The 60,948-nt window shown below is 38.9% G+C and overlaps 6 protein-coding genes and 1 long non-coding RNA gene across 7 annotated transcripts; 3 read left to right on the forward strand and 4 right to left on the reverse strand.

Annotated features, from left to right (window-relative positions):
- Positions 1 to 10,628: 10,628 nt before the first annotated feature.
- Positions 10,629 to 13,673, reverse strand: PFK2 (phosphofructokinase 2). The gene is made up of 2 exons (XM_089626085.1): positions 12,966 to 13,673; positions 10,629 to 11,786 (listed from the first exon to the last, which is right to left on the reverse strand). The coding sequence occupies exons 1-2, from the start codon at positions 13,566 to 13,568 to the stop codon at positions 10,962 to 10,964; spliced, it is 1,428 nt and encodes a 475-aa protein (XP_089482211.1). The 5' UTR covers positions 13,569 to 13,673; the 3' UTR covers positions 10,629 to 10,961.
- Positions 13,674 to 20,481: 6,808 nt separating this feature from the next.
- On the reverse strand, positions 20,482 to 21,199 carry LOC149385510 (Copper transport protein family). Its single transcript, XM_089626086.1, has 3 exons — positions 21,062 to 21,199; positions 20,872 to 20,950; positions 20,482 to 20,783 (listed from the first exon to the last, which is right to left on the reverse strand). Exons 1-3 carry the CDS (start codon positions 21,065 to 21,067, stop codon positions 20,644 to 20,646), a joined length of 225 nt encoding a protein of 74 aa, XP_089482212.1. The 5' UTR covers positions 21,068 to 21,199; the 3' UTR covers positions 20,482 to 20,643.
- A 3,983-nt stretch (positions 21,200 to 25,182) lies between these two features.
- LOC149385511 (uncharacterized) lies at positions 25,183 to 26,716 on the forward strand. Its single transcript, XM_089627273.1, has 3 exons — positions 25,183 to 25,299; positions 25,381 to 25,848; positions 26,207 to 26,716. The coding sequence occupies exons 1-3, from the start codon at positions 25,192 to 25,194 to the stop codon at positions 26,606 to 26,608; spliced, it is 978 nt and encodes a 325-aa protein (XP_089483399.1). The 5' UTR covers positions 25,183 to 25,191; the 3' UTR covers positions 26,609 to 26,716.
- Positions 26,717 to 27,037: 321 nt separating this feature from the next.
- On the forward strand, positions 27,038 to 28,356 carry LOC149385512 (uncharacterized). The gene is made up of 3 exons (XM_089626349.1): positions 27,038 to 27,361; positions 27,460 to 27,608; positions 28,073 to 28,356. The coding sequence occupies exons 1-3, from the start codon at positions 27,038 to 27,040 to the stop codon at positions 28,212 to 28,214; spliced, it is 615 nt and encodes a 204-aa protein (XP_089482475.1). The 3' UTR covers positions 28,215 to 28,356.
- Positions 28,357 to 28,461: 105 nt separating this feature from the next.
- LOC149385513 (uncharacterized) lies at positions 28,462 to 31,823 on the reverse strand. The gene is made up of 4 exons (XM_089626353.1): positions 31,723 to 31,823; positions 30,407 to 31,309; positions 29,266 to 30,328; positions 28,462 to 29,191 (listed from the first exon to the last, which is right to left on the reverse strand). Exons 1-4 carry the CDS (start codon positions 31,724 to 31,726, stop codon positions 28,525 to 28,527), a joined length of 2,637 nt encoding a protein of 878 aa, XP_089482479.1. The 5' UTR covers positions 31,727 to 31,823; the 3' UTR covers positions 28,462 to 28,524.
- A 552-nt stretch (positions 31,824 to 32,375) lies between these two features.
- On the reverse strand, positions 32,376 to 33,342 carry LOC149385514 (uncharacterized). The gene is made up of 3 exons (XR_016301463.1): positions 33,306 to 33,342; positions 32,427 to 33,207; positions 32,376 to 32,391 (listed from the first exon to the last, which is right to left on the reverse strand). It is a non-coding gene; the product is annotated as an uncharacterized LOC149385514 (long non-coding RNA).
- Positions 33,343 to 50,368: 17,026 nt separating this feature from the next.
- On the forward strand, positions 50,369 to 55,255 carry LOC149385515 (subtilisin-like protease SBT5.4). Its single transcript, XM_089625711.1, has 11 exons — positions 50,369 to 50,452; positions 50,550 to 50,659; positions 50,756 to 50,853; positions 50,945 to 51,109; positions 51,210 to 51,315; positions 52,144 to 52,693; positions 52,768 to 52,862; positions 52,989 to 53,234; positions 53,348 to 53,462; positions 53,846 to 54,059; positions 54,521 to 55,255. Exons 1-11 carry the CDS (start codon positions 50,369 to 50,371, stop codon positions 55,063 to 55,065), a joined length of 2,328 nt encoding a protein of 775 aa, XP_089481837.1. The 3' UTR covers positions 55,066 to 55,255.
- Positions 55,256 to 60,948: the final 5,693 nt, after the last annotated feature.

Here is a 60,948-nt window from a genome sequence, read left to right on the forward strand (position 1 = left end):
AAATGCCTGGTTTATGAACTGAAAATTTAAGTTCATTTAGCTACGAATTTTAAACATTTAGCGACGAGTTAATCGTCGGTAAATGTCTTTAAATACCAGGTCGCGTATCAGTTCCCTCATTCGCTCCCAAACCCTAAAATCGAATTTTTTCTCTCTGTTTTCTCCTCCTCCGCCGTGTGCCTCCTCCGCCGTGTGTCGCCGACGCCGTCGACGCCGATCTCTACCTCCCCGGTAAGTCTCTCTCTCCTCACTTCTCTCTCTCTCCTCACATCTCTCTCTCTCCTCACATCTCTCTCCTGTCTGCAGCTCCGCCGCCGCTCCGCCGCCGACGCCGTCGCCGCTCCACCACCGACGCCGTCCTCGTCCTCGTCCGCCCCGGTCCGGCAGCTTGCGCTGCTCTTCCTCGTCCTCGTCCACCGTCCTCTACTCCCCGGTAAGTTTTTTTTTTTATTTATAACTTTATATATATATATATATTAGTTATTTATATAATTAATATATTAGTTATATATATTAGTTATTTATATATATAACTTTATATAAATAAATGGAATTGTATTAATTAGTATATAGTTATTTATATTAGGTAATTTAAATTATTTAAATTAGTTATAAATAAATGGAATTGTATGAATTAGTTATAAAAATTGTGATATTATGCTTATTTTGGTGTTATAAATATTTATATATATATATAAGTTATATTTTATATAATTACATAATTTAGTATATAGATATAAGTATTTATATAATTAGTTATAATTATATAGGATATAAGTATTTACATAATTAGTTATATATATAATTAGTTATAATGATATATATAATTATTTAGGATATAAGTATTTAGGATATAATTTAGTATTTAGGATTTAATTACGATATAATTTAGGATGTTTGATAATTTAAAATTGTAAATTAGGATTAGAGATTAATTATGTATATAAGTATAGTAGATTAGAGATTAATAAATTAGGAAATGTAATTTTGTTAATTACGATTAGAAAATTTAAAATTGTTTAAGTTTGTGTAGTTTATGTATGAATTAATGAATTAAAGGTAGTTTAACGAATTAGTTTAAAGGTAATTACTAACCGATTCTCTAAAGGTAACAAACTTAAATTAATGAATTAGTTTAACGAAAATTAGGTAGTTTATGTGAAATTAATTAATTGGTTATGGATTGAAATTGAAATTGGATTTAATTTTTGTTAGAAATGACTAAAAATGTGAAATTAATTAGTTGTTTATAGATTTAAAAATGATCGAACCACTGAGGTTGGATTTATTGTTAGTTTTAGGATGTTTCTATGCATGTTTTAAAGTTAAAGGCTGATGCCGGGTTGTTAAGTTTATAGGGGAGGTTCTGCCGAAATTTCGGTAGGATCGTATTTTGTTTTGAATTTCAGATGGCTGCGGCTACAGGAGCTGGAGGCAGCGGAGGCGGGGATGACTTCTTAGCCCGTCATGTCCCAATTTCCGCAGAGTTCGCAGCAGGCTCCGTCATCCCACAGCCAGCAGACTCCGACGGCCGGCGTCCACACTCCGACGCCCGACGTCCACACTCCAACGGGCGGCCAGCAGAGGACTCCCGACGCCAGCCAGCAGACGACGCCCGGCGGACCAAGTCAGTCTACTCCGACGCCGCAGCCTGCAGAACTTCAGCGCCAGCAAAAGAGCGTTTCACGTCGAGGAGGAGGAAAACGAGCGGCGGGACGACAAAGCAAACGTCGCGAGTAGTTTTTTATTAGAAATTTTGTGTATAGTAGATTATTATTTACATATTTCTCGATAACCGAAAACGTACGTAATCGGATTTTATATATTTCTTGATTTGGATAATATAATTTAGTTTTTATTTGATTTTTCATTTTAGAATTTCATAAACAAAAAACCATAAAAAATAAATAATTAACGACGAAAAAAAAAATAATAACAAATAATAATAATTAGCGACGACAAAGTCGTCGCTACGACAAAGTCGTCGCTAAATATTATTACACATAAGTAATCTAATTCACGCGGGAAATTTTCGCGCGTGAATTAGCGACGACAAAGTCGTCGCTAATTTCCTGTTTCAAAATGGAAAAAAACTTCTCGTCACGACATTTAGGGACGACATTATCGTCGCTAATATCGTCGGTAAATATTTAGCGACGAAAAAATCGTCGCTAAATAGATTTAGGCACGCATATTTAGCGACGATTATTATCGTCGCTAAAATCGTCGCTAAAGAGATTTAGCGACGATTTCGGGGTTTTTAGCGACGAAATAAATCGTCGGTAAATGTCGTATTTGTTGTAGTGACTGTAATGAAAACATGTTACTATAATGTATACATGTAGTGTTTATTGATCTCGTCAATAAAAACTACAATGTTTATTAAATAATCTATAGAATACTGAGCTTTATTGTAGTGGTTATTTAAGACTAAGTTGTAAATAGTAGTTTATGGATTTCTTTTCTATAGTACATTTTATTTATATATTCAATTTTTTCTATAAAAATATATGCTGGAATAAATTAAAAACACAACATAACAAAATATAATCTATAATCTCATATTTACTATAGTCATCATAAATATCATTTACAATTTACAATGGCATAGACAAATAATCACATACTTAGCCAAACAATGAGCTATGGCATTATATGTTTTTTTTAGAATATAAAGAAACTCCAACTTATTAGAGGAAAGTAACAGAATGCTCGTAAGCATTGTACAACCTTACAAGGAGATTGGAGGCTTCACACTGGTCTCAGTTGTGCCACCTTCGACATAGATTGAAAAACACCTCCGCTGCCCCATCATGCTGCCAAACCAAACCTCACACAAACAAGGAGACACACAAAAAAAAAAAATCCAAACTTCACTTCTTTCTGCCACTCTATATTAATTCCTTAAGTCTAGTTTATTGCAAATTTGTCCAAAACATTGCAAATGTAGTATGAAGTGAAACAACAAGCTTACAAGCTGATTTCTCATAGCTAACACCAAGCTCAAAAGATAGAGTAGCGATAGAACAATGATAAAAGTAAGCTCAATTATAAAAAGTTAATACACTACTACGAATATGACTTTTGGCTTTGGAAGAGTATTGGATGCGAGTAGTCGCATCCAATAAAGCATTGAATGCGAGTATCGCATCCAATAAAGCATTGAATGCGACTAGTCGCATCCAAATGTGTTCTCAGGAGTCAAAAACTTCTGTCATTGAATTTGAGTATTTTAGCATTGGCTGCGACTAGTCGCATCCATAAGAAACCTGGAGTATTGGATGCGACAAAGTCGCATCCAATACTCGAAATTTAAAGTGGGATATAATTTCTCCCTTTTATTTTCGTTCAAATAATGACGTGACATTTTTTCCCCAGTTCATTTTAATACCTTCAGATGTGACAAGTCGTAGTCGCATCCGAAAGTATAATTGGATGCGACAATATCTAGGTAAGTTCTATTTAAAATCGTCTTCTTCCTCACATGTTCCTCAGTTTTATTTCGAACCAGATTTCCAAATTCTAAATCTTCAGACCGCCCAATCTCCTCCAAATCTCCTCGTCTCAGACTCCTTCTTGGCCCTCCTCTCCGTCCCCACGAGGCTCCTCTTCGGTCTGCCGCCACCGTCTTCTTCCTCGATCGTGGCTCCGACTCCGACCGCCATCACCGGCTCCGAGACCGCCATTACTAGCCCGCGTTCAAACCGTCACCAGACCGCCATCACCGGCGCGAGACGGCCACCGACGCAAAATGACCACCGGCGCGAGACCACCTCCGGTGCGAGACCGCCATCACCGGCACGAGACCACCTCCGGCGTGAGACCACCTCTCTCGGTATCTATCTCTCTGTCTCTCCATCTTTCTCACGTTCTCTCTGACTCTCTGCACAGCTCACCAAGGCCTCGCTGACCGCTCACTCGCTGTCGTGGCCTCTCTCTGGTGCTCTGTCTAGATCACCGCCCCGCCGCCTCTTTCTTGTTCTCACATAGCCTCTTGCTCTCCCTCTTCTCTCGGTCCGAAACTCTTGATTGGTCTATCTATCTCGGTCTATCTCTCCGTACGTATAGGTTAGTTTTTTTTTTTACATGTTATTTTGGTAATTAATATATGGTAAAGTGTTTTAGTTTAGTATATATGTTTACATTTGTGTTATTTTAGTAAATTAATTGGTTATGTAACATGTTTAGGTTATTTGTTTTAATTAGTTTAGGTTAATTATAATTGTAATCGAAATTAGTTTATAATTAGTAACATTTTTTGTTTAGGTTGTTTATTTATATGTTTTTGTAATTATAGATGTTAATAGGACTAAATAAGTTTAAGTTTGATGAAATTGTAATTTTTAGTTAAATTGTTTGGTTTTGATTATTAGTATAGGTTAATTGTAATTGCAATTGTAATACGACTATATAGAGGATAAGATATACTAATCGATCCATGTCATTTGGTACGATGCACAATTCCGAATGACCCTTAAAAATATGGGAAATAGAGTGAAAAAAATGGAAGTCATTCCCTCATTCTACTTTGTAAAATAATAGGATGATGGATAAATAAAATACTTTGTTGGCCGAACAACAAAAGAAACAGTAAGATACTTATCAATAAAATACGTTGTTTCCATCGCCATAGTCGTTGAAAACACAATCCCACACTCCCTCAGCTAGGGCTGTACAAAACGGAACCGAAAATCGGATAAAACCGATATTCAAACCGAACCGAAACCGAAATTTGGAACCATGTCAGCTAACCGAAATTCGGATTCGGATAACCGATCCGGTTTACAAAACTGGACCGGATATCGGATTTGATTTTGGGAAAATCTGGATATCGGTTATTTAACCGATTTTTTTAATTAAAAATAAATATATATTAAAAAAAGAACAAACTTCTCATATATCAACTCCTATTGCTACTACAACTTGATTATGTTATCTATAAAGGTAACATAAAAATTCAATTGTTGTATGGTTTATTATGATCATTAGGGTTGTAATTTTAATTTTATATTATGATATTTACATGTGCAGGTAGTTTGAGACGAGTGTCCTTTTGAATTTTATTTTTTTTACTCAGTTTTAGATTATATATTGTCATTTTGGAGCTTTATAAGAGTCGTTTGTACTCGTTTTTTGAATTTTTACAAACCGGATTTGGATTTTAGAAACTGGATATTAAACTGGATCTAAAATTTTACAAATTGGATAACCGAATTTTAAAAATTGGATACTGGACTGGATACTGGATTTAAGAAACCAGATAACCGAATATTCGGATAACTGAATTTCGGTTTTAGACTAAATTGGACCGGATACTGGACCGAGTTTTTAAAAACCAAAAATTCGGATTCGGATACTAAAATTGTCAAAAACCAAACCGAACCGATCCAGTTTCACCCCTACCCTCAGCTTAGAGCAACTTAAACAGGGCTCTGAGCTTCTCAATAAACAGGGCATAAAAAAACAAAAAAATTACAATAACTCTCCCTTGGATTAGAAAAGTCGCTACATTTCACGTTGTCAGAAAACTTTTAGAAAAAATAGAACAACGTAAGGAAACAGTTTTCTTATATATATAGTTACCGTGCTAGGACTCAGATTTTACAGGTTTCCGAAGGTAAGCTAGAGGAATACCGTGAAATTCAGAAAAGAAAAATGAAAGCTGTACCGTTGAGAATACTGTTACCGTCGATGAATACCGTCAAAAACCGTATTTACTGAATGTAGTTACATATTTTTCAAAAAAAAATTCATAGATAACATAAGATAAAAATGAAAAAAGTCTACAATAATAGTTCAACAAAAATCCAACACAAACTTAATGACATAGTTCAATACAAAGTACAAAATCAAAATAAGAATAATATTCAAGTGAAAAATGAACTAAATATACATAAAATTTCATATTCTATATCTAATTTAACAACAACAAAAAACTCAAAAACACATCCAAATCTAAACCCTATTTTCGGATGCAACAAAAAAATGAAAAGAAATGGATACAAACTCCAATTAAACACAATAATGAAGTTAGAAACTAAAAATTTAAACTAAATCATCAAAAACTAATGACAGATTTCGTGAAGAACACTAAATATCATCAAATTTTAAGAATTTTCGATATCTGACCACTTACCGTAAGTTTCCATCGAAATGCATTAGAATTTTCCGAAAGACAACCGAAAAGTGGAAGGATTCCCCGGAAAATGCCGTAAACCGGAACGGTTTTCTCGGAATCCAAGAAAAATTCCGGTTTTGTACATACCGGTATCGAGACTTTAAAAACAACAGATTCCGATCATGTTTCCTACCAGAATCCGCATAATTTCAATCCTTCTGAAACATCATAAGTAAAAATAAAAAAAACTTGAACTCACGGTATTTACCGCAGAAACGATAACCTAAAAACTTCAAAATTTACCGCGGTACACCATGGAAGGTAAGAGATAAACCACTAAAATTGAAGTCAGGGTAGAGAAACGATAAACGGTAAGTTGTACCTTTTTTGTTTTGGAAACTGATACTACATAAACTCAAACCGACAGAGAGCCAAAACCTGAATTGTCCCGGACCGGTAAGTTGAACCTTGGTATCAAATGCTCTATGCCGAATTAACTTCCTAGGGAGGTAAGGGTCTCTAGTAAGTACGAGTTGGTTTGCCCGCGTCGTTGCCGCGGGTTAGCAAAAAAAAAGTAACTATGCTTTAATATATTTTACAAATTTATAAAGATTACAATGACTAATTATAAGATAATTGATCAATACATAAAATAAGAATTCAATATGTACCATGCATAGACAAACACATAGCTTTGTGGATATATGCATATTTTCATATATATATTTATATATATTATATTCTATTTATATTAAATTACTATACATATATTAAATTCCAACTAATTCTTATTAATTTTTATTTTTAATACTTATAGTCAGTTTTTTTTTCAAATATTTATAGTAAGTTGTATTTATTTATTTTATTAAAAACAATGATGTCACCATAACATATTATAAAAAAGAAGATATGTTGTTGAATGAATAAAAAAAACTTCCAATTTAACAATAACAATATATTATTATAGATATTTTCGTATTGAAACATATAATTAATCATATTTAAAATGTTGTTACAAACATAATAATATTGAGCTATTTAATATATATATATATAATAAAATAAAACTACTACATTTAATATTTAAATAGGGCTCGTTTTTATTAAAAACATGTGTGTCCGCGTGGATCTTAATATTTTTATCCAAATTTCATCTTATGTGTTTGATAGAATAATTTATTAGTGATTGTATAAAATAAATATACATTGTTATCATTAGTTTAAATTTTTTTTTTTTTACATTTAATAGAGATCTCCTGTAATCTAACAAAATATTGATTTTTAGGAATTTGGTTACATTTTAATTGCAATATGTTTGTCTCATACATACTGTGTTATATACATGAATATATAGATAGATAATTAATAAGCTAATTTTTTTTCTTCAGATAATGACTATGTTTGGTTCAGCTTATTAAGCTTGATTTTAGTTTTTTCTAAAAGTTAAATCATATTTAAGTGTTTGGTAAAATTGCTTTTTCTAAAAACTAAAAAGTGTTTTTGAATATTTTAACTAAAAAACCAAAAACTACAATTTGTAGCTTTTATACGTAGCTTTAGTTTTTGGATTGTAATTTCTCTCTCTTAACTTTTTTTTTCTCTTACACTAACTTTTAATTCTAATTATCTTTATATGCTTTTATCAAATAATTTTTTTGACGTCACCAAAATTTATAATTTATTTTTTACATTCTATAGACACCCACTTTGATATATTTTTTATATAACAAAATATATCTTATTATTATTATTAATTACATTTTATATAAATAATTATCACTTATAAATATTAATATATATTTTACCAAACACTAAATCAGCTTTTGTTAACAGCTACAGCTATTTTACAATAGTTTACCAAACACTCATCTGTTTTTTAAAACAACAGTTTTTTCGTACAGTTATTTTAAAATCACTTTTTTAAAAAGCAAAGCTATGTCAAACACAGCCAATAACAGAGCTTTTTGTTTTTGTAATTGGATTGTTCACTTCACAGTTATTCACATAAAGTTCTCAATGGGTAAGAAAAATTCTATCACCAATGTGCGTGTGAGAGGGAAAGACTGCTAATGAAATTAGTGGGGTCTACTAATAAAATAGTGAAAACAAATAATATTACGTCTAACAATTCCAATTCGGAAAATAACAAAAAATGATAGGGTTAAAACAGTCTTTTTGTAGTCTTTAAAATTTTTAAAGTAAAAAAGATAATAATATTGATTCATATATATATATATATATATATATATATAATAATAATAATAATAACTATTATATTTAATTAAATTTTGGTTAATACATCATACATAGATAAACATAGATCCATATATATATATATATATATATATATATATATATATATATATATATATATATCACGCGTATCTCTTTCTTTTATTATTATATTTAATTTAAATTTATATCTAATAATTTATATTTTATATTTGTAATGAGTTGTATTTGCCTCGTAATTCATATTACGAATAGTGATTTTATAAAAGAGGTAAGAGATTGATTAAAAATTAATTATCAACTTAAAATATTATAATAGTGAGTTCAAATGTATATGATAACATGCTTTTTATAATTTAGGAAATATATAGAGGTATACAAAATATTGAGTAATAGATACATTGTACAATCTTTCTGGTTTTTATGTAAAGTTATAACTTTTGATCAGTAATCTATAACATACAAAGAAAATTATAATATATGTGTAGGATCCTCTTTAATTTCATTTCTTTGTAGTCATACCTATTTGCTCATGTCAAAATGTAAATTTATTATACTGAATAAAATTTAGATTAATATCACCTATTCATTTTATATTTATCTAATAAAATTAAAATTTAGATATGTCTGTGATTTAAAATTATACCATTAAAAAAATAGCTTGAAGAGAAGCTTTTATTAATGACCTTAAAAAAATATTATAAAAAATTGCATGGAAGTCATTATCAGTGTACATAAGAGAGAGAGAGAGAGAGAGAGAGAGAGAGAGACCCAAGCTTGCTTGGGCCAAGTGGTAACACCACTCTCCTCCCAAGGGGAGGACGCGGGATCGAATCCCGGCGAGCGCAATGCCCACATTTAATTATTTCTGGGGTGTGTTTGTGTGGTTCTAGAAATAGATACTTATATTTGTCCAGCCCCCCATATTTGTAAATATCCGATCTTGTATCATTGGCTACTTATAAAGCCCTCCCTAAAAAAGAGAGAGAGAGAGAGAGAGAGAGAGAGAGAGAGAGAGAGAGAGAGAGAGAGTTGTGGGTTGTGGCTGATTCCCGGTAGAAATTTGCAAGGAAATTTGTGAGTGGGACATCAGAAACATTACATCCAATCAAGTGCATCCACAGCTGAGCCATTATTCTAATAAAGAATGAAAAGTTAACGTGGCATTCAATAAATGAAGAACATAACGTGAACTTTTTCTATTGGAGAAGAAAAGTACTGTTACTGCTACAGTATTTCTTCACTTCCTTTTAGTTATATGTATAATGTCTACATATATTAAAAATAGCCTATACAAAAATTAATTTTAAGCCCATATGTAAAAATAGGATAACCACAAAAATAACTAAAATGGGCTCATATAAAAAGGCCCTCCCTGAAAAAATTGCTCCATGCCCTAAAATTACTCTAGCGGAGCTTAAAAATAATAAAATTAAAGTGTGAATACAATAAAGAATTTCTAGGTGTAATAAATTTTTAACTACTATAAATCATGCATCACTTTTTTTTATCTCGGAAACATATTTGAACTCTTACTCTACATGCTCATTTTCATTGAGACGAAGACAAAAATATAAAATAAATATAATCCGATCTGAGATCTATTTTTATCTTGTTAAAAAGACGTTCGATATCTATACTCCTAATTTTTTGTGCCTGTATAAAGTAACTCAGAGAAGATGAACGTAAAACTCTAGAACTACTGGTGTAACTGTAGCAGAGCTAAATTATGTATTCGAGCTGTAGAGTTAAAATCGCAAAGCATTAAAGTTGAATTACGCACTAGCGCTAAACAATAGAGCATTAGCTATGAAATATACACCAAGTTATTATAACTTTGTAAAATTGTTTTATATATACATGTCAAATTGATAGAAAATTATATATATTTCTCAACACTCATTTATATACTTATTTAAGGGTGATGTAGCTAAATAGCCAATTTAAAGTTATGAATTTGCAAAATAGTCAAAGTTTATCTTAATTGAATGAAATAGTCAAAATGTACAGCAATTTGGTTTCAAAAAAATTTTGAACCCAAGATTAATTTTTTTTAAAATGATAAATTGCTTATAATAATCGTCAAAAAATTTAATCTTAGATTGTCAAAAAAAATTTGAAAACGTAAATTTGACTACTTTGCTAAAAAGTTGAAACTTTGTCTATTTTGTTAATCAATAAATTTCAAATGACTATTTTGTACAATTTTTCCTACTTTTAATCATCATATTCTAGATAACACGACGGAGACTACAATAACAATTTATTACAACGGAAAGTGAAAGAAGGAAGAAGGGTTGCATAAATAGGTTGGCGACAATATTAATAATAAGTTTGTTGTCAATGTTACAAACGCAGGGCTTCGTAGTCATTTTCCCTGAGAAAATAATTGTTCTTATGAGCTGCCTGAGTCCATAATCCGAGTTATATGCTATCCCCGGTCTTAATTGACCAAACCACTATAATATTAGAAGACAAAAACTATGCAATTTATTCCCTTGGTTTGACGTTATCACAAAGGCTCTTGAGATGCAAAGTATAAACATGAAAAAAACTACTATGTATATGTAGAATAACAGAGTCGTTCATCCTGTGAGCAGCGACGAAAATTTCAGGCAGCCCTCTCGAAATCAGGCTGGTTGCTGACGGATCTGATCCAGGCCCATTTGTGGTCCTTGGTATTGACCTCGTTCTTAGCCAGAGCCACCTCTTCCAAAGGGATATAAGCGTAATTTCCGTTGATAGGACCCGGAACGAAACCCGTGTACCCGGCCATAACCCCGTGGATCGCCGAGTGCGCCAAAAGCGTGCAATACGCGTTGTCGGTGGCGTTTGCGGGGACCGCCCGGATCATGTAAGTCGGGTCGATCAGCTTCACCGTGAAGAGCTCGTCCGGGCGGGCCCGGGCCCACCACTTCCTCAGCTCCGCCCTGAGCCACCCTCCGACGTCGAGAAGGACCAAATTACCGGACTCGTCCCTCTCCTCGAGCTGGGCCAGGGTCCTGGGGATCAGGTCCTGGCCGGCGCCCTCGGCCACGACGACGACGGCGTGGCCGTTCTTCCGAAGCCGGGCGTCGAGGAACTCGAAGAGGCCGCCTTTGCCGTCGAGGAAGAACCCCATCTCGGGGATGAGGCAGCAGTCGACGTCGCGGCTGGACAGCGTGGCGTGGAGCGCGATGTGGCCCGTGCTGCGGCCCATCAGCTTCACGAGCCCCACGCCGTTCACCGCGCTCACCGCCTCCACGTGGGCCGCGCTGATCGCCTGCTGGGCCATCTCCACCGCCGTCTGGAACCCGAACGACCGGTCTATGATCCCCACGTCGTTGTCCACCGTCTTCGGGATCCCCACCACCGCCACGTCCAGTTTCCGCCGACGGATCTCGTTGAATATCTTCACCGCCCCGCGCATCGTTCCGTCCCCGCCTATTATGTACACCTGTCATCACATCAACCGTATAAAGCGTCTTGGATTAATATGATCAATCCCTACTCAGTTTTGTCAACTTGCAAAGGATCTGAGCTTTCTTAAAAACTACAATGCTTTTTATCACATTCAAAATGGCTCGATGAGAGTCACAGATTATTCTTTTAACATTATATATGAATTTTAAGGTTTTTTTTTCTTTTTTTGGTAACATCTATCAACAGGTATAGAGCATCTTGGATTAAGACATCTCTAATATATGATCAATCCCTACTCATTTTTATCAACTTGCAAAAGATCTGAGATTTCTTAAAAACTACAATGCTATTTATCACATTCAAAATGGCTCGATGCGAGTCACAGATTATTCTTTTAACATTATATATGAATTTTAAGGTTTTTTTTTTCTTTTTTTGGTAACATCTATCAACAGGTATAAAGCATCTTGGATTAAGACATCTCTAATATATGATCAATCCCTACGCAGTTTTATCAACTTGCAAAAGATCTGAGCTTTCTAAAAAACTACAATGCTATTTATCACATTCAAAATAGCTCGATGCGAGTCACAGATTATTCTTTAACATTATATATGAATTTAAAGGACCTTTTTTTTTTTTAATGTTTTTTTGGTACCATCTATCAACAGGTATAAAGCATCTTGGATTAAGACATCTCTAATATATGATCAATCCCTACTTAGTTTTATCAACTTGCAAAGGATCTGAGATTTCTTAAAAACTACAATGCTATTTATCACATTCAAAATGGCTCGATGCGAGTCACAGATTATTCTTTAACATTATATATGAATTTAAAGGATTTTTTTTTTCCTTTTTTGGTACCATCTACCAACAGGTATAAAGCAACTTGGATTAAGACAACTCTAATATATGACCAATCCATACTCAGTTTTATAACCTTGCAAAGGATCTGAGCTTTCTAAAAATCTACAACGCTATTCATCACATTCAAAATGGCTCGATGCGAGTCACAGATTATTCTTTAACATTATATATGAATTTTCAGGGTTTTTTTTTTTTTTTTTCTTTGTTTAGTACCATCTATCAACAGGTATAAAGCATCTTGGCTTAAGACATCTCTAATATATGATCAATCCCTACTCAATTTTATCAACTTGCAAAGGATCTGAGCTTTCTAAAAAATTGGAATCGAAGACAAGTAACGGACCTGATTGAATCCGCGATCACGAATCGCATCGACGATCTTATCCAGATCAAAGCCGCCCCGAGAGGTCACGAGCGCGGTCCCGCCTCGCTTATGCCAATCATGGACCATCTTAGGGTTTAGCTCGATCGGATCTCGCGAGTAGAATCCTCTGTACCCAGCCTCGATTCCATAGATCCGACGAACACCGTAGAGCTCCCAAAGCCCGTCCACGAGCTCTCTGATCACAGTGTTCAGGCCGGGACAGAGTCCGCCGCAGGTCACGATCGCCGCCCTGACTTCCGACGCGTCGAAGAAAACTTGGCGACGAGGTCCGGCGCGGTGGTAGGCTGAGGTAGTGGCGGCGGCAGCGGAGGAATACGTTCCGGCAAGGTCGTAGACGATCTGGCGGAGGATGACGTCGCGGGAGGGGACGTAGAAGCCGCCGGAGGGGCTGAAGAAGGGGTTGGAGTCGAGGGGGTTCGGGAAGGTTCGGAGAGAGGGGTTTGAGTCGGAGAGGTGTGGGATCTCGTTGAGTTTCACGGCGGAGAACGACGGGAGTCTCGGGGTGTGGTTGTTGCTTCCGTCGTCGTTTGATGTTTCGGTCTGAGACACTAGTTCTGCCATTTTGATCTCGTTTTTTCTTTTCTTCTCTGTTTTCGCAGACCTTTCGGTGATGGTGATAATATTATTCTAATGGATGGAATGGGAATAGCGAAGCGGGAAGAAGAAAGAAGAAAGAACGATGCACGGGTACGTGGCGCGACATATTCCCAGGAGGACACGTGGCGTTAAAAAAGGTAGCATATAGACGCATAGTACAATAAAAAAAAAAGTTAATAGCAATAAAAATATCTCCCCTCAAAAAAAAAATATCTAACAAAATTAATAGCAGTAAACATATCTAAAAAAAGTTTATATACAACTTTTTGGTCGGACTAGATATCTAGTCCAAACAATTCCTATTTTAAAATTATAGTCTTTAATTATTAATATATTTAAAAATAGCTATTTTGTTATAATAACATTTTAATATTCTAATAATACTCGTAAAAGTTGTTATTATTAACTGTCAGAAAATAATATTAACGGTAACAAGAGAAATAGTAAATCTCATTACCCACAACAATAAATCTTTTTAACTGTAATAAGAACAACGATAAATCTTATTAACTTTCATCTTCGCCGTCTCCGACGCCGAAATCCGAGTTTTCGTCAATGTTTCAAACAGCGAAATCTCAACCCTATCTTCGGTCGGATCTGTGCAGCCGCAGAACTGCTAGCTGATGTTCGAGATCGTTTCCGGAGGAAGATCGTCACAGTTAATCGAATTAATCTTTACAGTTAATCCGTTAACTATCAAAGTTAATATACAGAACTGAACTTACGACCTTCGAACGGCTGGATCGGCGCAACCGCGAGACTCGCCGATGTTTGAAATCGTTTTCGAAAGAAGTTCATGACAATTAATCGGATTAATTGTCAAAAACCCTAGAATCTGAAATCGTACCTCCATCGCCGCGTGCGCTGGCCCCATCTCCGCCGTCTTCGAGTTCGACACGCGATTTAACCCGGATTTTGGGGATCCGAGCGACAATCACGTCGGAATCAATCTTGGAACCACCGTTGAGGAGAACCGGTGCGAGCTTCTCCAGAAAGGACACGAGGTGGTGACGATTGAGTTCGAAGCTCCTTCTTCGGCACCAGCGACGGTGAGTCTCTAGCGAAGATCCGTTGGATTCGCAGAGAAAGATTATGGTGTGGTGTTTGGGTGTGAGTGTGGTGTTTGGGTGTGGGTGTGGTGTTTGGGTGTGGGAGACAAGGATATTTGGATATCTTTTAAAATAAATTGATAGTTTGACTACTATCTTAATCTCCCCTCTTAATAGAAGATAGATACTAATAAATCTCTAATTGTTTTAGACAAAAATACTCGATGTTACAATTTTGTAGGGCCGTAAATACTTTAGACGTTAAGTTAAACAAAGTTATATGTGTAGGGATTTAATGCACTTAATTAATTAATGTTACACGGGTTTTTGAATTAAGAAAAATGATAAAATCAATCATTTTGATAAAAAAAAATAAATAAAAAACAATTAAAGAGTATCGTTAATAGCTAAATTTAAAAGTAAAAATTGTGCAAAATAGCAATTTGAAACTTATTGATTATCAAAATAACCAAAGTTTCAACTTTTCAGCAACGTAGCCAAATTTACGTTTTCAAAATTTTTTTGACAGCCAAGATTAAATTTTTTGATGATTATTATAAGCAATTTATTACTTTAAAAAAGATTACTCTTGTGTAAAAAAAAAAAAAGGAAATTAGATTACTGTATATTTTGTTTATTTCACTAAATTAAGACAAACCTTAACTATTTTGCAAATTCATAATTTTAAATTGGCTATTTAGCTACATCGCCCAATTTAAAAAAGAAAAAAAAATAACGAGTTGAATGAATAAATCTCCGATTTCAATTTGAAATCCTTAAAACACGTTCTTTATTCTCTTCTTCTACCTCACTTTTCTTCCTCATTGAATACGATTGATTTGGAAGGTCATGTTTAGTGATCTATGCCGTTAGAAAACTTGTCTTCATTGTACGAGACTCAAGTTCGACGAGGAGGCTCGTCTTTAGCAACACCATCGGACAAGAACTCGAGTTTGATGGCTAAATAAAAACAAAGAATATGCTTTTGTGACGTTGATAAGTGCGATTCATTCACACTTATTGATAAGCGCGTTTTAAACGTGTTTGTTTGTACTCTCGGAAGTGAAAAGAAGTTAGTTCGAGAGCATTTTCATGTGTTTTGGAGTGTTTTTCTTAATTTTTCAGAGTTTGGAAGTTCAAAATGACAAATAGAGCATCTGAGGACGACGGAGCAATCGCAAGGAGTTCAGAACATCTTTCGGATCTCAATTCCGACACCCGGAGCTCATGGTTCAAGGTGAACCAAGCAATGCACAAACTTACAGAGTCCTGTGCGTTTTCCCTGTGCGGCCCCTGTGCGGTGCACAGCCCTGTGCGGCCCCTCTGCGTTGCACAGCCCTGTGCGCTGACCCTGTGCGTTGGGTGTGCGGTGCACAGGCTGCCCAGAAGACCTGTGCGGCGCACAGGTCCCGATTCCCACTTTTTTTGTCACGCGTTTTAATTGTAATCCAAGCCGTTGGATGCGATCCGACAGCCCATATGAGCTCCGAAAAACCTAGGAAACCTACAAAAACACCTTAGTTTATTTAGAAACATATCTTTGTTTTTGTTTTTAGTTTTTATTTTCATTCGGCCGCAAAAATCCCGGGAGAGAAGAAGCGTTCAGAGAGGATCATCGTCGCCACAATTCTCGTTTTCATCATTCACAGTTTTTATCTCTATTCTCTGAATCTTTGTAACTCCCGTTTTTATTAATATAATTCAGTTTTTAGTCATGATTGCTTTATATTCATCTCCGTTTATTCTCCGTTCAATCATGCACTAAATTCATTAAGGGCTATGGTGTAGCAAGTTAGTAATATGGTTATGGATTCATTCATGTCAAATTAATATTCATATGCTCTATCATGTTTGTTTATTTTAATTCCGTGTGTAATGCTTGAATTCGATTAGCTACCGTGTTCATGATATTAGGATTGCTTGATGCTCGGAAGAGATTAGGTTAGTCGTGCACGAGGATTAATTTACCGGGATACATTCCTAGGCTAGACATAGCTAGGCTGTTTCGGAGTCGTGCGAACGTTCTTGTTTTTAATGCTAGTCATTGTTTTTAGGGGTTGAGATCGAGAGAAGATATCCCGGCATAGGTTTAGATTCTTAGATGTTCGAGAGAAATCTTAGATTACCATTATCGTGATCGTGATTAGCAAACATAAGAGTGTGTGTTTTGTGCGTAGTTCCCGAATCCAAACCATAGGAATAACTTGTGAAGCCATAGTTCTTGCTTTCTCATTATCGTGAACCATCGTATTTTAATTGCTTTTAATTTTCGTTCTTTTTTATAACCATCACAATCATCAAATCATTGGGTTCAATTCGTGCTAGTAATCTTGCCAATTTAATTAAACATTTCCTCGTGGGATCGACTCGTACTTACGAACTCTACTACCTGAGCGACTACGTGCACTTGCGTACGGAAAAATCGCAACACTTATAATCCATGCTTTTCGAGAGTGAATCGAGGTTTGTTCTTGAGGTTTTTTTAAGTTATTTTGTAGTGTTTAGTGTCTTTTCATGTATAAGATATTAAGAGAAGGTTCTAGCGCAAAAACGAGCAAAATTGGAGTTAAACGGAGCAAGTTACGTACGACCCTCAGAAGCTAAAGTCAAAGCTGGAAGAAAAATCAAGTCAACAGAGTCCGCGCGTCGCACAAGACAAGGCGTCCGACGTACCCAACATAAGCACCTAGACGCGACTCGTGAGGGCAAAAACGCGCCGCGTGATGTGTCTAAACCATCATTGAGCCTCACGCGACAGATGTGTCCAGTCAGACGCGACGCGAGGAAGTAGACGCGACACGTGAGAACCTACAAACGACGCGTGCGAGCACAAGAGATGTTCTTGAAATAGCTTGTCTTTGAGCTAATATTAGCCATTGGATCACATCAAAATGCCCAGAATGCTATGAATATACCTATTGAAGCAATTAATATACTTTGTTATGTTTAGTTTTCATTATCTCACATTAGACTTAGTTTCAGAGAGGGAGAAAGAGCAAAGATGAGGATTTGAGAGAAGAGACCATTGAAGCTCAAGAAGAGCTTGTGACACTCTATCTCCAACCAATTCCCCATCAACCTCAATCTATAGTTTTATCCCTCTATCCATTCTTCTATCTCATTTTTTTTTTGCTTGAACTCCTATTTATTTATCTTTTCCATTTTAGCTTGAATCTTGTGTGGTGCTCATTTCAATATTGCTTTGCTAATCATAATAATTAGTAACTAAGCATACATGAGGGGTGTAATGTAGTTGGGTGAATTGATTTGGTTAGTAGATTAGTCTAGGTTTGTGCTTGAATGTGGTTTGTTGTGATGATCAAGAGAAATTGAAGTGGCTAATTAATATTATTGTTTGACTTGACGAATTAAATAGTGAATCTCTAGACCCATTTAGATACCAAGTAAAATCACACTTAAAACGATCCCATATATTTCAAGAAGATAAAAAAAAAAAAAAAAAACAGTACAATCCCTATTCTAAACTAGGTCCCAATTAATAACAAAACATAGAATCAAATTTCATCCATCATATCTGTATGGTGCCGTATAATCAAATTCAGGGGTGAGAGTTAAAAACAAAAATATAATCAAATTCCATCCATCATCTCTATATGGTAGCCATATAAGTTATAATGCGTCCCTAGTTCGTAATTGATAGTGTGGCCATACAAACAATCCAAGGTAAAATCAAGTTCTATTTGAGATGAAATAGTTCGTAAGTGAGAGTTAGGGATGAAATTTAATCGGTTCTGTTTGATTTTGGTCATTGTTTATGTTGAGTTTGAATTTTTTTATTTTACAAAATTGCTCCAATAATCGGTCCGATTTAATCCAAAACCAAAATTCGGTAAATAACTAAATATTATGTTATCAAGTTTTGTAAATTCAATATCCAGCTATAAGAACTGTTTTTAAAAATTCAGTTATATGATTCTGTAGAATCAAGATTATTATGTTATCAAGTTTTGTAAATTCAATATCCAGCTATAAGAACTGTTTTTAAAAATTCAGTTATATGATTCTGTAGAATCAAGATTCAGATTTTAAACCGATTTAAATTATCGATTTTTTTTATTAAACCGATGATCATGTTCTTAAACTCAATAATTACTTTGAAACTAGTTTTAATCCATATCTAGTTCAACCAAGGTTCAGAATATCATATATCGTTTTTTGAAGAGTTTCGGTAAAATATCAGCTATAATTGTTATCGTTTTATAAATATCGTTAAAACATCGACAAATATCGATATCTTTTAGTAGTTAAAAAATCCAATATATCGTTCGAATTTGAATTTTTTTTAATAAAATAAAGTAAACAATTCATTATTTTATTTTTTCTTTATTTATTATTTATTATTCTTTATATATTTTACTTATTGATTTTACTTAGTATTATCAATATTTCCTTATTTATATTTTATAATACATATAAATATATATATATATATATATATATGACAAGATTTTGAATATATATATATAGGTATTTTTTAATTATATTTTGTTATAATATTTTTGTCGATATATCCGTCCGTAGTCGATATATTATTGGTACAATCGGTAGTCGGTATTAAAATTGTTATTGGATATCCGTCAATATATCCGTCGGTAGTCGATATATCAGTAAAATCATAACTTCGGTATCGGTACTGATATCAGTATTTTAATCCGTGGTTCTATTATAGTGGTCAAAGTCCGAGTAAAAATGAACCATACAATGCTCTAATCCAGCTAAAACATAATTTGCCAAAACAAATCATGGGTACTTATTTAAAAAATAATAATCAATTAATTATCCGAAACCAAATTTTCCAAAGCCGAAATCGATATCCATTCAATTTCTGAAACTAGAGTAGTTAATTAGAACAACTTTTGATTATGTGACGTGGCACCGATTTTTTTGTTTCATATAGGTTTGGTTATCGGTTTTATCCAATGTTGTTCATTTTTGTACAACCCTATTGAGAGTCGTGGTAAATTGCAACTTTATTGTAAAATAAGTAAAGAGCACTTGGTGAATCTCAACATCAATAGCTAGTTGACATATTCATCACACCTTTATCCACTCTTTCATTACGTGTTTACTTATTGTGCAAGATGTCCCTCAAGAATATCTTTCTTTCGTCCACCTTAAGAGGGTGTCTTGAAAATTAGTTTAGTCAGCTTGTTAGGTGTCAAAAATTACGAAAAGGGAAACTGTCAATTTTGGAAGAAGCACTTCGCGCTCCACGACAAACACGTTGCGCTAGAGCATTAGCGCTTCCCGCTGGCTCAAATTGCGGTGCGCTACGTTTATTTCGGGTGAGTGTGCAGAAAAAGTGTGCTGCAGTTTAAAATAAATGTAAGAGCTTACAACTCGTCCGAAATATGCTTTCAAGATGTCCCAAATGGCTTATTTTGCTCATCTAGTCTCAAAACTCTTGGAATTCGTTGTAAACCTTGAACTAACAAAAAAAACTATTAAATTTTTTTTTATCAAAATCATCTAAGAATTTACTTTGTTTTAAGTTTAAAATACGGTATTTGTGTGTATATTACGCGCGCATATCATATATCAATTAATGTTATATTTACATCGAACTGACACCTTCCTGTTTGATATTTAATGCTTTAAATCGTTATATATCGTTCTTTGTTGATTTTTCAAGGAAATGGATAGGTACGTAATAACTAACAAGAGTAAGGGGAAATTTATAAGCTCAAATTTAATTCGGGTTATTTAATAATTTGGGTAAGTCAAAGGTAATTCTGGTTTATTGATATTAGATTTAGTTATTTAACAGTAGTTATATATTGGTTTATTGTAGGCGGTTAGCCAAGGGATCTCCAAAAATAAGGACCACCATGAGAACTTGTAATTTACATGAGTGAGAAGCAATATAAAACATATGGGTCTAATAGACTATTTGTTTTATAGACTAAATAAGGTATAAAGCAATTTGCTAAAAATAAAATAATAATAATTAAGAGTAATTGGTTAATAATCTACACTGCTGCAACACTGATGATATCTGCCATCCCCATCTTCTTCCTCATGGCCTTTGCCAGCCCAACCGAGTCAACGCTTTCTCCGATCACCACCACTTTATCCTTCGCGTCTCCTTCTAACCCCACAAACGCCACACCTATTCATATACGCATATACATACACATTATATATGTTTCGACTATACGTAAAGTAATGATATCTACTTTTATATTACTACTACTAACCATCTTTTGCCGCGGCGACTTGGAGTGCCTTGGCACGGCATTTCTCGCACTTCATGTTCACCTTCATCACGATCTTTTGCTGCACAAACATAAGAAAAAAAAAAAGGAAAATGAAAAGTCAAGACCAAGAGCGCAGCAATTTATAACATAAATTAATAAATTAACAGATATATCATAATTGATAACATACCTTCATTAATCCTGCTAGACCTAATGTACAATATTGTGAGATTTCTCTTAACAGGGAACGTAAAAATGAAATATATATATTGCGACGTGTGCAAGGTCAAAGTAAGAACGTCTAATAAGGGACATATTAATACACGACGGAGTCATTACGATAAGGAAACTTCGCCCAAGGAAGATCATTAAAAGTCTTCTGAAAGTCATCCCTCATGCAGCGAAATTCAGAACCAACCGCGTCGTTTGATGGGAAAAAAGGTAGCAATTTCCACACGATAAATCTTCTATATACGTTCACATGGGCAGTCAATTAAAACAAAATTTATTACCTCTCTAGGAATTTGATTTTTGTTTCATTATTTCTTTGGTTGCTTTATAAGTAACCTATCCCACCATAAAAATACCAAACTCTGGTGTGGGGAACACGGAAACACACACATATATATGTTTTAATAAAAAATAAAAAATAAAATTAGGTAACTAACCAACTAAAATGTTTGAGATGAATAATCTAATAACATAATCAATTTCAAACATGATTTTAAAGATTTAACCAACGTTTGATAAATTTAGTAATCTAACCACTTACAGAAATAAACGATTAGAAAATATTGGAAATACTCTTATATAACATAAATCATAAAAAACACTTTTATATACGTTCACATGGGCAGTCAATTAAAACAAAATTTATTACAACTCTCTAGGAATTTGATTTTTGTTTCATTATAATTTCTTTGGTTGCTTTATAAGTAACTCTCGTGTGGGGAACACGGAAACACACACATATATATGTTTTAACAAAAACAAAAAAAAATAGATAACTAACAAACTAACATGTGTTGGGATGGGTAACCATTCGCTATACTTAGAATGAGAACACAAGCATCTTTATATAAGAGAGTCAAGCGCAATTATAAACCGTAACCAGGCACGAAATCAGGTGTAAATGAGTATAGCCCCCCCTCAATTTGTTTTTCTGCACTTTTTGCCTATTTTTCATTTTATTTTTACAATTTTTTATCCTTAAAATTTACAAATTAGCTCCTCTTGAATTTTTTTTTACAAATTAGCCTCCCTCTCCCTCTAAAGTGAAATCATGGCTCGTCCCTGACCGTAACCATTAGTGCACGACTTCATTAGTGTACTTTAACACTCAATGATTACAACCCTTTACTGCTCGGTTATAACGTTTGAAACCCGTTCAAATAATACGAAACCGTCAAGCCCAAGACACGTTTATACACCCTTAAAATGTACTATATGTTTTAAAATATTAAAATAAATGAAGGAAAATCCGACCTAAAATATTGACCACAAGTAGGCCCGAGCCTAAGCTTCGTGACTAGGGCGCGCGTGCATGGTGAATTTTAAATGCGCAAAACAATTAAAAATATTTAAATTAATGAAGGAAAATTCGACCTATAAAATAGACCACAGACAGGCCAAACAAAAGCCCGACAATTGCGGAGCGCGTGTATGATGGACTTTTAAATGCACCAAATGATAAAATATTTATATTAATGAAGGAAAATTCGGCCTAAAAAATAGATCACGCCAAGCCAAAGTCCTGCATTCCACGTGCGTGGTGAACTTTTAAATGCACAAATTAAACGATTTAAAATGTTTAAATTAATGAAGGAAAATCCGGCCCAAAAAAGTAGACCATGGGCAGGCTAAGCCAAAGCCTGAAGGGTGCAACGCGCGTGTGTGATGGACTGGGCTTGCTTGTGCCTCACACCCTCTACAAAATTGGGCCATGTTTGTGCATAAGTCCACCATTTGCGCATTTTTTTTCTATGTGAGACTTTTGTATGTTGACACCAACAAGATCTTTTGAGCATAAATTTATCATTCAACTTATAATTAATTTTGACAAATAAATAATAAATCTTATACCCCTCGTTACAAACCTAAGGACCAGCTTTAAAATTTCATATAACCCACTCTAATATTTTCTAAAAAGCAACTACAAATAAATTTTAAATAGGGCGTCATAGCAATCTAAGCAATTTTAAATTTGATTTTAAAAAACTAAACTAGCATACGTTCGTTTATTTTAGTAAATTAACCATTTATCAAAATTTATGTATAAAAATGCTAAAGACAATCATATAAAATGCTAGAGGCTACATCATTAAATGTGATTAGATTTTTAAAATAAACGTTTTTAAATTCCAAATTTAACGTTTTAAGTGGTCTAATCTATGAAATTTTTCTCTAAAAAAATTTAATTTTAAAATTTCCAACACGTAAAGCTTCGAATTGCCTTATTATATAGTACCCTAAAAAAACATGAACAAATGGAATTTATTTGGCCTGACTGAATACTAGATAGTGACCAAAAAATTAACCATTTAGCTGTCCTGGTGGTTCCAATCAAACAGAAGCACTAGACATAGCAATAGAGAAATTTCATTAAGTGGGCTTAAAAATTGATTAAATATCAAGATTAGACCCTAACTTTTTAAAATATCTAAAAATGGACTTTTGGACCCAAAACGGACAAATATACCCCTCTCCTCTATTTGAACTCATTCGCGCCTATCTCCCTCTCTCCTCCATTTCACTCGTTCAAAACAAAGAAAAAACTGAGAACTCCTACGATATTGTACGACGGCATACGATCTTGTACGAGCCAGTACGATATAATACGATAGAGGACGATGGCGTACGATGGAAACGCTTCAATCTTCGGCGGCGGTGAAACACAGAAATCCCGAGCTCAAAAGTCATCTAAAAAGGTAAGTTTTCAACTAATTTGTTGTTAAATGTCTTTGGAAATAGTTAGAATAGGGTTTATGAGTTAGTATTAATCTTATTTGAGTTGATTTGAGTTGATTTGGGTCGGATTTAGAATGTTAGGGTTTGAAATTAGGGCCAGTGTACGATGAGATTGATGCATCGTACGATGTCGTACGATGCTGTACGATGTCGTACGATGAAATTCATAGAGCTCTACGATGCGATACGATGGTGTACGATGGGTTTATGTTTTCTAAAAAATTGTCGTACGACTTTGTACGATGTCGTACGATGCGGTACGATGCGGTACGATGATTTTTAAAAAACTTTAATTTCTTGTTTTACGATGATATACGATGCTGTACGATGCTATACGATGATTTTTTTAAAAAATTTAATTTCTTGTTTTACGATGATATACGATATTGTACGATGCTATACGATGATTTTTTTAAAAAATTTAATTTCGTGTTTTACGATGATATACGATTCTGTACGATGCTATACGATGATGTTTTTAAAAAATTTAATTTCTTGTTTTACGATGATATACGATGCTGTACGATGCTATACGATGATTTTTTTAAAAAAATTTAATTTCTTGTTTTGTGATTCTGATTTAATTTTGTTGTTTTTTTTAGGACAATTTAAACTACATATACAACGTCTCATTCCCGGGGCGTATCACGTACGGTGGGACGGGGATCTTGAAGCTTGTACGGAGTAGATTCGATGAGCTCGGGATAAAAGAACGAATCCTCGGGACTCCGTTCGAGCAATTTTTTACGGAGAGCGAGCTTGGTTTCTCACCGGTGCTCGTACATACTCTCCTTCAGAAGAAGATCGAGGCGACAGTACGCGGCGATATACATTTTGGTATCGGAGGCAAACGGGTACGATTTGGACGCCTCGAGTACGCACTCGTCTCGGGGATGACTTATGAAGACGGTCCGACCAAAGCCGAACAAGACGAGCGAAAGAACGATGGATTGATCACGGATCACTTGAACGGCGTTTCCGGAAGCAAGTTGAGCGCGTTGATCAACGCGTTCACCATATGTCGAAGCCCTGACGCTGCGTTCAAGCTCGGGCTGCTCGTATTCGTCTACGGGTATCTTCTGGGGCAGCCGGCCAACAAAGCCATCGAAGAAAGGTGGCATAAATTTCTATACATCGTTCAAGACCTCCCCTTCTTCTTCAAGATGCCTTGGGGAAATTTGAGTTGGGCAGAGACGTATTCCAGCTTGTCGGTGAACCTACGGCGTTATCACGAAACGCTGCAAAAGAAGTTGAAGGACAAGCCGGATGTGGCACAGAAAGAGGCCAAGTACACATTGACGGGTAATCTCCATACCCTTCATTACTGGGTACGAGGCTATCCCAGAGATCGGGATGAGGTTCGGGTCGAACCAGGGGATTCGTGTGCCCCGGATGCACTCGTGGTCTAGTAATGTGCTCATAATGGGCAAAGACATCGAGGCGGTCTTGAATAAAAAAACGGTAACTTTTTTATTATTTATCGTTTATTAATGTATTTTACATTATTTTGGAATATTGGTAACGTTTATTAATGTATTGTAGGTGGGTGTTCTTCAAATGCTGAGACCAAGGGCACCAGAGAAAGAAATGTTCACTCTCCTCGAGACACAGACGAGCAAATGTCTGTATCCCATAGACGTCGAGGGCGAAGATGCGACAGAGCCGCGAGACATCGAAGAAGAAATAGATCGAGTCGCGACTGTTGCAGAAGATGCCATCGTCGGAGACTCCGACGACGAACACGTGTCAGACACTCCACGTGTTCGTCTTGCTAGTCCGACCACTCCCGCAATGGGATCGAGGCCTACAGCGACCTCTCGCGCCGACATTCCCGAGGCCTTTGTCATAACACGGGAAATGTGGGGAGAAATGCGAGCTTCCCAAGAACAACTGCGAGCATCTCAAGAACAACTGCTAGCATCCCAAAAACGAATGATTCAGTCACAAGGGATAGTCTTACGTTCTCTTGCCACGACCGGCCGTAGAGTTGAGCGCATGAGTGTTAGACAGGTTAGAGTTCAAATTTAATTTAACGTTTTAAAGTTGAGTTTAAATTTAATTTAACGTTTTAGAGTTAAGTTTAAATATAATTTAACGTTTTAAAGTAGAGTTTAAATTTAATTTAACGTTTTAAAGTTGAGTTTAAATTTAATTTAACGTTTTAGAGTTACGTTTAAATATAATTTAACATTTTAGAGTTAAGTTTAAATATAATTTAACGTTTTAGAGTTAAGTTTAAAATTTAGAGTTGAGTTTAAATTTTAGAGTTGAGTTTAAATTTTAGAGTTGAGTTTAAATTTTAGAGTTGAGTTTAAATTTTTTTGACAAGTTTAAATTTTGTGACATATTTTATTACTTTGACTTTCAGCTTTCTATGTGGAGGAGGCTGAACATTTTGTTCGAGGACGCAACGGGCTTGCCTGGGGGTGAAATTCCCACGACCCAAGATGATGGTCGTAAACGCCGGACCCCTCCTCCTCCTCCTCCTCCTCCTCCTCCGGCGGCTAGTCAAAAGCCGGCGTCTCCATCGCATGAGGCAGAGCCGTCTTCTACGCATCGCGAGTCATCGAAGAAGTCAGAGCCGTCTTCTACGCATCGCGAGTCATCGAAGAAGTCGAAGAAGCCATCTTCAACGCATCGCGAGTCGTCGAAGCGATCGGAGATCAGGCCGGTGACTTCTCCCAGGTTGTCGACGTCTTCGTCGAGTCCTCGTAGAGAAGACATTTCGGATAAGCTACGCCCGCTCACAACTCCTCTAAGGAAAAGATAGAAGGCACAGCTTACTCCGGCACGTCCACATCGGCAAGTGCGACAGAAGACGTCGCGTTGGTCCGAATTCACTGATCCGACGAGGCCCAAGTATTTGGAAAAGCCGATCCCCAAGTTCAAGCCGTTGAAGGACGCGAAGCAAAAAGAGTTTGATAATTTTGTTAAGTGGTTGCGGATAAAAAAGTGGGACGGCAAATTCATGGAGTCTGTTCGACTGAAGACGTGCGACGCAGACACGATTTTCTTCGACACGATATTGACAGAAACCAAATGGCTACATGATTCGGTACGTTATTATATAATTTCACTTTTTCCAATCAATTTAAAATAACGCTATATGTTTGTAATGTCTCAGCATATTGATGCTATTATTCACATGGTTCGGGCTCGCCAACGAGGTCTCGACGGTTATCGGCAAGACATCCGAATCATGGATTGTCGGTGGGTCCAGCACGTGTACGGCCGATTCAGAACGGAAGAAGCGAACATCAACAAGGCCATCGAACTGGGAGCAGAGCCCGAACCCGTGGACTGGGACATGAGGGCAACTATTAGCCCGATGACTGGGTATAGGGACGCCGATATTTTGCCTTGGGATGGTGCTCGAGAGATCCTGTTCGTCGTGAACTTCCAGAACCTTCATTGGTTCACATTTCGGATCGACATCGAGGCCTGGACCATTACCGTCTTCGACTGCCAAAAGGATCTCATGCAGTCGTCGAGACATCAAAAGGACTTCACTGAGCTGATGGAGGTACGTAAAATGTTATGTTATTCACAATTATTACCTTAGAGCAACAATTAATTAAATTATAAGGGTTACTTAACATTGTTAAAATGTTTATTATTCAGACTTGGAGTCGAGCATTTGCTAGGGTTGTGGCCATAGGTGGTTTCTTCAAGAACCATCCCCACTCTTACCGGGAAAGTGAACATGGTGAAATTAAGTTCACTGTGCCGACGTGGATCGTCGATGACAAGGTCCCACAATGTGCTTACAGGTAAACAATTATCTTTTTATTGACAAGTTATTTGAACTTTTTTTTGACAACTTTCTCTAAACAATCATGTTTTTATTGACAAGTTATTTTAGAAGTTTTTTTTTTTTTTTACAAGTTTTAATTGACAAGTTATTTTACTAGTTATTTGAACTTTTTTTTGACAACTTTCTCTAAACAATCATGTTTTTATTGACAAGTTATTTTAGAAGTTTTTTTTTTTTTTTTTTACAAGTTTTAATTGACAAGTTATTTTACTAGTTATTTGAACTTTTTTTTGACAACTTTCTCTAAACAATCATGTTTTTATTGACAAGTTATTTTAGAAGTTTTTTTTTTTTTACAAGTTTTAATTGACAAGTTATTTTACTAGTTATTTGAACTTTTTTTTGACAACTTTCTCTAAACAATCATGTTTTTTCAAGTTATGTTTCAACTATTTGTGACAACTTATTCTTGTGTTGTAGCGGTGATTGCGGGATGTTCGCATTGAAGTATGTCGAGCACGTAGTACTGAACGAATCATTTGACACTCTTCAAAGTGAGAATATGAGAATGTTCAGGAAGAAATGGTGCGTGGACTTATTCTACAACCACCTTATCCCGTGATTTTGTATTTTCGGATGTTTATTTTTTATCTTTTTGGTTTTCTATGTAATAGTACCTTATAAACATATTATCGAGATGGTTTGTTGACTATTGTGTTTTTTATTGTACCTTATAAACATGTAATTCAATTAAAGAGATTCACAAAAAAAAAACATCAAAAATTCACACATTCACAAAGGGTTTAGAACTCGAGACATTTATAAAGAACTAAAGTTGCATCTTGACGCCATTAAACAAGATAAAAAGGTGACTCAAATAAACGTTAAAGTTTTAAACTTAAAAATAAAAATAACACACAAAGTCTAAAGTTTTAATCCCTCCAAGTGCATGTTTTTCTGTTATGTCCCCTACCACCACATTTCCCGCATTTTCGCTGCACGACAATCTTTTCGCCTTGAGATGGGTATCGATTAATTCTTCTTCTTCCTTGTTTACTTTTCTTCGGTCGACCGGCTTGCTTCTTTTCAACGGGTTCCGAAACTTTCATGTTTTTTATCTCATCCGGGACATCCCATTGATCTTCATTGCCAACCGGATATATGGCTTCCTTGTACATCTCAATCCACGTCTCCTTCAAATAAAAGTCACTGCATAACGAGTACACGTCCACGCTTCGATGTTGGGCTGCTGCGATAGAATGCTCGCACGGGATATTCAATTGTTGTGGTAGTCCGCAAGTGCACGTCTTCGCCATAAGGTCTACATCGAAATCACCTCTTACGTCTTTGACATGACATTCATATAGACCAAGTCCGTACGCATTGACGAACTGTGCCTTATTATTTAGCTGTGCGAGATCATTTTGCCACGTTGGTGTCAATTTTGTGTTCAACTTGTTCGCTATCTCTTCTCGTTCAAAAAACCAAGTTTGGAGTGTGAATCGAATAAACTCGAGCAACGTCGTAATGGGAAACGTCCTCGCATTCCTTGTTTTGTTGTTGAAGCTTTCTGCGTTGTTGCTCGTCATTAGGTCGTACCTATATAAAACATACTTGATTTATATAATCAACGACATAAAAAATTCAGTACAAAAGAAGTTCTAGACTCTTACCGTTTTCCAGGAAAGAAAGCTCTGGCCCACCGATCGACACCAACTTCTTCAAGATACTTTGCCATCTCGACATCCTTACGTCTCAACTGTCTAAAATTAGCTTCGAATGCTGTTTTACTGAAGGCGTAAGCCGCATCGTAAAGTTCAAAGCGACAATGGTCTGTCTTGAACTTGTGTTGGACATTCAGTTGTAAATGATGGTAACATGCTCCGTGAGGGATACCAGGAAACACAACCTCGACACCATGTATGATGCTAACGTGGCGATCGGATATGAACGCCAAATTAGGTACGTCTTCACCGATAGCTTCTCGCAATCTTCTCAAAAACCAAATCCAAGAAGCATGACACTCGCTATCTACAACTCCGAATGCAAGTGGATATAATTGTGAATTCGCATCCATTGCAATTGCGCAAAGCAACTGTCCCCCGTATTTTGTCTTCAGAAATGCACCGTCCAATGCTATGACCGGCCGACATGCTTTGAAGCCTCTACGACACGCCCCAATGGAAAAGAAAGCATACTTGAATTTATCACCATCTCGCACAAAGTCTGTTAACGTCCCAGGATTCTTTTGCTTCAACATGTACAGCCAAGACGGTAACTTCTGGTACGATTGTTCCGGCGTACCCCGCACGTACCCAATAGCTTTCTCCCTGGATCTCCAAGCTTTCAAATACGATACGTTCACACCCCATCTTGTCTTCACTTCTTCCCTGACGTTATGCGCCGAATACTCCGCCATAGAGTTAATTGAGTACTTGTCTTTAAATACGTGACCGATGACCCATGGTGCCGCTCCTCGATGGCCCTCTGTTCGAACAACACGCCCACATGAGTGTTTACCCTCGTACGACGTAATCTCCCACATCTCAGACCACTGCACGACACCCCTCAACCTCCATGTGCATCTCTCGTTTTTGCATAGAACATACCATCTCTTTTTCGAAGAAGATTTCACTCTAAATTCGAAATTATGTTTCAACGCGTACAAGTGGATATGTTTCTTCAGTTCATGCTTGTTTTCAAATTGCTGCCCAATATATATTTCTTCTGAGCTACCTGTTACTTTCAAAGGTTAGTTAAACAATATGTGGTTTCATATTATACTTGAATCTCATTTGAATCCACTTAAATTACCTGTAGAAGAATGACTTGGATAATGACTCGGGTTTTCCTTCACAACATCATCGGCGCTGAACTCGGGTGCTTTCCATGAATAAGGAACGATAGGTGATCCGATCATCGGAGGCTCACGCTGACATTGACCCGATGGTTCACAATGACCCGTTGGTACCGTAAACGTTTCCACAAATTCTTCATATTCTTCGGGATTGGCAAATTCTTCAAATTCTTCACCTCTACCATTGTTATCTCCGTCATATCCATCACTATTCTCTTCATCACCATCGCAACCTTCGTTTTCATCACCTTCGCCACCTTCGTTTTCATCACATTCGCCATCTTCGTATTCATCACCATTGTGTCCATCATATTCGTCACTGTTGTGATTACAATCTCTATCACGCCTGTATACTTCGTCACCGTTTCCGGCACCCTTGTACTCGTTAAACAAGTCATCGTCACAGCCACCGTCTTTGTTTTCAATTATAGGATCTTTTTGTCGATCCTCGATAACAAGAGTATTCCGTTTCTTCTTCGGTTCATTGCGAGACACCATTCCAACTTCCACATCTTTCCCTTTACATAGTCCTCGATACGCAATAGGTGCAATGACCTCGATCTGTTTCGGTACCAAACTTACACAGAGTGGAAATCTATTACGATATTTGTGCTTCATAAAATGCGAAACATCACCATTGTCCTTCAATACGGCAGGACCTACTGGAATTGTACCGACTTCGTATGGGACTTCGAGTTTTAAGTCGAACGCGAATCTGTCTAACTCGAACTTCTCGTATAAGAAATCTACTAACTCCGTGTACGTTACCTCTTTCGGAATTACGAATGCACGAAATTCTGCATTGGTGAAAACCCATTGGTGTCCTTCCTTCTCCCAAGTGCCGTTAATCATGACAAAAACTGCAAAAAAACAGTCAAACTATGCAAAATAAGCTTCTATATCGCACACCATCGTACTACATCGTACAACATCGTATACCATCGTACACTATCGTACATCATCGTACATCATCTTACTGATAGACATCGTACTGCATCGTACAGAATCGTATACCATCGTACAGAATCGTACATTGTAAAAGAGGCATCGTACGGCATCGTACAACATCGTATACCATCGTACACCATCGTACAGCATCCAATTTTTTTTCTAAATTTCATCGTACACAAATTTAAATTTCATCGTATACCATCGTACAAACAAGTTAAACCCAGATTTTGGACTTTGTTTTCAGATCTGATCGATTTTTTATGCTACATTCTATCATATACATTCATAAACTTTGTAAAAATGATTAAGTTAGTAATCTTACCCATGATTCTTTTGAAACCCGCTTAAGTAGAGAGGATTTGAGTGGATTTGAGTGGATTTGAAAGAGTTTGAGCGAGTGTGAGAGTGAGAGTGAGGCTGAGCTGATATAGTCTCAGGGGCATTTTTGTCCATTTTCGGTACAAAAGTCCATATTTAGATATTTTTAAACATTAGGGTCTAATCTTGATATTTAATGGGTTATTAAGCCCAATTAATGAAATTTCTCTAGCAATACTGGCAAAAGAAAAAGACATATCACATACAAAGAAGTCAATTGGACCCTTAAAAAAAGCAATACATTTACTGTATATATGAAGTGAATAAATAATGACAATTATCAATGAATATAAAAAGTTAGGTTGAAAACTTTAAACACTCGAGTCATCATGTTTTGTTCCTTCCTCTCATTTTCGTCCCTGTCTTGCCAAGTCCAACTTGGCTACTACAGCTTCTAAACCCTGGGCTCCAATAGTAGTCTTTTCAGGGTATAATCATGATTCTCTCTCTCTCTCTCTGTCTCTCTCTCTCTCTCTATATATATATATATATATATTATATATATATGTGTGTGTGTATATCCATTGCCAAATGGTTTTGAATAATGATTTATTAAATTTATAAATCAACCAATTACTCACCATGGTTCTCAATATGATATCCTTAATCCTGCCTTTAAAGCTTGCTAAAAAAAAAAAAAATTCCTGCCTTTAAAGCTGCTTATATTAACAGTAAAAAGTCTATTGTAGAGCCAAACAATGAGGTAACAATTCCAAAGAAGATCTTAAATTTATACATCAATCAGGTAAATACATACTAATACTGACGATGATATACATATATATATATAAGACTGTCCCAAAGAAAGTTTGTTGAAGACAGTAAAAAATATGGGCCCATGTAATACTTATTGCCTTGTTCGGAAGGACTACTTCTCAGCCATACATATATAATCTCTCTTTGTCAATATAACCAGAGGTCAGAGAATCTATATAATATCTAATCTCGATGTATTTCTCATAACTTACTAATCGACAAACGATTAATATACCTTCCTCAATTGGCGCTCGTTCATGTTGATTTCTTCTTTCACATCTCACTCGGTCTCTCCACGCCAACTATGCATACCTGCCATACACCCTCAAAATTGTGGCAGCAAAAACAAAAACAAAAAACTGATGCTAATGAACATCATTTTCACAAGGGGATACAAATTGCTCAATTATTCCGTGATAATTAATATATGATGGATATCGACGATTATATATTAATAAATAAAGCCGGGCCCGCATGACTCCCTTCATGCCAAGTAGGAAGTTCCCAAACACTCTTTTGATAAACTTCCTATATGGCATTCAGGGAGCCAGGCAGGGTATTTCTGTAATTTCATATGATCCTCGACGATGAACAACTACAGTTATTATTATCATCTGAAGAGGATTTGATCGGCAAATCCTTATTTGGGTCAAGATGAAATAAGATATCCCTCCTGCAAGTGATGAAATAACAATCAGAAATTAGTTCAAGGATTTGAAACGAAAGAAGGAAAAAAAAATTGGTATAAGTGTCGAGTACTTAGAAACTTACTCAAACCACCGAATCACCATCGATATATATATATATAAACACGACAGTTTTGTAGCTGGGAATCGGCGTCGAATAAAGAGAATACGGTCTGGTGATTAATTACATAAATATATACAAATTGCGGTTATACGATAACTATGTATGTATAAATCTGATCGATCGTTGATTATTTTGCTTTTTGTTTCGAAGAAGAAGAGAATAGAGAAAGAAAGTTAAGACAAGAGAAAAAACCATAGAGAAAATAAAACGGGTCGTAGCAAAAGAGGCAACCAAAAATGCGGTATATATGTATTTATATATTTGGTAAAAGAATATAAGAAAATGTAGTGTTATTTTACAGAATGTAGTGTTATTTTACAGGAAGTCTTTTATGGACTTTCCCATAAAACTCAACACAAATCAAAATTTGATATTTCTTCCTGTTTACAGATCGATGCATGAGAGCGAGAGAATTTTTTTATTATTGTGTACTCCAGTAGTTGTAAAGTCTTTGATAAGCCAATTTATTCCCCTCATTTAAGTCATTGGATGGTTATTAAATAATGAATTCAAAAATGTTTTTATAACGGACGTGTGATAAGGGGTTGCAACGGTTTAAATTTGAGAGCCTCTAGACGTGGGCCACGAAACCAGTGAATAAGACATGGCCATTTTCGCGATGGTGTGTTGGTTAGTTTTAACTCCTCTCTCTCTCTAGATGTGAACTTCGAACGCATGGGATTAAATTTAATCTCTTAATCGATTAGACGAACTGATGGGCGAAAACGCCGACCCAACGTTAATTGGAGCACCACCGTTCGGAGCATCTGTACAAAAGTCATATTTTTCGCATGAACTATATTGGAAACGGGTACGTTGTTGCTTTGTTATTCGTTGTCATCACTATTCGGAACCGACGGTGCAACGTGAATCGGAGCAACGCCAATTGGAGCATCCTCTACAACTATCATATTCTTCGCATCAGCTACATTGAGAGTGGGTACATTTTTGTTTATTTGGTCGTTGTCATCACTATTGACCACATGCAGAACCACCGACGCAACGACAATCGGAGCATCTTGTACAACCATCATATTTTCCGTATGCACTTATTAGAACTCACTCATGTTTTTAGTTTGTGTCGTTGTTATTCTTTTTTCAATAGTTGTCGTTTATTCTTTATAAATAGGCTATATAAAGCCAATCTTCTGTACAATTTAGAATTGAATCGAATAAACTCTTTCACTCTGATTTTCTCATTCAGAGAACAGAGTTTCGTCTTCCCCAAAATTCGATTTCTTCTATCTAAATCCCTAGAAATCCAATATGGTATCAGAGCAGTCTTCCGCGCCATCTGAGTTTACCGATTCCGATTGCATCTTCTTCTCGGTTTCAAGCTCTTCTCTCCGATCGCTTCAATGACGGAGGAGCTTCATCGTCGGAGCTGCGTCGGACGGTTCAGATTTTCGGTTCGTCCCCAATTCTGAGATTCGTTACTTGTTCATCGTCTCTTCAATGACGATCCAAGAAACCTCGAAGGAAATTGGATTGGCGATGCCTATTTTCAATCCGATTCTAGGTTTGTATTTCTCTCATTTCTCGATTGCAGAATCCGATTCCCTGTGCTTCCACGGCAGAATATGGAATCTCATCGACGGAGAGCTCATTCTTTCGATCCAGTGAAGATTCGAGACAACATTCCTTTCTCTCGGTCCAGCGAAGGAACGAGACGGCGTTCAATCTTGAAGTTCAAACGGATCCTTTTAGTAAATGCCATCAAGAAGCTTCTCGGACGAGAGAGTTCTTTCTCTGGGCGAATTCCCGTCACTGGCGATCTCGAGAGCAAGGTTGTTGGCTGTCTTCGATAAGACTGTGGCACAGAGTCCAGAAATTCTTCAGATTCCTCATCCCGACGTTGTTTCGGAGCTGAAAGATGGAGTCTTGGCGCATTTCTCGTCGATTTCATGGCTCCTCGTCCTATCAAGATTCTTCTCCGGCCAGTCCCGCCGTGTCAATGCTATCCAGAATCTTTCTCCGGCGAATCCCGGCGTATCGAGCCATCAACATCCTTCTCCGGCGAGTCCCTGCCGTGTCAAAGCCCTCCAGATTCACTCCGTCTACCTCGCCTACAAAGCTGCTGCAACCCCTCGCCACCGATGTCCAGACTTTTCCGATGGTTCAACCGCGGTTCGGTGTGTGGGCACAGAAGGGATCACTGCCGCGACGGTGAAGAGAGCGTGGGAATTCAAGGTTGTTCAACGTCCGTGATTATCATATGAAGTCTATTCAGAGTTGCTTGGCATTCGCGAACTAGTTTTTGCTTTTGCTTGTCTTGTGTTCAGTCCAAGATGAACTTTCAAGAGTCCAAGCGGTGTATTAGAACTCACTCAGGTTTTTAGTTTGTGTCGTTGTTATTCTTTTTTCAATAGTTGTCGTTTATTCTTTATAAATAGGCTATATAAAGCCAATCTTCTGTACAATTTAGAATTGAATCGAATAAACTCTTTCACTCTGATTTTCTCATTCAGAGAACAGAGTTTCGTCTTCCCCAAAATTCGATTTCTTCTATCTAAATCCCTAGAAATCCAATAGCACTACATTAGAAGCGGGTACGTTATTGTTTCCTTGGTCACTGCCATCACTATTAATCATGGGCAGAATCGCCAGCACAATGCCGATATGAGCACTGTCGATCGAAGAATTCTGTACAACCATCATATTTTTTGCATGAACTACATTGAAAGCGGATACGTTGTTGCTTCTTCGGTCGCTGTCATCACCATTGACCACAGATAGAACCGCCAGCTCAACACCTATCGGAGCACTGCCGATCAGAGCATCCTATACAACCATCATATTCTCCACATGCGCTACATTGTTGATGTCATCACTATTGACCACGAGCAGAACTGCAGGTGCAACGCCGATCGAAGCATCTTGTACAACAATCATATTTTCCACATGAGCTATATTGGGAGCGGGTAAGTTGTTTCTTCCTTGATCGATGCCATCACCATTGACCATTGGCATAACCGCCGGCATAACGGCGATCGAAGCATCGCCGATCAGAGCATCCTGTACAATCATCACATTCTCCGCATGAGCGACATTGGGAGCGGATACATTGTTGCTTTCTTGGTCGTTGTCATCTCTATTGATCACGGGCAGAACTACCGGCGCAACGCCGATCGGAGCAACACCTATAGGAGTATCCTATGCAATCATTATATTTTATTCATGCGCTACATTGACAACGAATACATTGTTGCTTCTTTAGTTGTTGTCATCACTATTGATCACATGCAGAATCGTCGACGCAACATTGATCGGCGCATCATATACAACCATCATATTTTTAGTATAAACTACATTGGAAGCGGGTAGGTTATTGCTTCATTGGTCACCTGCCATCACCAATGATCACGGGCAAAACCGTCGGCGCAATGCGATCAGATCATTGTCAATCGGAGCATCTTGTACAGCCATCACAACTGATCATGAGTATAACTATCGACGTAACGCCGATCGGAGCACCGCCGATCAAAGCATCTTGTACAACCATCATATTTTTCACAAGAGCTACATGGGAGCGCATACGTTGTTCCTTTCTTGTCGCTACCATCACCATCGACACGGGCAGAACAATCGGCGCAACGCCGATCGGACCACCGTCGATCAGAGCATCTTTTACAACTATCATATTTTTTGCATGAGCTATAGTTGGAGCAAATTCGTTGTTGCTTCTTTGGTCGCTGCCATCACCATTGACTACTGCAAAAATCCCCGGTGCAACTCCGACCAGAGCACAACCGATCAGAGCATATTGTTCAATCATCATACTTTCTGCATGAGCTACATTGGGAACGGGTACATTGTTGGTTCCTTGGTCGCTGCCATCCCCATTGACCACGGGATGATTGGAGCATCATGTACAACAATCATATTTTTTGCATAAATCACATTGGAAACAGGTACGTTATTGCTTGTTGATCGCTTCCATCTCCATTGATCACGTGTAGAACCGTCGGCACGACGCCGATGATAACACCACCAATCGAAGCATCTTCTACAACCATCACCATTGACCACAAGCATAACTATTGGAAATTGATATCCCTATAACCGTGCGAAATATAATAAATTACACTATTTAGCTAATTAATTATACGATCATGAATATGATCTAGATTTGCTGATTGAATAGTATAAACTAGAGAGCAGCCCAAGCAACCGATTTATAATAAAAATTATCAGATCACTTCCATGTGTTAGCAATCTGCTATAGAATCTTCAATCGAGTTCTTCAAGATCCAGTTACGTGCTCCAACCACTCGATCTTCAAGCTTTAATCTTCGAGAACGACGATAATGATTCGCGTCGTTTGGATCTCCAAGGATGATACCATAATCTTCCAAGTCGTAATCACTGGATGAAATAAGAATAAAGCGTGTGCACACTCGTTATCTCACAGCGACTACCGATTTAGGAGTTTGGGTCATGCCGTGTTTTTGAAATTGGAATCACGAGTTCCAAGGGAGAGAGAGAGAGAGAGAGAGAGAGAGAGAGAGAGAAAGTTCGACCACTTAGAAAGAGAGAGTGTGGGCCAAATATTTCAACTTCAATTGTTACCACACATGTTCCTTTTGTGTTCTCCATGACTTTTATTTATAGTAGTAAGATGGAGATATTTTAAGAAGCCACTAGGGTTTCTTTATTCTCCTATATTCTTTCATATTTTTTTAGTTAAACATGAGCCATTGGATCTTGACTACAAATCCTACCTTTTCTCTCAACAATAAGTTTAGAATCTATGATATTATATTTCTTTATTTTTCTCTTATATTTAAGGAATCTAGATATTTGGGAATAATGAGGACAATATCTTATTTTCTTCTTTAATTAAGAGAATATCTCTACCATTATTATTCTTCTAGGTATTAGGAATATATTCATAAGAGAGATTATATGAGAATATTTTATTTCCTTATTTAATGGAGAGAGAATATCTCAACCATTATTATTCTCTCTGTTATTTATTAAGTTACCTGATTTCTTTTCCATAAATCTAGCAACTAATTAAAGAGAGAATATCGAGTATTTAAACCCTTAAGTAGGTGCCCAACTAGTGGTACTTGCCCTATGAATTTTTTAATTTTACAATGTCATAAGGCCGAACTTAAAATTCAATTAATTAAATACTTGTTCTAACAATAAGTAATTAATTCCACAATAAATATTTAATTCAGCAATAGACGAATTTCTGAATGAATGCTGCTAGACAATTTACAGCATGAGATTGTAAACAATAAATCTTATTATTACTAGAGAGTTCTTATTCATCTCTATTAGAGCCGACTCATGGACTATGGACATAGTAATAGAAGCTCCTACAAATCTGATTAAAATAGACGAAAAAGTTATTTATCTTATTTAATCGATTCGTCAATCTTGATGACACTCCACAAAATGAGCCAAGACTGCACTCTTCTTATTGCTAGAATTATATTTTACTCATCGCAAGATTGCCCATTGATATAGTCAGTTCATGATCCTAATCCTCCAGGTTCAACCAGTATCGAGAAATGTCAATTATTTTGTTATATCTTTCTTGATAATATGAGCCCTAAGCATCGTTGCTTCCCCAATGAAAGATTCATTCGTAGGTACTTACTACGAAAGCGCATGCAATCTATCGGTTATGGAATCAACCCTTAAGTGATTGAACATTGACCTTCTTTCAGGAAGGCTGGATTCCATATTTGTGAATCATATTCTGCTCAGATCATATCCTGAATTCCCAATATATAAGTATCCTGGCATCTACAAGTAGCCATTAACGAATGAGTCAAAGAACTCGATCGGTAATACAACCCATAAGTCTATGACCGCTTTAGGATTTAGATTAAATCTCACTGTGATCATCATAACAACCCTGAATAGTGTGTCGTAACGGTGCTTAAACAACACATTATTAACCAAAGTCTGTCATAGTCGTACACTTACCAAAAGTGCAGAATGCTCGTACAAGTGATCAACCTTCACTTGTATTCCACATATATGATTTTGGATCCAGCTATCCAGGCTTGGATCAATCATCGACCAATTTTTAGTTCACGGCCCGAACTTAGATGGCCAGCATATAATTCAGTTTAATTCAGAGACTAAGGATTAGATGAATGTTTATAAATCTAAAATAGAAATAACGTTTTCAATTCATATAGATAAAAATCTCATAACTCAACTTTATTGAAAATTACAAATAAATCTTCTTGTGGGCAAGAATCCCTAATAATAACCACTGGTAAAACACCGATCGAAGCACCTTGTACAACCATCATATTTTCCGCAAGAGCTACATGAGAAACGGGTACATTGTTTCTTCTTTGGTCGCTACCATCACTATTCACCACGGAAAAAATAGTCGGTGCAACGCCGTTCAAAGCACCCTCGATTGGAGTATCCTGTACGACCATCATATTTTTTGCATGAGCTATATTGGGATGCCCATCATGCGATTCAGTTTGATACGGAGACTATGGATGATAGCTGTTATTAATTCTGAATGTTATCAGACCTCAACCCACTAATCATATGATGCTAATAAAGTAACTTCTTATCTTATTTAGTAATCATCATCTTCTAGTGGGCAATATTTCTAACAGCTGCCATCACCATTGACCAGTAGTAGAACCATCTGCACAACACTGATCAGAGCACAGCTGATCAAAGCATATTAAACAACCATCATATTTTCCTCATGCGCTACATTGAGAGCGGGTACATTGTTGCTTCTTAAGTTGCTTCCACCACTATTGATCATGTGTAGAACCGCTGACGCAACGCCGATCGGCGCATTATGTACAACTATCATATTTTTCGCATAAACTACATTGAAAACGGGTACGTTATTGCTTCCTTGGTTGTTGCCATCACCATTGACCACATGCAAAACCACCGGCGCAACGCCGATTAGACCATTGTCAATCAGAGCATCTTGTACAACCATCAAAAATTGACCACGAGTATAACCGTCAGCGCAACGTCGATCGAAGCACTGCTGCATCATGTACAACCATCATATTTTCCACAAGAGCTACATGGGAGCGGATACAGTGTTTCTTCCTTGGTACCTACCATTACCACTGACACAGGTAGAATAGTTGGCGCAATGCCAATCGGAGCACCGTCGATCCGTTGATCGGAGCAACATTTACAACCATCATATTTTTCGCATGAGCTACATTGGGAGCGGGTTCGTTGTTGCTTCCTTGGTCACTTTGACCACTGGCAGAACCATCGGCGCAACGCCGATCAGAGCATACTATACAATCATCATATTTTCCGCATGAACTAGCAAGTACGTTGTTGCTTCCTTTGTCGTTGCCATCCCCATTGACCACGGGCAGAACTGTCGGCGCAACGCTGATGAGAGCATCATCTACAACCATCATATTTTTCGCATAGATCACATTGAAAACAGGTATGTTATTGCTTCCTTGGTCGCTTCCATCACCACTGACCACAGGCAGAACCGTCGACACAACGCCGATCAGAGCATCGCTAATCGGAGCATCTGGTATAACCATCACCATTAACCATGGGTATGACAACAGGTGCAACGCCGATCGGAACATCTTTTACAACTATCATATTTTCCGCAAGAGCTACATGAGAACGTGTACGTGGTTTCTTCTTTGGTCGCCACTAAACCTGGCCTAGCGGTATTAACCGCTAGTCCCGTCCCACCTAAAGCCTGGACTCCCGTTAATTGGCCAAACGGGAGTCCCGTCCCGTTAAGTAACGGGACGGTAGCGAGATTTGCCTAACGGGAATTCGGACCCCGTTAGGCATAAAAAAAAAAGAAAAAAAAACGTTTTAAAAGAATTTAAATAATCAAATATAAGGATGTAATTGAAAGGATTTTAAACTAAGTGGGTAGAAAAAAAATAATAAAGAAGAATGTGAAATTAAAAATGGGCCTCCTAAAAAACCTCACCGACCCCTAAAAAGGTGCGACGACGAGGAAAAAGAGCACCCCTTTCCTCGTTAATTATTTGAAAATTTATCCCGGACAAGGGCCGGGATATCCCTTAGTTATACAAGTTAGTCTAACCATTTAATTTACATTTGCGAAATCAACTTCAAAATCTTCAAGAACATCGAAACACATGAATGTTTCTTGTGCTCGATTTCTATGTTGAATCCAATCCTTACCACACGTCAATGCTTCGACCATCTCCGGTTTCAAGCTACATCTTCTAACGTCAATTATGCGGCCCGCGCTACTAAAAGCCGCCTCAGATGACACGGTTGAAACATGGATGGTGAGGATGTCTTGTGCCATAGATGACAAGACCGGGAACCTCCTCGCATTCTGTCTCCACCAAACCAATAGGTCGATGGCTTCGTCATCCGGTTTGACCCACTCGTTCCGATCGTACTCTTGGATCCCCGGATGGGACCGTGCGTCGGTTGCGCTCGACCACGTCTGACTTGTCCCAGCTTCTTGTTGTTGATGCGATGAGCTGTAAGCGGGCGCGTTGACGAAGACATTCGTGTATTGATGTCTTCTTGGATACTGCGTCTATGATTGAGTTAGTTGTGTTCAAAATTGCGGTAGGAGTTTCGCCTCGTATATCCTGAAAAGATCATAAAAAGCTTGCACGATCCTCGCGAGATCAAGTGCAACGTAATCTTGGTCCACGAAATGGTTTCTAATGTACTTAAGAATTTTTTTTAAACCACCAATTTTACATCGGACGTCTAGAATGGCTCCAAAACCGTATAATAATGGAACCTTTTCAGCCCCCCAATATTTTAAAAACTTGGCTGTCATTGCTTGAATAAAATCTTCAAAAATTGTTTCGTTTTTATATTTATCAAGATGCACAGCAATTGTGGTCATAGTATGAAGACCGAGAAAAGAAGTAGGAGTGTAAACAGCAGAGAGATAACAAGTTTCTTTGTAAAAAATGTCGAGAAAAGAAACAAATGATTCAGCCATCCTAATATCATATTCGGATATAGCGTTATCTCCATGTTCCCTGTTAATGTAAGAAACAATAACATCGACATAATGCTCGGATAAAAAGTTGGTCATCATGAGAAAGGTAGAATTCCACCTAATTTTGTTATCTAGGTGAAATGTGCGCTCTTGGAGACCGTTTACTCTAAGGCGTCTCTTAAGCTCATCTACTCTAGAGGTTGAACTATTTATCCAACTAATGTCACTACTACAAATACTGTTTTCCGGTGCGGAAGACATTCGGGTGCGACTTTTCGCACCCAAAATTCGCACCAAATGAGGCTTTCAGGTGCGACTTTTCGCACCAAAAACTCAAACAAACATTGAAAAATTTTCGCTGATTTTTTTAACTTTGGGTGCGACTTTTCGCACCAAAAACTCAAACAAACATTGAAAAATTTTCGCTGATTTTTTTAACTTTGGGTGCGACTTTTCGCACCAAAAAGTCCGTCAAAACTTTTGGGTGCGACTTTGTCGCACCCAATACTTTATCAAAACTATTAGGTGCGACGTAGTCGCACCCAAATGTCCTAAATTTTTCCGCGGCCAAATTTTCCCCCTCTTTTTACAAATATCATTGGGTGCGACTTTATCGCACCCAAAAGTACTGACACGGGTCATTGGGTGCGACTTTGTCGCACCCAAAAGTGTCATTGGGTGCGACAAAGTCGCACCCAAAATCTAGGTCAGGATATAAAACAAATTTTCACTTCGATTTTCATTCATTCTTAACATAATTCCGAGCCTCTCTCTCTCTCTCTCTCTCTCTCTCTCTCTCTCTCTCTCTCTCTCCCTCTCTCTTTCTCCGAGTTCTCTCCTACCACCACCACCAGTCCACTCCGAGCGTCCTCTCCACCGAGCCTCTCTCTCCGACCACCACCGACGGGTACCACCACCATCGAGCGTCCTAAGGTGTGTTTCCTCTCCCTCTCTTTTTTTTCTTCCTCTTTAATTTCCGGCCAGCTAAACTCCGACTATTCGCCAAACTCCGACTTCCTCTTTTGTTTCTTTCTCTTTTCCAATGCACCCTAACAACATGTTGATAGGGTGCATAGGGCGTTGTCGGCCGAGCTTCTTCACCACCGCGCGCGCCAACTGAGGATAGAAGACGCCGCCGTGAACCGCTGAGGCGCCGGAGCAAGGGGTAACCATCGGGAAGAGGACGAGGAAGCTATGGGAACGAGAAATTCCTTGGGATGATTTGCCGAATTTTAGGATGAACTAGGGTTAGAGAACCCGAGTTATTGGGGTTTTTTGATTTGTGAAGTTTGATTGATGATTCTGTGATGTTTTGTGGCTCATTAAGTGTTTGGGTATTGATTGGAAATGACTGTTTGAGTGTTGATTAATTTTTGGACGAATTTAGTGTATTTCGTTACTCTTAGCCGTGTGAATTCTTTGGTTTCTGGTTAAGAATTCTGGATTTGTATTGTTGTTTTGAGGCTATGATAATTTGTTTAAGACTTTGGATTTTGGATTGAATTATTGTCTTGGTTGGGTACAAGAACTATGAGGTTTATGATATGGGTAGCATATCGTTGATGCAAAATGGTATCGTCAACATTAAGTTTCTCTTTTAACTCTCTAATCATGGCGTTGTTGCTTGTGGCATTATCTAAGGTTACAGATATAATCCTATCGGTCAAACCTCACTCATCTATAACACTAACTATGATGTCTAAGATGTTTTCACCAGTGTGAGAACCTTCTATCCTCCTAAAGGCTATGATACGTTTGTTCAGGTTCCAATCGTCGTCTATATTATGCACTACAACGCTCATGAAATCCATCTTAGATTTATCACTCCAGATATCCGAGGTTAAGGCTACGCTATACCTACCAGATGATATTGTGTGTTTCATTTGTTCATTTTCTCCTAAAAACCATTTTAGGATATCGGATCTCAAGGCTTTCCTAGACATTATTTGAATGTTTGGAATTATAGAACTCATGAATCTAACGAAGCCTTGAGATTCGATATGACTAAAAGATTGATCGGTGGAAACAAAATATTCTACTAAATCACATCTAAAGCTTACAGGATCGATGTGACTTACCAGGCTTGACGAGGCTTCAGATTGATTCTCCTGGCAGTGCCTGTGATGACTCCACAATAGCGACGTCCCAACTCTTGTGTTGTGAGCGCTGAAGATTTTGCCACAACTGCGACATTTTCCGGCTTTCTCGCCGTTCGCAATCACCTCTTCAAAGAAAGTCCACACAACGGACCTAGCACGACGTCGTGGTGGTTGTTGTTGTTCTTGAGCACCTTCATGTTGTTTTGAGAGTATTTGAGATTGAGATTGAGAGAAAGGTGTGAAGAAAATGAATGAATTGGGGGGGGGGGGGGGGTATTTATAGATTTTAGAAATGAATGGGTAAAAAAAAAACCCCGGAATAGGCACCAACGGCTCTATTTCAACAGGCAAAAAAAATAACGGCTAGTTGTTTTGGGCCGTTGAATATTTTGATCCAACCGCCGAAATTAAAAAAAAAAAAAATTTACCGGGACTAACGGGAGTCCCGGTCCCGTTAGTCCCATTAACGGGACTCCCGTCCCGTCCCAATAGCAGTAACGGGACTCCCGATCCTGTTACTGTTCCTAACGGTAGAGGGGATCCCGTCCCGTCCCGCTACCGTCAGGCCACGTTTAGTCGCCACCATCACCATTGACCACGGGCAGAACAGCCGGCGCAACCCCGATAGAAGCACCGTAGATTGAATTATCTTTTACAACCATCATATTTTTCGCATGAACTATATTGAGAGCGGATACGTTGTTGCTTCCTTGAATGTTGCCATCACCATTGACCACTGGCAGAACCGCCAGCACAACATTGATTAGAGCACAACCGATTAGAGCATATTGTACAGTCATTATATTTTTTGCATGAGCTACTGTTACCGGTCCGTCTCGGCCCGGTAGAGCGGCGACGGCCGCGATAGCGGCCGTCCTAGGATTCCCCCGGCACACGCCCGACTCAGAGCCGGCGCTCGGCCACGGCCGACCAAGAGCCGGCGCTCGGCCCCGGCCAACCCAGAGCCGGCGCTCGGCCGGCCGGCTCAGAGCCGGTGCCCGGCCATGGCCGACCCAGAGCCGGCCTTCGCCCGGCCATGGCCGACTCAGAGCCGGCCTTCGCCTCCATGGCCGACTCAGAGCCGGCCTTCGCCCGGCCATGGCCGACCCAGAGTCGGCCTTCGCCCGGCCATGGCCGACCCACAGCCGGCCTTCGCCTCCACTGCCGACCCAGAGCTGGCCCTCGCCGCCACGGCCGACCCAGAGCCGGCCCTCGGCCAATGGGATGCCCAAAACGCCCCTTGGTCGCCTATAAATACCGGGGTCCTTCCCCTGGTCCAGCTAATCCGAATTTGAGTACTGAAGCGCTGCCGAACTCGTACCTCGCTCGTTTCTCTCAAGTCTAGGCCACTAAACACCTAAACCCTCTACAATCTACTTCAACCCTACTAATGTCGAGCGTCGGAGAGGTAAACAGAGGCACCCCCTCTGTTTCCCCTTTGTAGTTCATCGTTTCTTTCTCCTGCAGGACTGACGACGAACGAGGCAAATATCATCCACAGCTAAGGGAAGACTCGGGATACCGAGTCCGACACGCTCGAGCCCGAACGCGACCACTTGGTCCGCCTCGTGGATCGCGGCGTACCCCTTTCGCGGGCGAGTCGGAAGATCATCGGGCAATGGTCTTAGGATCGACACGAACTCCTGGATGTTGTAGCGCTTCCTCAAGCTCATGAACCTGGCAATCGAGAGCGAACTCGGGACGTCAACGCCCGAGCAATCAAGGTCTCTCCGTATGGCCAACTCTCCGATCGAGAAGGTTGAGGCTCTCATTTCCTCCCACGCGGTTGAGGAAAGTGTCGTCGCAGGTGTGACGTGACGGCTCGACGAGTCGCTCGAGCGCTCGGTGTCTAGAGCGTTGCTCGGGCAGGGGGTGACCCCCTCACGGCCGCCCACTCGGGCCGGGCGGCTCCTCTCGACCTCGACATGGTTGCCCGAGCGCGCGCCCGACTGTCGGCCGGCCGGGCCACCGCCGTCAGGCCGGCCCAGCCTGTGGCCGACCGTGCTCCCTCCTGTGCGCGCATCCAGCCCAAGGACCCAGCCCATCTCCTGTGCCCGCATCCAGCCCAAAGACCCAGTCCATCCACGCGCAGGCCCGGCCCAGGCGTCCCCCGGCCTTCAGCGCACGCGCCCGGCCCGTCAGCTCGGCCCAGCTCTCGGCCAGCGGGGTCTCCGACCCGCGAGCCCTGCCCGGGCGCCCCAACGCTCGCCCCAAATGCGTCCGGCCCAACGGCCCAGCCTGGCCCCTGGCCGGCTGGGCCCTCCTCGTGCGCGCCCGGCCCAGTGGCCCCGTCCGACCCCTGGCCGGTTGAGCCTTCCTCGCGCGCGCCTGAACCGGCAGCCCAGCCCGGTTCCTGGCCGGCTGGGCCCTCACCACATAGGCCCGGCCCAGTTGGGCCTAGGGTTTGCGCAAGGGTCGGGCAGGCCGCCTCCCCCTGGCCGAGCCTCCTCCTGCTCGGCGTCGGCCCCTCCATGGGCAGCGTCGCCCGGCGCCGACGGCTCTCCGGCAGCACGCGTCATCACCAACGCGGCCAGGCCCGGGGGCCTCTCCTCCTCGGCGCGATCTGCAGAGCCCCCGACGGCCTCACCCAGCCGAGCAAAGGCCTCGCCCGCGTCGGGACCGGCCCGGAAGGCATCGACACCGGCCGGCGCACCCCTCTCAGCGCCGATTTCGCCGTGCGCGACCGCCCCCGGCTCGCTCGCTCCGCCCGGGCGTCCCTCTTCACCGGCGCGCCTGGTGGTCGTCCAGACGGCCCCACCCAGTCGAGTGGGGGATTCCTCGGTGCTGGGGTTGACCCAGATCGCGCCGCCCCCGGACAAGGCGTCCTCTTTGGCGTCGTCCTCCTCCGGCGCGTCCCCTCCAGCACTGACCGCTCCCGGCGCGGCCTCCTCCGGCACGCGCACGCCGCCCAGGCCACCTGTGGGTTGATGGGCATCGTCCCCCGGCCTAGAGGGTCTCCCCCGACGCCTCCAATGCCGCCGGCGCCGCCCTGGGCCAAGGCGTCTCCTCCGGCGCGTGGATCGTTCTCGGCGTCCACCTGCCGGCGCTGGCCGTCTCCGGCACGCGCACCCTCTCCCTCACCGGCCAGCCACGCCTCCACCAAGGAGAGATCTTCCCCGGTCATCTCAATAGCGTTGGATGAATTTGACGAATGCCGTACGTCGGAGATCGTTGAAGGGGGCGAAAATTGGGTCCAAACATTATCCAAGTCTACGTGGTTGTCCCCGAACAAGCGAAGCAAGTCATCTTCAATGGTTCCACACCCCGATAGGCGGTCAATGGGGTCCATGGGCGCGAATAACGAGACAAAAGTGATCAACGAGAAAAAATAATAATATTAAAAGGTGTCGGAACATACCTCTCGGCGACGGGCTACTCCGATGGGCCGACGTCGAACTTTGAGTTTACCACGCGACTTACACTCGATGATAAACTCGGGGGGCTAATGTTACCGGTCCGTCTCGGCCCGGTAGAGCGGCGACGGCCGCGATAGCGGCCATCCTAGGATTCCCCCGGCACACGGCCGACTCAGAGCCGGCGCTCGGCCACGGCCGACCCAGAGCCGGCCTTCGCCTCCATGGCCGACCCAGAGCCGACCTTCGCCTCTACGGCCGACCCAGAGCCGGCCTTCGCCTCCACGGCCGACCCAGAGCCGGCCTTCGCCTCCACGGCCGACCCAGAGCCGGCCTTCGCCTCCACGGCCGGCTCAGAGCCGGCCATCGGCCAAGGGGATGCCCAAAACGCCCCTTGATCGCCTATAAATACCGGGGTCCTTCCCCTGGTCCAGGTAATCCGAATTTGAGTACTAAAGCGCTGCCGAACTCGTACCTCGCTCGTTTCTCTCAAGTCTCGGCCTCTAAACACCTAAACCCTCTACAATCTACCTCGACCCTACTAATGTTGAGCGTCGGAGAGGTAAACAGAGGCACCCCCTCTGTTTTCCCTTTATAGTTCATCGTTTCTTTCTCCCGCAGGACTGACGACGAAAGAGGCAAATATCATCCACAGCTAAGGGAAGACTCGGGATACCGAGTCCGACACGCTCGAGCCCGAACGCGACCACTTGGTCCGGCCTTGGGTCGAACCGTTCGGGGCTCCTTAATAGTTGTCCGAAAACGAGCGACAACAGCTACATTAGGAGTGGGTACATTGTTGCTTCCTTAGTCGTTGCCATCCCTATTGATCATGGGCATAACCAACATGGCAACACCTATTGGAGCATCCTATGCAACCATTATATTTTTCTCATGCGCTACATTGAGAGCGGGTACGTTGTTGCTTCTTTAGTTGCTGACATCATTATTGATCATGTGCAGAACTGCCAACGTAACGCCGATCAGAGCATCTTGTACAGCCATCAATTTTATTTTATTTTATTTAGATAGAAAGTTTATAATTCATTGACTAGCATGGAAGCGATCTATCGCTTCTAAAAAAAAGTGTCACTTCTAAATTTAGTTTTTGTAGTAGGGAAAAGACTTAATTACAAAATGAAAAGTTTAAAACTTCTTTAAAAAAATGAAAAAGTGCATCACAAATACAATCACAATAATAGAATAAGAATAGTGGGATATCAATTTTTATAGGTAACGCGAGCTACCACATGTTACTGATTGAGTTATAGGGGACTTTGTCCGACTGAAATCCAAAAATAAATCATATCCAAAGATCTAAATAATTTGTTATCATCACCAGGTTTGACGACTTTATTTTAGTATTATAAGCAAAAATTAGCTCTACAACGAATTAAATATGGTGGTATTTCAATTCTTATTTAATACGCAATCATATGATTAGGTTTTTAATAGAAAATATCTTTCACATTTGTTTGAATAAGAAAATGTATTCCCATTCCTCTTTTTTTTTTTTTTTTTTTTTTTTAATTTGCTAAAAAAAGATTAATAAAAATAAATGTATTCCGGACTAAAGAAATGCATGCAGTGCGAAACTTGGAAATATACATTTCATTAAGAAAGATGAATGATATTAGTGTGTGAAATTCAAATTATTAGCATAACATAAATTGACTAAAAATAAGGAACGTCAATAAATTATGCATTTAACATGTATAGAGTGTATAGGCCATACTAGTGCAAACTGTTATTAGCTGGCTCACTATATATGTACGTCGGATAACTTCATATCTATGATAAGTGTAAAATACAACTTCATAATTTCATTTTATATATGGAAGCAAATAATCTAATTAGTCTAATAGTTTGATATATTTTCAAAACATATGAATAAAGTTGACTATAATATGGGAAACAAATCGAAAGAATAAAGTTGACTAGTAATTTGGGAAACAGATCGAAAGCAAATCAGAATTAACGTAATGCTGATTCTTGGGAGAGAATCAATCCATTATAGTTCGTCAATAATAATATTATATTCGAAAAATTTGTCATAAAATCTTGCTTATTTTGGCATACCAAAGCGGAATTAGTTCTTTTTTTTTTTTAAATAAACAAATAAAAACGGAATTAGTTGTTGATCATGGTGTATTCTTTGTTTCGGGTCCACCGATAAATATTCTCTAAATATTATGTTAATAAATTATGATTAAGCCGAGATAATCTCTCAATCGAATATATCGCAGTATATTTATTTATGAGGAATATTAGCAACAGAATGTAGAATGTTATCCTTTGAACCCTTAGAAACAAAATCGAATTCCCGAGGATTAACTCGCCTTAACAAACTTTAATTCCTTCAAAAAAAAAAAAAAAAAATCAAATACCTTTTTTTCTTTGAAGGGAAATAATTCATATACCTTCTTCTACCTTTTAAAAAAAAATTCTCTCTTTTTTTTAGTTGAACTCTATAACTAACAATATCCGCTTCCGAGAATCTCTTAAACCCCAACCCGTCAATATATCCACTTTTTAACGTAAATCCGTCTTCTATATATTCTTGTTACATACACATGAATCTATAGACTCTTTGTAAGCGACAAGCTTTTCTCTGTTGAGAAGATAAAAATGAGGGTGCTAAATTCTTCCATCATCTTCACGTCACTGGTTCTCTTTTCTCTCTTCCATATTCCGGCTCTGGCAGAGAAGAAAGTAGGATATTTTTTTCCTTTAAAACTTTTTCAGTCTCAGTCACGTATTATTGATCTTAATTATATGAATAATGTCTTCTTGTTTATGATTAAAATAGGCGTATATAGTGTACTTGGGATCACATTCTCATGGCCTTGAACCCAGTGATGCTGATATTGACGCCGTGGCTGATACTCATCATGTATTCCTCGGTTCCGTTCTAGGAAGGTACGTCTTTTTCGTAACTAAAATACACACACACACACACACATATATATATATATATATATATAAATGATAAAATAATAATATCGTGTACTGTAGCCAAGAGAAGGCGAGAGACTCAATCTTCGTCTCGTACAAGAAAAACATCAATGGCTTCGGAGCATTCCTCGAGGAGGAAGAGGCGACTGAGATCGCAAGTAAGAAAAAATTATTTTTGCGAATTAACAGTGCGTTTGACATTTAATACGTTTTTTTTATTTATTTATTAATATTATTATGGTATTGTAGAGCACCCGAGTGTTGTATCGGTTTTCTTGGACAAAGCAAAGAAACTGCATACAACGCATTCATGGGGATTCATGATGCTCGAGAAGAATGATGTCCCTCTTCCCGGTTCCTTGTGGGAAAAGGCCAAATTTGGAGAGGATGTTATCATAGGAAATCTTGACACTGGTATTGTTTATTATATTATATTGTACTTTCCTTTTTTTCATATAATATTGGAATACTATCGTAATAGTAACATTTTATTTTATTTTTGTTCACGTGATAGGTGTTTGGCCAACGGCAAAGAGTTTTGCCGATCAAGGCTATGGACCGATTCCTAAAAGGTGGAAGGGAATTTGCCAGAATGCTACACAGGGATTCCCATGCAACAAGTAATTAATTTTTCTCATATATAATAATGTATTTGATATAGGTTTTTTTTTTTTTTTTTTTTTTTTGTAGAACTCATTATATTGATATGTCGTTATCTTTAGTTTCTTAGCATAGCTTAGAAAGATCCATGCTTTACGATGAAGCGTTGTGTTTGTATCTTATAATATAGCCTTTATTCATTATTTTAGTCTCCCTAAACCCTATTTTATATTATGTTCTTCAAATTAAATTTGGTCATACATCATCCGTTTTTTAATCCATTTTGAAACCGAAAAACATGATGCCAGAAAAGAATGACGCGACTCATTTAATTCGAGGCAGATACGAAATCATCCTTGTTTTCACGTTATTTCAAGTATATAATCATAAACTAAAAAAAGATGTGTGAACCTCTACATATCTATGAGACCTACGCCCGGAGTTACCTTAAGATAAAAATTTTCATTTAACATTGGAAATTTTAAGATTAGGCCCCTTTAGTCTGCAACAAATATCGAAATATCGAACTAATAGTAGTACAAAAAATACTAAAATACTAGAGACTACATAGTTAAGCTAGTTGCCGTCTTTGGGTTCGTAGGAGTTTATCTCCATTTTCGAGATAGAGAAATGTTTGACATATCTCGAATAGGTTTAATCACATGCTTGGCGACACCATTTCTGGTTGGTCTAGTCGATTTAGTATTGTTGAATTTCATTTTCTTTGTAATTATTTGCTTATTAGTAGCTTTGTAATATAAACATAGTTAAGCTACTTAATTTCGTCTTTTATAGTTACTAATTACAAAACAAAATAATAATCTAACACAAATCATTTTTTTTTATAGGAAGCTCATCGGAGCCCGGTACTTTAGCAAGGGCCGAGAAGCGCTCCACGGAAAATTGAACGCGACGGACAAGACCCCACTGGACCGCGAGGGCCACGGGACCCACACGCTGTCGACGGCCGGGGGCGGGTTCGTCCCGAGCGCGAGCATCGAGGGAGTGGGGAACGGGACGGCGAAAGGCGGGGCCCCCCGCGCCCGCGTGGCGATGTACAAGGTGTGCTGGCCGGCGGCGGCGGGCGAGGGGGGCTGCTTCGACTCAGACATCCTCGAGGCCTTCGACTCGGCCATCCACGACGGCGTCGACGTCATCTCCGCCTCCCTCGGCGGCCCCCCCTCCGACTTCCTCAACGACGCCATCTCCATCGGCTCCTTCCACGCCGTCAGGAAGGGCATCGCCGTCATTTGCTCCGCCGGGAACGAGGGCCCCGCCGCCGGGACCGTCTCCAACGTTTCGCCCTGGATTCTCACCGTGGCCGCTAGTACTATGGATAGGAACTTCCTTGCTCTTGTTGAGCTTAAGACCCACGCCAAGGATGGCTTGCGAATTAGGGTTTGTCCATTTCTTTCTCTCTATTTATACAAGCTAGATTATGAAAATTAATGTGGGCTTGATTTGTTGCTCAGGGAACGAGTCTTTCGAGTGCGGTGAAAGGAAACAAATTCTACCCGCTCATCAGCGCCGAACAAGCTGCGATTTCCGGTGCCAATGGCTCGGATGCGTAAGTATTTACATTTTCATCTTCAACTTGTATTCGAGTAACAATCTTAATCCGATGTTGTTAATTTGTTAAACACGTACGTCTCACTGAAATTGTTGATAATATAACTGTTGATGATGTTTGTAGGTTGTTGTGCAAGCCTGGAACCCTAGACCCGGAAAAGGTGAAAGGCAAGATCGTGGCGTGCCTGAGAGGCGAAACCGCTCGGGTCGACAAGGGAGCCCAAGCGGCCAAGGCCGGGGCCGTCGGAATGATTCTGTGCAACAGCGTCTCCGACTCCAACGAAATCCTCGCCGACCCTCATCTCCTTCCCGCCTCCCACGTCACTTACAAGGACGGCGTTTCTGTCTTCAACTACATCCAATCCACCAAGTATATATGCTTTCAAACTAATTATATTACGTTATTACAAAACATATATATATATATATATATATATATATGTCTTTCCTTGATTCATTCACTATAATACTTTCATCGAACAGGGATCCACAGGCCAAGCTTTACCCCGCGACCGCAGAGGTAAACGATAAGCCTGCCCCGGTCATGGCGGCTTTCTCCTCTGCTGGACCTAACACTATTAACCCAGACATCCTCAAGGTGATCACATTATTATTATTATTATTATAAAAATTGATATATAGTTGATTACAATTGTATTACATTAAAATTTTGTGATCCGAATGAGTTTGAGTTTGGTCGGAAGTAACGAAATTTTGAGTTTGGCCGGACTTAACCTCAAGGAAGTAATGATAGACATTAATATAAACAAATTTGTTTTATGCTGAAATTCATTAATTAAATATATTCTAAATAAATAGAAAAAAAAATAAAAAATTATTTCATGTTCGAAAAAATCTTGAGCCGGGCCTACGGATTGGGATACAAATGTAGTAAAATTCCACGTTGAGTATGTGTGTTGTTTATATTTCGTATTCGAGTTATGGATTTATTAAAAATGTGATGATGGTGATTGGAATCAGCCGGACATAACCGGACCGGGAGTGAATGTGATTGCGGCGTTCACGGGAGCAGTGAGTCCGTCGGAACTGGACGTTGACAAGCGGAGGGTTCCGTTCAACACAATGTCCGGAACCTCCATGTCGTGCCCCCACGTCGCCGGAATTGTCGCCCTTCTCAGGTCCCTCTACCCCCACTGGTCCCCTGCCGCCATCCGCTCCGCCATTGTCACCTCCGGTAATATTTCATCCTTAATATATAATCACTCTACTAATTTGTCATTAATTTCCCTTCGAAAAATCCGACTATATTTTTGCAAAATTTTCATATCCATTTTAAAATTTCTCTAGAAAATTTATTCAAACATTTCCACATAATACATACCTGCAGGAGCGGATCCACTTTCGGCCTAGAAGGGCAAATGTCCCCTAAACTTTAAAAAATTACAATTTTTACCTTAAATTTTTTTTGCCGCTTTTTTATTTTGGCTCAAATTTATACGAATTTTTCAAATTTGCCCACCTGATTTTTATTTCCCAAATTTGCTCCTGTAGACTCGAGTTTCTGGCTCCATCACTGCATACATAAGTATAAAAAAAGTAGATATTTTGCTAAGAAATTATTCTATGTTAATTGTTTCACCATAGATTTTCTAGTAGTGCCCTAAAACGATGTTTATTTTTGCGACACTCTCGCAGCAAGAACGAGGGACAACACGGGCCACCCGATGATGAACGCGGCCCACGAAAAGGCGACGCCGTTCAACTACGGGTCGGGCCACATCCGGCCGAACAAAGCCATGGACCCGGGACTGGTCTACGACCTGACCACGGAAGACTACCTGAACCTCCTCTGCTCTCTCGGCTACAACCAAACCGCGGTCTCGCTCTTCTCGGAGAAGCCCCACGCCTGTCCACGCAAACCCATCTCCGTTCTCGACTTCAACTACCCGTCCTTCACCGTCTCCAACCTCACCGCCGCCGCCACGCTCACCCGCACCGTCACCAACGTCGGGCCTCCCGGCGCCTACGCCGTCAAGGTCCACGCTCCGGCGGGAGTCTCGGTGGCGGTCGAGCCCAGCGTGCTCAAGTTCGGGCGCGTTGGGGAGATGAAGAAGTTCACTGTGACTTTGAAGAGCAAAGGGTTCGGTTTGAGAGGGTACCACTTTGGGAGGCTCAGCTGGACCGATGGGAAGCGTTACGTCAGGAGTCCCATTGTGGTCCAAACGTCTCAATCTTCTTGATTTTTGTTACTAGTTATTATTTAGGGGATGGTTTTATTTATATTTGGTATTTATTTCTTGTGGTTGACATTCTGAATGGAATGGAATCATCTCATTTTATCGTTTCGTTTTCTTCCATGGTGCATAAGGTTGGGATTATAAAGTATGGTGGTGGCAAAAACGTTTGAGAAGTACGTGCGTTTTTCAAATGTTGGTCGAAATTTTCTCTCTTTGTTCAAGCGATTATACGTGTCACTATTGTTTTTTGGCCTCACTCTATTCATATTTCTGCAACTTTGGTCGTCAAGATGGGGTGGGGTAGTAGATTGATATACCGTTATTTTCGATTTTTCAGTTCTTAGTACTTGTATACCAAGTGGCGGTGAATGTTAAGTTGACTCACTATGGCCATACATAATCTGCAACTGCATATTCAAACCTTCAGTGTTGGCAAGATCGAAATCGTATGACAAGCCGTAAATGCTAGGATCCACGGTATACATATTCAAACCTTCATTTTTTTACAAGCATACAGCAGAAAATCATGGTAAAATTCACGGTCCTTTTAATATCTGGAACACAAACTTAAAAAAAAAAATTATGGGACTCCCGAAATCAAGAAAGAAAATGGTTTCACGAGTCTCATTTCTCCACTTCCATATGGTCAACTTTACAACTTATATGTGTGCGCATTTTAGTCTCCAATTTTGTAACGAACCTCAACTTTTATGCTAAGAAACAAAACTTGGAAGTTGAAGTTTCTCGCTGTACTTATTCAATAATTCGAAAATATATTATATTCTTCTGAACTCTCATGACTGTAGTTATATTAACCGTTTAGCCACTTTTTAGTTCCTAGTAGATAACTTTTTTTACAGATAATTAATGTGTTTTCGAACGGCAATAACGAAGCTTTAAGAAAAAAAAAATATGAAATGTACTGATTAATGAAGAAACCGGTAGTAAGTTAGTGATACGTTAGATGATAAATAGTCTACTATTACAGGATGAATAATTTCATACTCATTCTCACGTGTTATATAGTTCATAGATTAACCACTTAACCACTTTTTAGTTCTTAAGCTCCTTAAAACATAACAAAACACCACTATTGGTGTGCGGACTTCGCTATTATTCGGCTAAATAGATAAAATGGGCTTGAAGCCCAATTCAACATGAAAACCTGATTAATGGGAAAAGTCAATTGGACCAGGCCCATCTCGGCTCAAAAGATATGGCATGAGGGTCAACTTTGAATGGCGAGCTAAAAGTAACGAGTGCCATTAAGAATGGAATTACGAGATGGGAAATGGCCGATTCTACTACTCATTTCATTAGTTTGGACCAAAATATAGAGTAGCCTAATTTTGGACACTTTTAGTAGTGTTTTGAGGAGAGATAATAATTTGATACCCGGTTTGCCCTTTAAAATTTAATTTTGTTCATTCAAGCCCTAAACCAAAACTTGCTCAATAAGAATTCAAGTACGTCTTGTTTATTGTGTCATCACAACTCTCTCTCTCTCATCTCTTTTTTCTCTGCATGTGAAGGACGTTTGAACTTCCTCCATGAGCTGTGTGTGTCTTTGAAGTGAAGCTCAGCTCTCGGCCACCTCGTCATCGTCTAAAAGTAAGCTTCTTTCGTTCATCGCCGTCGTCGTCTTCTCTCCTCTCTTTTTGTTTATGGGTTTTCGTTAATCCTCGTCGGGTTTCTGAGTTTCTGGGTTTCAGAGAACATGTTTGTTCACCGTCATCCTCGTGCATCTTAAAAGAAAGCTTTTTTTTTCATCGGTCATCTTTGTTTTCGTGTGCTTGTTGTCTGGGTTTTAGGTCTTTGTCGTTCTGGGTTTGTTGGTGTCAGTACCCGCCGTCTCTGTGTTATTTGTTGATGGGTTTGTTTGTGTGTTGTTCTTCGTGTTTTTGGACGTTTGAGTTTTTTTTTCGCGTTCTTGAATTGTAGACATACATGTCTACAGTCTCTGAAATTGTAGACTGTCCCCGTTATACTTCGTTATTGTAATTGTAGATATACATGTCTACAATTCTTGTAAATGTGGACATATCGGTGTACACCTTCAGCTGTTGTAGACTAATACGTCTATTACAACTGAAGTTGTAGACCTATATGTCTACAATTACAAGAATTGTAGACATGTATATCTACAATTGGTGTAATTGTAGATATACATGTATACAAATAGTCTCATTGTACACATTTAATTTTTTTCATACACGATAATAACAATCAGATATGCGTTTTTGCTATGCAGGAATGTCAGTTGTAACAATTGTAGATATTATAGGTCTACAGTTACTACAACTGTAGACGTCGATATCTACAATTGTTGTTAACTGTAGACTTATAAGTCTACCATTTATTACAGTTTTTATTACAATTATACATATCAATGGGAATTGGCGATCCTATCGTACCACGTAATCTTTTAAAGGGAGTTCTGAATGAATTATTTCAACTCCATGCTTTATTTTGAATCATCAAACTCTATATCTGAACTCAATGAGAAAAACAATTTGAAATCCCTAAATATGAAAAGGACCCCAAATTGTTTCTTATTTCTCTCGTCTGCTTAACTTCAAGTCGCGATCTTGCAGTCATGGGAGAGCTTTGCTATTGTGGCATTCCTGTTCGCGAGTGTGCTTCGTGGACAATTTTGAATCCTGGGAGGAGGTTCCACGGTTGCATCACAAAAAAGGTAAGCTCTCGAATCACGATTGTGAATCGCGTCTTTGTTTTCGCCGAAAAGTCACCTCTTTGTGTTTGTTTTCTCAGGAAGATGGTGGGTGCGGGTATTTCAAATGGATAGACCCAGAAATGTGCTATAGATCGAAGCAAATCATTCCCGGTTTGCTGAGGAGGAAAAACAAGTTAGAATCCGAGAATGCGGGACTTCGAAGTCAAATTTTCAAGCTGAAGATGGCTCTGTTCGTTGTCATTGTCATTGTTGTAGTTTTTTACATGCTCTGAATATGTTTGGTTAGTCAGATAATAGCTGCTCGAATCAGATTTTAAGGTATCTGTTTTAAGGGTTTTGTAATGATGTAATGAAGATGATTTCAATGCAATGCAATGACAATTTTTGGTTTGAACTGATACTTTTGCAGTGTTATGGTGGTGATGAATTTACAATGTTATATTTCAGTGAGATAGGGTTAATGATAGAATTGAATTATTATAGTTGTATGTCTTTTTTACGTCTTGAATGCATTACATGATAGAAGTTGTTCAAATTGTAGACATCATTGTCTACAATTAAACTGATTGTAGACATTTATGTCTACAATTGTGGTGATTGTAGACATTTAATGTCTACAATCAGTTCAAATTGTAGATATATATGTCTACAATCATCACAATTGTAGACATCACTGTACACATCTATAGACACAGCCATAACAAAACAAAAGCATACCGAAGCCATATAGTCATAATAAAACAAAACAAAAGCATACGAAAATATATAGCAATGTTTAGGCATTCAAACTTCAAATTGTCACACAAAACCATACAAAAATATAAAACATAGTTTTAAAAGTAACTTCATAGTTTGAGATTTGAGTTCATGTAAACATAAAAATCTCAGCCCAAAGATGTCGGAAACTCGTCGTCAGATTCGTAGCCGGTCGCAAGTTTCACCGCCACATGGTCTCCTCAAACTTGTCCAATGCGCCGAAGAAGATGAAGTTGTGGTCCACAATCTCTTCTTCGGGGACAAATCTTACAAATCCCTGCATATGTCAAGAAAAAAACATGAAACTCTACACAAACAGTCCTCATATCACCAGAACTATATCTACACAAACATGTAATTGTAGACATTTATAGCTATAGTCACTAGACATAAACATCTACAATTTTAGTGACTATAGCTACAAATGTCTACAATTACATAAATTATAACCTATGAAATCTTCAACACACAGAAAATGCAAATCAAAGAATTCTACAATCACATAAATAATAACCCAAATTCAGCTTTGCATGCCATAAAAAAGATACCCAAAATGCTCAAAGTGAAGAAATGTACCTCATTTACAGTTGCTTTTCGTTTTCGGAGCTCAAATGGCGATGTCTCATCTTAATTTGACGCCGGCAATTCAGTGACTAGTTTTGGTTTCTTCACTCGACGAGACGTTGTTGGCTTCTTGGCGGGAGACTTTTTCGCTGGAGAGACTTTTCTTCAGCGGCGTCGGACCTTTCTTCGTCGTCCTCGAATTCTTCCGAACCGGCGCGCATTTTTTGGCCGTCATTTTCTGCAATTTAGCGTTTGAAAAAAGGTGATTCGTAGAGATTTGAAAGAATAATGAAGATTAGCAACGAACCTGAGATATTTAGGAGAGATTAGCAACGAACCCGGAGATTTCGACGACGTGGATGAGGATTTCCGCGATTTCGGCGAAGTGGGTGAGGGTTTTAGAGAGAGAAAGAGTCGGAGGAGAGATGAGAGAGCGTGAACCAAGAAGATGAAAATGGGTTTCATTTGAGTTTTGAAATATTAACTGACGCTATTGTTTAATGAGGTATTTTTAAAACAAAAAATAAAGTCAAGGGCAAATATGTACTTGCTCACTTAAGCAACTTCTAAAAGTGTCCAAAACAAGAAACTCTATATTTTGGTCCAAACTATTGAAATGACTACTAGAACCGGCCATTTCCCTTACGAGATCAAACCATAAATGCGAGATAAACGTTAAAGGCGAGAACTATGGAAGCATGATTCGATAACTTTATTATAAATATATGGATGTAAGGTTGAAAATGCCAAATGAAATTCTATTAGTGACTTCTTGTACTTGCAATTTGACTCTTTATTTGAGCTCGATTTGCTAAACAATACACACAACTGTTCCATTCTCTCTTTGTCATTCTCAATCATATTCTTACCAATTTAATATTGTGTGCTATATATTTACGCATTATATTTGGATCACATATATAAAAAAATTGGCTTTACAACAAGAGTTTGAAACCCAGTTTTCATAAATTAAATCGGAATTCTCCAAAATTTGTGAGGGTTTAACGAGAGAGGACTCTCATGTTAATAGCTTAACTTCACGTGTGGGAAAAAAAAATCAAATTCTTTGACGCACAAAGTCCGAATAATCTGAACCATTGTCCCAATGACGAATAACACATCGCCAGTGAGAAGCTCGGACTTTCCCAACCTACATGAGATTTTATTAAACTATCCTCTAGAAAGATTCTTAGCAAAATGAGTCCAATCGAGCCGTTTTTTTTTTCAATAGCTAAAAAGGTTGACTACAAGCGAGACTGATCTTGAGTCTCGAGTTAGCATCACTATACGCTCATTAGGCACGACCCTTATCTTCTGAAGACAATAGGGCATTGCCTCTGAGAACCCAACTCAACTTTAGTGGAATTTCCACCTTCTCGATTGCCATGAGATCTAGAATCCAAACAATCTTGCCACCGGCCGGGGTTCAACATGCCGCTATATTTTGGTCTATGAATTCCATCCCCGTCGATCCTCCTCCACGGAACAGGTTCACAAACTGCTCCTATTGTTAAAGCGGAGGACCTAGGAACAACTAAAAACGTCGGCGGACTGCCAGACATTGGCTCTATCGGGTAGCTCTCCCTCTAAATGGGACTATCCTCGATCTTGAAGAGACGAGTTGGAGATTTTATTCAACTCATAACTAATTTGTTGCTCAGCCTGGCCACTAACGAGCAGAGATCTCAAATATTGACGGCTGAAGCCATGACCGATTTGTGAGTTGTGAATTCACGAGTTTATAGCGCAACAAGCTTATCTTTCGAGATCAATCGTCTTATCGAATAAAAAATGTGAACTCCTTTTACTCGATGAATCAGTGGCATGCGAATTAAGGATGTTGGGAAAGTGCACATGCATCAATTCTACGA

This window comes from Urtica dioica, chromosome 9 (assembly GCF_054948205.1).
Source record: "Urtica dioica subsp. dioica isolate 48M chromosome 9, U.dioica_male_clone48M_v1_H2, whole genome shotgun sequence".
NCBI classification, from domain to species: domain Eukaryota; kingdom Viridiplantae; phylum Streptophyta; class Magnoliopsida; order Rosales; family Urticaceae; genus Urtica; species Urtica dioica.

What these genes read in the sequence shown, in the direction of transcription:
- PFK2 (XM_089626085.1), bottom strand. Translation starts at nt 13,568, where the DNA reads ATGGCAGAACTAGTGTCTCAGACCGAAACATCAAACGACGACGGAAGC. An exon ending in GTGATCGCGGATTCAATCAG is followed by an intron (nt 11,787 to 12,965) that starts GTCCGTTACTTG and finishes ATGTGATGACAG; the next exon opens with GTGTACATAATAGGCGGGGA.
- LOC149385510 (XM_089626086.1), bottom strand. An exon ending in AGTCGCCGCGGCAAAAGATG is followed by an intron (nt 20,784 to 20,871) that starts GTTAGTAGTAGT and finishes GTATATGAATAG; the next exon opens with GTGTGGCGTTTGTGGGGTTA.
- LOC149385511 (XM_089627273.1), top strand. Translation starts at nt 25,192, where the DNA reads ATGAGGTTCGGGTCGAACCAGGGGATTCGTGTGCCCCGGATGCACTCG. An exon ending in CGGTCTTGAATAAAAAAACG is followed by an intron (nt 25,300 to 25,380) that starts GTAACTTTTTTA and finishes AATGTATTGTAG; the next exon opens with GTGGGTGTTCTTCAAATGCT. An exon ending in AGCGCATGAGTGTTAGACAG is followed by an intron (nt 25,849 to 26,206) that starts GTTAGAGTTCAA and finishes TTTGACTTTCAG; the next exon opens with CTTTCTATGTGGAGGAGGCT.
- LOC149385512 (XM_089626349.1), top strand. Translation starts at nt 27,038, where the DNA reads ATGGATTGTCGGTGGGTCCAGCACGTGTACGGCCGATTCAGAACGGAA. An exon ending in ACTTCACTGAGCTGATGGAG is followed by an intron (nt 27,362 to 27,459) that starts GTACGTAAAATG and finishes TTTATTATTCAG; the next exon opens with ACTTGGAGTCGAGCATTTGC. An exon ending in GTCCCACAATGTGCTTACAG is followed by an intron (nt 27,609 to 28,072) that starts GTAAACAATTAT and finishes CTTGTGTTGTAG; the next exon opens with CGGTGATTGCGGGATGTTCG.
- LOC149385513 (XM_089626353.1), bottom strand. An exon ending in TCCAAGTCATTCTTCTACAG is followed by an intron (nt 30,329 to 30,406) that starts GTAATTTAAGTG and finishes TGAAAGTAACAG; the next exon opens with GTAGCTCAGAAGAAATATAT. An exon ending in GCTTTCTTTCCTGGAAAACG is followed by an intron (nt 29,192 to 29,265) that starts GTAAGAGTCTAG and finishes TGTTTTATATAG; the next exon opens with GTACGACCTAATGACGAGCA.
- LOC149385515 (XM_089625711.1), top strand. Translation starts at nt 50,369, where the DNA reads ATGAGGGTGCTAAATTCTTCCATCATCTTCACGTCACTGGTTCTCTTT. An exon ending in AGAGGCGACTGAGATCGCAA is followed by an intron (nt 50,854 to 50,944) that starts GTAAGAAAAAAT and finishes ATGGTATTGTAG; the next exon opens with AGCACCCGAGTGTTGTATCG. An exon ending in GGTGCCAATGGCTCGGATGC is followed by an intron (nt 52,863 to 52,988) that starts GTAAGTATTTAC and finishes TGATGTTTGTAG; the next exon opens with GTTGTTGTGCAAGCCTGGAA.